At 46.4% G+C, this 70,333-nt stretch overlaps 4 protein-coding genes across 8 annotated transcripts in view; 1 reads left to right on the top strand and 3 right to left on the bottom strand.

Moving 5' to 3' along the window:
• The window catches only part of PKNOX1 (PBX/knotted 1 homeobox 1), a 47,339-nt gene extending 34,062 nt beyond the window's left edge, over positions 1–13,277 (top strand). For all 3 annotated transcript variants that reach the window (XM_014938093.1, XM_014938091.1, XM_014938092.1), the window contains 4 exons: positions 2,327–2,455; positions 3,473–3,549; positions 5,170–5,342; positions 6,318–13,277. In XM_014938093.1, the coding sequence (XP_014793579.1) occupies positions 2,327–2,455; positions 3,473–3,549; positions 5,170–5,342; positions 6,318–6,529 (591 nt within the window). In that variant the 3' untranslated portion in view covers positions 6,530–13,277. The remainder of the gene's footprint in view (positions 1–2,326; positions 2,456–3,472; positions 3,550–5,169; positions 5,343–6,317) is intronic.
• Positions 13,278–17,465: 4,188 nt separating this feature from the next.
• On the bottom strand, positions 17,466–20,899 carry LOC106885681 (fibulin-2-like). The gene is made up of 2 exons (XM_014938052.1): positions 20,773–20,899; positions 17,466–18,880 (listed from the first exon to the last, which is right to left on the bottom strand). The coding sequence occupies exon 2, from the start codon at positions 18,877–18,879 to the stop codon at positions 18,373–18,375; it is 507 nt and encodes a 168-aa protein (XP_014793538.1). The 5' UTR covers position 18,880; positions 20,773–20,899; the 3' UTR covers positions 17,466–18,372.
• Positions 20,900–26,396: 5,497 nt separating this feature from the next.
• Positions 26,397–50,937, bottom strand: LOC106885670 (cystathionine beta-synthase-like). Its single transcript, XM_014938038.1, has 16 exons — positions 50,828–50,937; positions 48,682–48,836; positions 44,911–45,017; positions 42,284–42,418; positions 40,839–40,918; positions 39,472–39,603; positions 38,158–38,227; positions 36,815–36,906; positions 35,303–35,428; positions 34,435–34,519; positions 32,706–32,811; positions 32,034–32,105; positions 30,633–30,767; positions 29,972–30,080; positions 29,123–29,207; positions 26,397–26,693 (listed from the first exon to the last, which is right to left on the bottom strand). The coding sequence occupies exons 1-16, from the start codon at positions 50,837–50,839 to the stop codon at positions 26,596–26,598; spliced, it is 1,599 nt and encodes a 532-aa protein (XP_014793524.1). The 5' UTR covers positions 50,840–50,937; the 3' UTR covers positions 26,397–26,595.
• A 10,431-nt stretch (positions 50,938–61,368) lies between these two features.
• The window catches only part of LOC106885756 (cystathionine beta-synthase-like), a 32,709-nt gene continuing 23,744 nt past the window's right edge, over positions 61,369–70,333 (bottom strand). For 2 of the 3 annotated variants that reach the window (XM_014938203.1, XM_014938204.1), the window contains exons 16-18: positions 70,084–70,113; positions 67,395–67,479; positions 61,369–65,735 (exon numbers count right to left, since the gene is read on the bottom strand). In XM_014938203.1, the coding sequence (XP_014793689.1) occupies positions 65,626–65,735; positions 67,395–67,479; positions 70,084–70,113 (225 nt within the window). In that variant the 3' untranslated portion in view covers positions 61,369–65,625. The remainder of the gene's footprint in view (positions 65,736–67,394; positions 67,480–70,083; positions 70,114–70,333) is intronic. The other variant, XM_014938205.1, reaches the window with a different exon arrangement.

Below are 70,333 nucleotides of genomic sequence, written 5' to 3'. Positions count from 1 at the left end.
AAATCTCAGTCATTTTAAGAATTTTTGTTTAAATTTGAGTCAGAATGAGCTCTGTGTACACACACGTAGTAACAAATGCAAAATTAATGCAAGTGCTGTTATAGGAATTACAAGTTGCATAGCATGGCATAAGGTCCTAGACAGATCTCCCCTGCCTTGCCAGGTCATCATAGTTCTGACCTGTTAAATGTCTTTTCTTAGTGATGACAGAAAAGAATAGGTACATGGATTTTTTTTAAAAAAGAACAAAACCAAAAAAAAAACCCACCCCAACACTATCCCTGCCCCAAAAAAGTCACCCCGAAACCCAACAAACAAATGAAAACAAACCCACCAAACCAAAACTGCCTCTGAATTAAATAGACACTTTTTTAATGATTAAAACTTTTCTAATTGTTGAACTCAGTTTATGGCTGGATAGATTTACTACATGGCACTATGGTGGCCACATTGCTGTGTCAGAAATTTGACTTTTTATCGTGATGGCAACCACTAGTACTGTGAAACTATGTATTTCAGAATTTGTATATGTTGAGAAACATTTTGCCATAAAACTTTTTAAAATACTTAGTTCAGACTATGGGAGACCCTCACATTGGGCTCATTATATCATACCCTAAAAGATAAGAACCAGCACTCTTTTTGGGAGGGGTTCTTAAGGAGTTGGATCTGGAGGGCTCAAAGAAACAACTAAGGAAAAGGAAACATGAAAACTAGACCGTCTTCAGTTATGGAAAACTTTACTAGCTTTTTCTTGAAGCAGAAAGTCGTTAAGTCAAATATTCCAGGAATAGGGAGTCAATTAAAATGTGAATGAGGAGCTACCATCTCCACAGCATAAAATCTGTTTGTAATCACTGACTCACTGTCTTGTCTTTTTTCTTCTTCTGACCTTCCAACCGAAAAAGTATGCTTAGAGTATTCTTCTTTTATTGGTAGTAGAATGTATGTGTTTGCCCACATTCTTCCCTAGAATGGATGCAGTTCTGTCCTCAGATAACTTTCTGAAAGAAATGTGTAAAATTATTCTCCTAGACTGAAATGGTTTTGAAGAAAAATGCTTTTTATACCTCTGATGAAAAAAATAAACAAAAAAAAAAGGACTTGACCTTCCCTGTATGTCTGTGGCTACTCTTGATGTTAGCAGGAATCTTCAAACCCACCTATGCATAGGTTTGGACCTGTATTCCTTGTCACCCATGGGAAATCCTTCTTCAGAGTCTTCTTTTTCAATGTTTAAGAATGCGGTAGAGATAGGGAAAAGATACTGGGGCAGAGCTATTGAAAGTTCATTATAAAGCCTCCATATACAAGCAGATTATTTAGAACGTAAAACATTATTTTTAGAAATAACAGTATGCTCCAAAATCATTTTTGTTGTAACTTGATAGCTTAAATCTCATTTAAAACTTGTTGCATACAGGGTGTAGACATAATGACTGGCTTGAAGAAATTGCTCTGGATTGTCTGAAAAACCTGATCTAGAATAATTTCAGTTATAATTGTCTGAAATATAATCTCATACGCAATTTATATGCTGTTTCTTCTCAGCTCTGCGTAAGCATCCAAGAACATATTCCCTAATGTTCAGATAACCAATGTGCAAATGATTTGATGTATCTATAGGAAGTAGAAAAGAAAAGAAAACAAAACTGAGAAGGAAATATGAACCTTTAGAAAGTGATTTAAGAGTTCTACCATACATATCTTCTTGCTCTTTGAGATTTAGATGCATTTATTTTAGCAGAACCTTTAGCGTCTTTGTTTGCAATTCTAACATAAAAATGAATTTGACTTTAAGGCCTTCATTTCAGTCTTCCAGCTTCCATAGTTCTTTATGTTTGCACAATGAGTATATTCAACATTGTGTTTTTCAATTGCTCTTCACATGTGCGAATGACTACATAGGATGACAAGGCAATAAGATCCTTAGGGTAGCAGAGATAAGGAGAGAGTATCATTAACCTGACGTGTGCAATATGGGTGGATTTTATTCTAAATTATAGTAAATCAGCGTTTGGCTATTGTCACAAGATCACATACACAGCCTGATTAACAGCTGTAATTCTTAGAACAGAAGTTACATGACACGTGAAAACTATAGAAATCTGATACAGTGTTTTCCCTGGATAAAGACGTTTTGGAATGCTATTGTAGGAGAGCTGCTTTTGTAAGTTTTCCCTAGGAAATAAAGTAGCTTTTTATAATCAGCATGCCTCAAGCCTAATTTCTTTTCATTCCTTCTATAAATGAGTTATTCATACATTGATACAGAATATTGCTATTACTGTGTTAACTGCCTTATTTCTTCTAAAATTATGTGCAGCTTCAGTTGCAATTAAACCAAGATCTAGGCATCTTGCATCAAGATGATGGCTCATCAAAAAATAAAAGAGGAGTTCTTCCCAAGCACGCTACAAATGTGATGAGATCTTGGCTTTTTCAGCACATTGGGGTAAGGACTGAACATGATCAGGAGTCACAGGTTTTTATGTAACTCTTTTATGTGGTCTCTTATGATTTTGCTTCATAAAGAAGGTGAATTTATTCTGTTGTTAATTGTGTAATCTCAGTGCAGTTTTCCCTGAAGTCATTTGGACTAGTTCCACAGTCTAATGTCGGTTGATTTTATTCTTATTTTAATAAGTATGTTACATTTGTACCTCATGATCTCAATAAACATTGTTAAAAGGGATCTTTCTTCATTTCATTGTGTTGAGAACTTAATGCTCTCTACACCCTGGTTCATGGCACAAGGCAAAATAGTTCCATCTGTGTTTTGGGGTGGTTTTTTGTAGAAGAGAATTTCAAATTTTCTGGTTTTATCTCCTTTCCAGCAATCCTTCTAATGTGTACCAAGCGTGTTACTATCTACTTGTGCTTTCAACAGAATGTCTTTCCTTTGCATACATGCTTATCCTGAAAGGATAAATGTGTCTCAGGTTCTATCACAATGTTTAGCTGGTTGATACCTTACAACTATTACAACTGTTTTACAACCAGCAAATGATACAGGGAAACTGCGTGTATGCTTCTTATGGTACGTACGCTCTCTTCAACCATTTAGTTCAGAGTAGCTTTATTTAACTAGAAAGTGCTTGTCAGTACTCTCATATGACATTGCCTTTAGACAGCATAACTAATCAGATCTTATCACATGCTGTGTTGCCCAGGGATCACGCTGTTAATAAAGACTGCCAACCATGAGAAGCTTTTTCTTCTGAATTACACATCAGCAGTTTAATGGTATCATATACACTTTCAAGGATAAAATCAGCTTTGTGTAGTAAAGCAGTCTTTGTTAAATGATTTTTATCTATAAAAGTTTGTGAGGTTTCTAAAGTTTGTTTTTTAATGAGTCAGATGGTCTTAATCTAGCAGCTTGAATTAGTTATAATAAAGGAGTCCTTATTTTTGATGAGGAGATGAAACAAGCTTATGCCTTTCCTATTTGCTTTTTTGTGCTGCCTAGCATCCATATCCAACAGAGGATGAGAAGAAACAGATTGCAGCACAAACAAATCTGACACTACTCCAGGTTAACAATTGGTAAGAGCAAAAACTCTTACTTAATGTCTGTTGTTGTCTTCACGTGCTTACAACAGAGAAATCATTAAGTGTATAACTTGGACTTATACTTATCTATACACTTATATATATATATAAGTTGAATTTACTGTTCTACCTATGTTACAAAACATGTATAAAAATACAGGAATTATGCACTAATACACAAGCATATTCTTTTTTACAGTAAGGTATAATCATACTTGTTTCATTTAAATTATTTAAGGACCACAGAAAACTTTGCAACATTAAGGAATTAAAATTTGGTCTGTTGCTGAAAGGTGGAAGTACTCTCATGTCTCTTCTGCAAGTAAAGAAATTGAAATTGAAAGCCTTTTAGTGACCTGAAGCTCTGAAAAGTGTTCTCTGGTAATCGTGGTTACAAATGTTTAAGTTACTGTCAACAGATACTCATTCTGCTCTTGTATCAAAGGATGCTGTCCTCTGAGCAGTGATGTCTGAATGGAGAGTGTCAGTACCTCAACTACTATAGTCTGTGGTTCAACATGTTTTAGCGTATTTTATCTTCACCAGAGGCTTAAGGTAATACACCTCCCCCTGCAGAAGAGAGGAGCGAGGGTGCCAACATGCATCCTATTCTGCTTGTGGAATTGGTTCCTAAGATTATTGCAGTCCAACAGGCACTTTCCTTATATGTCAAAGATGATGCTGATTGCATGGCTGCAGAGGGGTCCCGTGGGGAGATACTCCAGACAGCAGCAGCACACTGGTTCCAGAAGTGGAACGGTGTAACTGTACCTGTGTGACAGGGTAGTAATGGAGCTCTGCGGTACTGGGATCCAACTGCTGGCTCTGCAAAGCCTGCCAGTTGCACCCGCCTTCCTCCCGTTGCAGATAAAGATGGGTCCTGGATGTGTTTTGTCAGATTTAGCAAGAGATGCTCTTCTCAGTCACAACTCCTTGCCATAGCTAGCTACATTGAAATTGAGTCTGTTCAGTGCTGGTAGTTAAGTGAGATGTGGTGTAAGCATTTTCTTGTTCACTAGCAGAAAGGGGAAGGGCAGCAATTAGCATGCTAAAGTAAACAAGTGAAAATCAGGGAATAAAAAGGAATTGGAAAAGATCTGAAAAATGTGTTTGCTGTTGTCTCCTGGATCAGGAACCAGACCTTGGAAAGCCAGGGAGCCTATAAAATAAGTAATGCAGGAGCCTAAAGAAGTAATGAAACCAGACCAAGCAAACTAGGTTAGGCAGGGGCTAGATTTTAGGTGAACTGTAATGAGAGGAGGATCAGCTTTCTGAGCTACGCTGTCAGCAAGTTTTCTGGTGCTTAGTTTTTAATAAGATCTTGAAATGTACATCTGTCGTGCTGTCTGGAGAATTTCCCCATCTAAGGTGGGGGAAAAAATGCTGCTAGCAACAAAATGATAGAAGTACTTTTCTTAGCTAGTTTGCCAAAATCAAAGGATGACAGTGTTCTAGGAGCAGTTTTACGCGTTAAAAAGGATGTCAAGGGCAGGTGGTAGGGAGAAGATTTTATATTCCTGATCTTTTTTTTCCTCGCTGTATACTTTGTGAATCTGAGAGAGACAATTTACAGCCAACTGGTGATAAGTACTTCTTGCCTTTGATTGTGTTTAGGTTTATCAATGCTAGAAGGCGAATTCTTCAGCCGATGCTGGATTCCAGTTGTTCTGAAACTCCCAAAACAAAGAAGAAAACAGCTCAGAACCGACCAGTTCAGAGGTTCTGGCCTGACTCCATTGCCTCAGGAGTTGCTCAGCAGCAATCTAATGAGCTCACAATGTCAGATGGTAAGGAGAACTGGCTAAACCACAGATAATAAAGTTAATTCCTCTGTAACAGGGAAATGAAGGGTTTGATGCTTTTTGGGGGAGAGGAACTTCTTGATATTTCAATATAAATGTGTTTTTAATCTGGAAAAACATAACAGAAATGTGTCAGATTTTTCCCTCCTTAAAGATTTCTGTGTTTTGGGGAGGTATTCCATTGGAATTTATGTTGAGAGATGGTTGCTTGTGTTTCAAAAGTTATGAAACAACAGAACAAGGTTAGGTGTGCAACTAAGTTCTCTCAGTATGTGCATCTCAGTAGCATTCTGTTTGATTAGCAGTATTGGACTGCAGTTTCAGTTTCATGACTCCCCATCATGTTCACATTCCTTTGACTGTTGCTAGAGGGACCGAGCATCTGCAATTCTATATATGCCTCGTGTTTTCAAGTAGAACGTTGAGAGGCAGAGAAATGTTAAGAGGGCCTCCAGAGGCTTTGACTGAAATAACTTCCTTACCATTGGATCAAACAAATAAGAGCAATTTAAGAAATACAAATAACTGTTTTAATCTCAAGACCATCCTTTCTGTCCGGCTGCTTTATTCCTTTCCAGTTTGTAGCAACCTTTCCCTCAGCCTCCCCTGGATCTGAGAACAACTTTATCCATTTAAGTCACCTTGAATCTCTATAAACGCTCCTATCTTTCTGCAGTGAATTTGGTTGGAGTACTTTGCAGAAATGGTCTTGTGATGACTTGATGGGAAAATTGCTGTAATGGGTGTCCATAACAGCTAAATTTAAGATTCCTGGCCAACTTAATTCTGGCATTTCCTGATACTCAAGTGTTTGACAACCTGTATAGTTTTTCTTTTAATTTAGTTCCTTAGGTTTTCTTCCTGTTGATTAGAAACAAACTGTTATATGAATATGTCTTACTTTATTATTAAATTAGAAACCAAGAAAGATGCTGAAGTACTATGATTGTGCCTCTCCAGGTGCTGTTGTAACAATTACAGCTCCAGTCAACATGAATGTAGACAGTCTCCAATCTCTGTCATCTGATGGTGCTACTTTGGCTGTTCAGCAAGTTATGATGGCAGGGCAAAGTGAGGATGAATCTGTAGACAGCGGTGAAGATGATGGAGGAGATCTCTCAACAACAAATATCAGTGGGCTGGTCTTGGATAACAGCGATTCTCTGCAGTAGGAAGCAAGAGAGTGTGACAAAATGTTTAGGAAAAAGAATGGACTGACTGACTGACTGTTTTTATAGTTTGCACAGCAAACATTTTACACAAGTTTTATTTCTAATATGTTTTATATGTAGATATAGAAGGGTGCACTTTTTTGTATTTCATAGTAAGCTTAAAGAGTGTTTTTGCAGGTGCAGCAACTTCTTTCAAATGTGTTTTTTTTTCATTTCATTTCCTTTTCTTATTTCAGAAAATTATATCTAGTAATATAAAGAACCACATAAGCACCCCTTTGTTCTATGAATTGGAAGTGCTGCAATTTCTAAAGAATTACGCAGTTTCAATTAGTGCTGTTATTTAACACAGCTCTTGATGGGCAGGTGATGTAAATTTAAAGCATGTGACACTAGTGTGTGGAACTTGATCATTAAGTTTAGATGCATATATTTGAAAGATGCTTCTGCACCTTAAAAACTGCTAGTCTGAGGTGGACAGCAACACACATAAAAAGAAAATGTTGATGTGTGATTCAGTAGCGAATGTATGGCAATTGAAATAAGTTTAGTTTCTCTCATAGTCCGTGAGCCTGTTTATCATTTGCTATAAAAACTCCTATTTTTACCTTGCCGGGGTTATTGGATAAAAAATATTTTTATAAATTCACTAGGAATTGGGATGACGACTGTATTAAGCAGGAGGGGAAAAAGAAAAAAAGAAAAAAAAAAAAAAAAAAAAAAAAAAAAAAAAAAAAAGAATTTCCAGAGGGGAAAAATAAATGTTTAGTATTCCTATTTGGAAGGTCTGAAAACTGACCAAATTTAATAAACAAGCCTATGCTAGCATTCTATGATTCTCAGCTATCCCACAGTGATATCCTATATTTGATAATAGCATAAGAAAGGCCCACTGTTTGATGGGATTTTGATATTGTCAAACATTGATTTATATTATGTGTAAACTAATATTCAAATTACATTAGCTCTGTATCTAGACTTGTATCTGAAGATATTTGCTAAATGAGTATTCAGGTAAGTAAATTCAAATACCCACAACTTTTCCGGTTATTAGAGGAATTTAACAGTTTATAGTTTGTACAACTGAATCTGAAAAATGAAAAGTTGCTTACTATACAGTCATGAATTCTGCTATCACTCTGCTATTTTAATGCATTTGAAATATTTTCCCCTAATACAAAACAAAATATAACTTACGGATTTATATAAAATATCTTCAAATCTGAAGGTTACTACCAGAATATACAGCAGGCTTTATTAGAGTAGGAAATCCATGTGTGTCATTTAAAAATGAAGAGCTAACCATGAAAACTCTTTTTTTTTTTTTTTTTGTGGTAACAGTTCATTTCTTTTTTTCCCCAAAGTTTGGAGTCTATGTCTGTCTATCCATGAACACTTACTTTTGGAACTTTGTATTTCCCCTTGTTAAATACAAGTAACAGACTCTAAGAGTCTCACGGTGAGATCAATGTCCTCTTTTCCCCCTGTCCATTTGTCAGTGTTGGGTTAGATCAAAGCCAGAACATCCTGATTTAGAGCAAATCCAGTTGCATTTCTAATGTGACAGGGAAAAAGATGTTAGCTTTTAGAGTTTTTAGACATTGTATTTGAACAAAGCCCTTTGACAGATGCAAATATTTAATTGAATACTTCATTTCTGCTTTACAAAACACTCAGGCATGTGCTTAGGTCCCATTGATTTCAGTAGGATTAGCGAATGTACTTGTTGGCATGCTTAAATGATTGGAAGGTGATCTTTAAAGATTGTCTTCCAAGGCAAGTCAGTATAAGTTGGTTTGAAGAAAAACTTTGGAACAAAATGTCAGTAGCATTGGCATGTGTGGAGAATAATACTAGTTTACAATGACTAGTTGCTATTTTGAAAAATTGGTGTTGAGTTTTACTCAACACAAGTAGTATTTCTGCTATGGCTTTCGCTTATTCCTGGCTGAGGATCTTGCTTTTCAGTTCAAATGCTGTAATGATCTACTCCAGCTGGAGTGGTAATTTCTAAAGAATGTGTTTTCTAACTTCTCTGCTTTGCCACTAATGTGCCATGTTTGTTAAAGGGCATAGTAAATGAATGATGAAAGATTTAATTAGGAGGGCTTTGACAGAGCATAACTATCTCAAAAGCTACTGTCAAATCTAGTTTGGCCCCAAAACATTTTAAAAGACAGCTACCATATGCAAATCGTGCTCATTTGGAAACATTCAACCTACTGCTTCTGCAAAGGATACCTGAGATGACTAGAACTGAGAAACAGACTCTGTATTTTTCTTTTTAGTTGTTTTTTATTTAACTCCATAAGTGCTTCATCACCCCCACAGTTTCCATTATATAGTAGGTTATATTTGTTGGTTTGTTTGGGGTTTTTATTCAGCTACCCTTGTTCATATTTAAAATAGTGCGTTAATCCCTGTACTTTTAGAACGTAGGCAGATGAATAGTCTACTTCTCAGTCTGTACAGGCCTATGGACGAATATGTGCTTTTCCACATCAACCTGTGGTGGAGGAACAGGCCATTTCTCACTGTCTTCTTTCTCTCCCTGACCAGTTGCTGCTGCCTCAGAAGTACTAGCAGATCTTTCCCCAGCCTGCTTTGAGGTAGTCTAGGAAGCAGCTGAGACAGTAGATCTGTTGGGGCAATAAGTAGGCAGCAGTGAAGGGAAGGGTAAACCAAAATGGCCAAAAAAACTTTTGTGGTTTGGAGATAATGTGGCAATGGGCCTTTGCCCACACTTCAAAACTGTGAGAATTGGGATCTTAAAAAGACAGAGGGTATTAAAACAGTTGAATATCTATACAGCTGGCTGGAAGAGGGTTCAGGAATATGTAGTTCATGTAGTTAGAACTCAGTTGGAAACAAGCAGGCATCAGGGTTTGCATGCTTCTGAAAGCTTATTTTTTTGGAAAGAAACCACTGTCTGGTTAGCATTTTTTTTTTATTCCCCCCACCTTACATGCAGAAGTATTGTGAAAGGGAGAATATGGAATAGTTTTACTGTCAAATTAGAAACAGGGATGTTTCCTAAAACTGAAAAGGCTTTACCAGTCTACTCAAAGGTTATTGCTTAATACATGGAACCTCAAACCTTGTCTTTTAACTCAATGAGAATTCTGTAGTGGGTATGAACTGCACAGAAGTGCTTGCTCTTTTTACGATTTAAAAAAAAAAAAAGGGAAAAAACCCCACTGTCCTTCTTTTTTTGCTGTGTAAGAAAGATTGCTAGTTTAAGTAAAGCATCACTATTCAGGAAAGGTAGATGTTTACATTGGTTAAAAACTCTTTATAGGGGACCTATCTTTAAATCCATGTATAATTCCCCTCCCCGACCCCGATTAAAGTCATGGTCATATGCAATAGAACTAACATGGTTTTTAAATTAGTGTAATTCTTCTGCGATTATGATTTTTTAAATGTTTTCAATGTAATATAGATCGTTACCCAAAACAGGGTTCTCAGTCCAGTGTTTCCAAGATTTCTGTAACAGGCAAGGCAATTTCCTGTTGTTATTTAACTTTAGAAACATGGCAATTTTATAAATCAATTCCAAATTGATCAGCGTATATTTTTAAGTGACTGTTCCAAAGAAATAATCATGTTGGAGAACATTCAGAATTGACAGGCATGGCTCTGGCTCTGCAGAGAATTTCCTAGATCTGGATATTGGGTCAAAGTGGAGTCCTGCTGACCTCAGGGAAACTCCATGAGGCTGCATGTCGGGCTGCATTTACCTGCAGGAGAATCAGTTCCCTGTTCCGGTCCCTGGTCACTCTTAGGAACCTTTTGGAGAGCCCTCCAGCTGTATCTTGCTGCATACCTAGGTTTTCTTCCAGTGGAAACCAGGAAACCAGGGTATGGACAAAGGGCTTAGAATGGCAGGAATTCGTGTTGACCTGGTGTGCACCACATACCGTTTTGATGTTCAAAATATGGCCAGAAGGCAGACTTACACTGAGGAATTAGTTCCCTGTTCCTGTGCTTGGAAAGTAGCTTCAGGTTTATGAATATTCTAGTGGTGTAGGGCCACAAAGACAATGCATGAATAATATATCTATTCGTTTTCTCTAATCACATGGAAAAAGAATTAGAAGGCAGTTCAGCTTCCTGACTTCATGAAGTTGACAGCCCAGAGGATGAAACAAAGCCTTTCCTAGGGATGGTAGTTTCCTAAAACCATTACATTTATAGCACTTCAGCAAAAACCCAGAACACCCTGGTATCTTGATAAATTGGAAAACATGCATTTAATTGTAATTAAAGTTGATTGAAGATTTATTTTCTGAAGCTGAGTCGTCTTGGGAGGAAGAAAATGAATAAGTATTTGTCTATGCAAGACATAAATGTCAAAAATGTGTGAATTACCCATTTTCAGGTGCTGTATTGTTATTGTCTTTCTGACTTCTGTTACTTTGATTAGTCTTTTGAACCTTTCAGCCTTATATTCAGCTTAGTTTTTAGAGTTGAATAGGCAAAATGTAGTTTTGAAATCTGTTGGAAATGTAACTAACCTTCATTCCCTCATGAAATTCTCGCATGTTAAACAATTAAGTGAAATGTTTTGGTTTCCTAATAATAAATTCAAACTCTCACCACCTCCTAAAACCAGAGCATATCCATGAAAATGCAGGTTTAATTGTAGTGTGCAAATGATCAAGACATCAGCCTTGTGCTGAGTACACTTTGCTCTTTACTGCTCAGTGTAGCTGAATGGCAAAGCAGGTTGGTTTTGTCAAACTCAGTGTGGGTTCCTTCCCTCCCTGCTCCCGCCCTTGCCTTGCTCTAACCTCCTTTCAGATAGGTTTGGGGTTGTTTAATTGTTAAAGTCCTCAAGTAACTTGATCATCCAGTGTAAAGTCTAGTGAAATTGGCACTAATGTGCTTTTAAGTGATTGCCCAAATCATGTTATTTGTTAATTCTCATCACCTGGAAATATAAAATCTGTTCCTTTTCTATGACTTAGTTCTTTAGGACCTGCTGAGTGCTGGCAGCTGGTTTTGCTAGAGAAAAGCAAGGTGTGAGAAAGCAGTGAAAGGCCTCACTGACCTTGTAGGCTACTATAAAGATACTGACTTCACGTTAATAGAATCCAGTGTTTTCAGGTCGTGAGAGAAGTCACCTGTAAATCTTTCCAGGGGTTAGCAACATTTGGTCTATACGATCAACAATCTTTAAAATGTGAAACCCTGTAACTTTTTTTTTTTTTCTCCTTCATTGTTAAGGGATTTTGAAGCAACTGATCTATCAAGGGATAAAATGAAAAATCAGAATGTGGCTTGTGGGTGGTTTACACTACTGTGCTTTGTGAACTGAAAAAGCACATTTGTAAAGCAAAGCATTCACACTTCTTTAACAGTATTGTTTGGCCGAAAGACAAATATGTTTTCAAGAAATCTTGAGCAGAGTTTCAAACTAGTTAACCAGTTCTTGGCCAGGGACAATCCTCTTGGATTTGCTGGGTTTTCTGGTTTATGCAAATGAAGAAAAATGTTTACTAGTTCATACCAGTATGGGGATTTTTATTACGCTTTTGTAATGCAGGAGCAGCTTCCGTGAAGGAAAGAATTAGCAGGTAAATAGTCCATAATGTGTGTGAACTTTGGGGTTTTGGGTTGTTCTTTCAAAATCGTTAATTAAAATGGCATGGACATCAAACTTTCAGTAATGGTTCCGAGCATAGACGGTAGAGACTTACCCCTGTGTTAACATGTTGAGCCAGACGGGCTGTAACGCATTTGTACAATTGCCATGTTCTACAAGATCAGAAGTCTTCAGCCTTCTCGTTACAAGGCAGCGAGGAAACTCAAACTCGTTTCATCCGGTGTGTATGAGTCTTGCTCAGCAAAGACACGGTGCTCTGAAGACGAAACCTGCTTCGGGTTAGCGCTGAAGCGTTATTTATTCCTCCTCTTGCTTCCCCAGCATCTGGGGTGGTGACATCCAGCTGTGGTCCCCCAAGGCCGCAGCCCTGAGCCCCGTGCACCTGGCTGAAGGGGCCCTGCCTGGGACCCCTCTGGCTACAGCTGCTACAGCCTCACCATGTACAGCTTTTTACTTACTCCAGAACATGTCCCCAAGCATTTTTGACTCATACCTTGTTTTCAAAGGGTTAATCTGTGATTAACTGAATAGTTTGTGTTCTAGACACAGGAGTATTTGATCATTTCGTTGCTGACATGAAGAGTGCCTGAGAATAATTCCTGGAAATAGTTTTAACTCCACTGCTGCCAGAGAGCATTTTTTTCCTTACTCTGATGAGAATAAAAAAACCAACCGACCAAACAAAGACCCCCTGCAAAGCAGATTTTTTTTTTTTTTTCACCTACGTTATGTCCAGTGCAGCGTGTGCCTGGTCCCTTGGTTTCAAATTCCCCGATGAATCCCCTTCAAGAAGGCATTGCAGGAATTGGGAGCAGAGTCATAAGCAACCCATGAGCCTGTTTGCTTTTGTGGAGCGCCTGGTTACAAAGCGCTAATCCTTAGTATGCAATTTAGGGATGTTTCTAAATACCCCTTTTTGTGGAAAACCAGAGCAATATCCTCAATGCTAAAAAGCTGGGGGGGGGGAATGAACTCCAGACACTGTGTCAAATGAGGATTCTGCAAGAATAGATACAGCTGGGATGCCCACTAGCTACTGTATTATTTATTCAAAAATCTCTATGTGAATTCATGCAAGTTCAGCATGTGCAAGGTATGCAGGATTAAGCGTGTTAGGTATTTAAGGAAGAAAAAAAAAAAGAAATTACAAGCCACCATTTAGATACCCTACTGAAATCTGAAAGCCATCCGACCTTTGTAGGTTGGGTTTGGTCTTTCTTCCTGATTCAACTAAGATGTGATCTAGAGTTTATGAAGTAATTGGGGGCGAAAAACTATGGGTATTTATCATCTCTGTTGGTCTGTGGACAGTATTAGCACAAGTCAGAAGATGAGGCCCATGGACTTACTCCTGGCCAGTGTTCCCAGCACCCTCTTTGTTAAGTTGGTCACTGAATCCTAAATACAGACTGATGCCTATACTAAATGTGAACGTGGTAATAAAATTTCATTTAGAGACAATTTTTTGTTAAGATCCAAGCATTTTTAAACTTAGATTTTTAATTGTCGTGAAAAATACGTAGATCATCCTTAAAAAACGAGTGAGTGACTTGAATGTCACCTTTGGTGTGCCCCTGCCCTACAGCCTTTCACTGTGAGCTACAAACCAGAGAGAAAATACTTCTGTTACTGGTGTCTCCCTGTATTTTTATATTGGAACAAGAGGATGGGGGGGGGGGTTCGGTTTTTTTTTCCCTGGATACACAAAAGGACTATTTTGCACAGCTGATTGCGATTAATTTTCTTGACTCGGTACTGCAGCTGGATCGAGGCCTGAAACCTCTTGAAAAATTTGCATCAAATGAATCTCGGAGGTACTGGTGAACTGGGTTGGCATTTGTTAGCTCATACCTGCCCTGCCTTTTTAGGTGCTGGGGAAATGCTGCTCCTGACTCACTTGTAAACACAGTGACACTTGAAGCAGCTACAGAAATCATAATTTCCTTCTGAAATGCTCCATTCTGCTTTCAAACAACTGGTTTAGTATTCCTGTTCTTTGAAAGCTGGCAACAATTCATCCTTGGTGAGGTACCCTAGACGTTTGCCTGTGTCTCTTGAGCTTTTGAATGGTGAATAGCCTTGAATAATGACGCTGCAAATCATTCCCAAGATTCCAAGCCAGCTTTGCTGGGAAAAGCCCAGTAACTTTACAGAACTGAGTTGTGGATGCTGCTATAAATGCAGTATCGGAATTATAATTAAAAATAAGCTGCCCTTAACCATAGTTGAGCACCATTAAAGCTAAATCACTTTAGACCCAAAATAATTTGTACATTATTTTCCCAAGTGAATGTATGTCTTTTATGTCATGTACATGCTTTTTTGCTTTTTTTTTATGTTTGTGTTCATCCCAGTGAAAGGTCTCGGGCATAGAAATATGAATATTTTAATAGTCTGCATCACAAAATATGCACACCTTAGGGAAACATGCAAGAACCTTCCCTATTAGATCATGCAGATCCTTAATTTAAAGAAATTACACTTAATAAATGGTCAGAAAAAAATCCATTTCTGCTTCGAATTTCAGCAGCAAAATATATATGGCATTAAGTGTGCATATTTTGAGTTTACCCTGAAACTCCTGACCAGCGAGTCCCTCTTATGCAGCCCCTTGCTTGCTGTTCTGGAATTCTGAGTGAGATAACCCAAGTGTCAGCTCCATTGCTCTTCCCAGAGGACATCTGTTTTACATGGCAAATCTACACATTTGCTCCCCCCTGCCCACCCACACGGAAGAAGGAGAGGCCACTGCTTGTAACGCAGAGAACATCTGACACTCAGGATTTCTCCTATTAGCCAGCAATATCTGTTTGCAGTTTCTTCTGAAATACCTCTCTGGTTTTTCAGTGTGATACTGAATGTGGGAAGAAGTATTTCTGATAACTTCAGAGCATAATACCTAGACAGAATGACGGGCCGCCACCCCCCTTAAAGCAGGGCTTTACAGACACAGGCTGGGGGAGATGCTACAGCTGTTTGCTCACCCACCCAGAAGGAATTGACTTCTTCTGGCAAGGTGTCAGGAAAGGCAGAAGGGCTTGGGTAGACACTTTTCTTGGCACTGGGGATAGTTGTGCCAAAAGGACACGTGGGTGTTTTGCCCTGATATTTTACAGCCTCATGAGGCAGGAACTGAGAGGGCATGTTAAAAGAACTGATGCCCAAAACGTGGTTCTATTTAAATCAATTATTTAATCATTAATACAAGGCCCTGTCAGTTCCAAAGCAGCAGTGATGATCTTTTACAAAGTGATGGGATGCTGAAGAACACAAACAACCCCCCTGGACTTTTTGTGCTATATGTAAAATGAGTTCTTTTTAGGAGTTGCAAATTCCAGCTTTTGACTCAATTTTCAGGGCTAATTTAGGGATGCCCAAGGGTTCGTATGCTGCTCTGCACTTAAGAAACATGCACGGCTCCGTACCTGCAAACACGTGCCTACCTGTGAGGCAAAGTTTCAGTGCCCATGCCGATGGGCCACCACAACACTACACCGTCATCCGGACCATGGAGAAAATCTGACCTGGAAAAACATAACTGATAATCCAGCAATACTGAGTCCAAAATGTGTAGAAGCACACGGGTGATTAGTAACACTGGAGAATCTAGGACAACAGCCGTTCAAATAAAGCATGCTAGAAGCCAGGACCTTAAACTTTGATGAATAAATTCTGGCAACTGAAAGGTGCGTTGTCTTTGACCAGGTTTTTTTTTTCCGTTCTCCCTGTGCTGGCGCAGCTTCCAGGGGCAAAGCAACACCATGGGGCTGCTCATTGCTGTGTCGAGAAATGCAGGCAGAGATGCTGTCAGGCTTCCAGGCAGAGGCTAGCGGTGCAAGCTGTCCTCAAATCAGAGATGGTGGCAGCGAGAAGAAGATGTTCATGGGCAGCTTGCAGAGGAGCCAGCAGGAACATTTTTTTGCACAGATGTTTGAAGAATAACCCCACCTTGTTCCCGTGCTTACCCTGTATGTAGAGCAGCCACACAAACCCAGTACCATTCAGGGATTGCCGTCTGTCGGTCATCCTCCCTTCTTCAAAGGTTATCAGTCACGCAAGGTAGGGGGGGAAGTGGTGGGACAGATAAGATGTGTGACAAAGGATAAACAACCCCGGCAGACCACCCCCCTCCCCAGGAGACAAGGAGTCTGCCCAAATCACTTGTGGCTCCCTCCAAACAATCGCTACCAGCTTGCAGAACTCATCACCACGCTTGCAAACCCACCCTGATTTCCTTAAATGCTTGGCAAACATGGATGGGAGGGAGCCCCACAGACTAAAATACTCACAGCTTGCAGGCACGTACAGGCTGTGAATTCCTAGAATCACAGGATGGTTTGGGTTGGAAGGGACCTTAAAGATCATGGAGTTCCAACCCCCCTGCCATGGGCAGGAACACCTCCCACTAGAGCAGGTTGCTCAAAGCCCCATCCAGCCTGGCCCTGAGCACCTCCAGGGATGGGGCATCCATCCACAGCTTCTCTGGACAACCTGTTCCAATGTCTCACCACCCTCTGAGTGAAATATTTCTTCCTGATTCGTTCAGCTATTTGTAAATACTTGGACAGCATGTAATTAAAACTTGTAATGGGAGGAATTTCTTGTGGTGCTGGTTTCATCAGCAGCACAGGCTGTCTGCTGTCTGGTCTGTAAGGTGACAATGAGCTTTAACCTTATTAAAAACTAGGAGATATTTTTCAATCCAATGGAGAAGAGCGGAGGGGGAAGGGACGTTGGGTAAAACCCTTTTCCCAACGACAGAATCATGTCCCCTGGGAGCAGGGCAGCCACGTATGGGAGGCCAGGGGCTGCCTTCTCTATTAACACCTACCTCAGGAAACCAGGGAAAAGGAAGAGGTTGTGACAAGTGACACAAGGCCCAATGGTGGGGTGGCCGTGCGGAGGAGGCCAGTGCAGCCACTCAAATGCCTGTATTCCCTAGGCCCAGCTTTGAGGTGTGGCAGTTTTTTTGGACATCTGAGCTCTCACGTTTCTGGCCAAGGCTCACTAGAGCCCAGAGCAGGGTCAGCCTTCAACAGTTCCAGTTGACCAGGACCCTTGTTTTGTCTCGAGAAGCAAATTTGCCCAGTCCCTCCAGCTTTTATCTACCCCTTCACCTGAATTTCATGTGCTCACTGGTTTTTTTTTTGCAGTTGACCAACATCAGACAGAGCATTAGAGAGGAATATAAAAGAAGCCAGGGGACACGTTTAATATTTCCAGGTAGACCTGGAGCCAAGGTGGCTGGAGAAAGGTCTGCCTGGCCCCAGTAACACCAGCTAATGGATGAAGAAAGTATATGTGTGCTTGTCAGTAAAGCTTCAAAAGTTTATTGGTAAAATTGATTTTATTCAATGCCTTGAAAGAACACAATTAACACTTAGTAACTTCTCGGGCTGATGAAGCTATGCTTTTTAATAGTCTCCCTGTACATATACATGTGTGTGTGTGTGTATTTATATACGTCAAAGCATTCAGAAGATGCAGTTCTGCCATATGCTATGCCTCCAGCAGCAGCAAGGGGAGAGCAAGACAGAGGAGGGCACACTCACTGGCATGCAAATGGAGGTATTTCTGCTGAACCAGGACACAGCAGGGACTGTCAATGGGGTCAGCCCTGGGTAACTGCTTCATCAAGGCAGCTGTGAAGGACTGACCCTTGATTGCCAGCATCCTTTGGGCTTTGCTTCAGAGGATGGACACGTGAGAGGCATTTGCCTTCTCCTAAGAACGTAGACATATGCTAACCCGCTCCCAACTTTAAGAAAAGCCTGGAGAGGGGGACATCAGTCAATCTTCTTGATTTTGCTCCAACCATTTTGAATTTGATGGAATTACAGGAAGCAAAAACCTGGATCCAAGGGAGGAAGTTTGCCCAGCGAGTTGACTTAAGGCTGGGCTATCTACGCGCTACATAGACAGAAACACATACGAAAGCACATCTTACAAATAAATAAATAACTGTGTTTGTTCCGGTTACATGCTATATCAGCAATTTAAGCTCTCCTAGCCCACTGCCATGGAACAAACTTTACACCGAAGCAAGCTCCCCAGCTACGGACGCTTTGCCCTCACGTGGCTCCGTGCCGCGCTCGTCGCCCGTCTCCTCTAGGACAGTTTGAAGCATTGGACACTTTTTCAGCGAGGATGCTCCCAGGTGCAGAAAGCCCTTCTGCTGCCGGGGCGGGGGGGTCTCCCCCATCCTCCTGCCCTAAGGAGGGCTGAGAGGAGAGGTTCACTCCTTGCCCTGGCCCCCGCTGCACTGCAGCTGTCCCCCCTGGGGAGGGCAGGTGCAAATTCGGGTCCCCCGGCTGACGGTGGTGCCGGCGGGGACCGCCATCTCCTCCTCGTCGTAGCAGACGCAGCGTGGGCAACCGTCGGCCACGGGGCTGCCCACAGCCAGGCAGGTGTGGGGCAGTGGGGGGCAGAGCGGGGCGCAGGTGATGTCCCCACTGGGCTGGCAGGTGCACAGCTTGCGGGCAAAGTCGATGTAGAAGGAGCGGCCGGCGGGGACGTGGCCGCTGGAGAAGCCTTGCATCTCGCAGTCGCTCTCCAGGTAAGGGGGGCAAGGGCAGGGCGGAGGGCAGGGGGGGCAGCAGCCCCCCGCCGTGGGGGTGGTCGGCCCCTCCACCTCCCTCTCAGGGCACGGGGGGCAGGCGCTGGGGCTGCAGGTGGGTTTCGGGGTGGCACCACAGAGCAGGAGGCAGGCCAGCCAGAGGCGGAGGGGGCCGGTGGGAGCCATGCTGCTGGGGAGAGACAGGGGGGTCAGAGGAGACATCACGCTGGACATGGACACAGCAACCCCCCCCAGTATGGAACTCCCCCCCAGAGGTCTGAAGCAAGCAGGATACAGCCACCTCTCCCTGACATCCCCATTAGCCATAGTTTTGATCACCTGCAGCTTGCTGGGACCAGGGGGTTTGCTGAAAAGCGTAGAACCTTGTGCCTGGAAGCTCATCCTGGCTTGACCGAGGTGTCCTCCACCCACCAGGCCTTCCGAGGGCTGCAATGTGGGCAGTGGGTTAGCAAAGCCCACCTTAGCTCAGCGCACACTGAGCTTTGGCAGGGTTGCCCTGGCCAGCAAATGGCACTTGTTCACCCCTGTATTGATGCTAATAATTTATGTTTCAGTGACTAATTGTTCCTGGGAGGCATTCGGCCGCAGGCAGATGAATAGCTCAGAGAAGCACTGCCTGCTTTGGTAGGCTCATCCTACGGCCACTGCTGTGATGGAGACCCTGCTTCCCCACGGAGTAGGTCTGGGTGCCAGCTCCCAGCCCCTCAGGCGGTGCCCCTTCCCAGCTCCCAGCCCGCTGCCGGCCTTTGCAGCCACCTCACTCCCTCTCGGGAAGCCCCCAGGAGTCACCTCACCCTTGTTCTAATCTGTGAAGCCTTCACCTCCTAAGGAAGATTTTTTCAGCTACTGGGGACTCCTGTTTGAGGCTCCTTGCCTCCCTCGGGGTTTTTTAGTCCAGTCCCTTTCCAACCTGAGGGTCATTCACAGGCATGAAACCTTTTCCCTGTGTCTGCTCCCTCCTCCTCCTCCTCCACTCACGCCGCCCAGGAGGCACGGCACCGCCTGGCAGCTCATCCTGTCTCCCTCCTCTATTTTAAGGCTGAGGGTTCTTTTTTGGTACTGCCAGCTTTTCAAAACACTCCATTTCTTTAAGGACAGCCTTTCAGATCCCTTCCCCCTGCCCGAGTGACCTTAGGTCATGCCCTATGGAATGTGCCTGCTTCCCTCCCACGCCGAGTCCTTCCAGCCCGGGTCTCTTCTCCCGTTCTCCCAATGCCAACTTTGATTACAATTATATCATTACCATCACGCTGTGCATTTGATAAGCCCCAATGTCTTACTTTTGCAGGCAGGCAGCTACTTGAAATGACTTGTTAAACAAAACAAAAAAAAATTCCAAATTGCATAACTGTATGGAAAAAAGCTTGAAAGCATGAACACCATCGGACTTCAATTTGAAAAAAAAAGGGAGACGGGACCAAGTAATTAACTTTAAAGCTTTCCTGCTTTTGAAACAAACTCTTGGTTGATGAAGTAACTGTTAACTCTGCTCCATCCTTGCTGTAAGTCACTGTTCCCCCCTTCGTTTCTTTCACACATTTTAATCTGCCGGTTATTTTCTCATTGCTCCCAGCAGAGTGGTGGCTGTGCCCGGCAGCAGGGCCCCCAGACCCACTCCCGGTGACACGGGGGCCACTCGGTGAAGGTCTCCCTTCCACAGCCCCGTGCTGAGACCTCCCTCCAGCCTCAGCCACCTGGTTCCTCCAAGCTCCACACACAGACAGAGCAGGGCACTACCATCAGCAAGTCAAAGGCTTTGCACACCCAAACCTCTATCCAACCCCGGCAGCCCCGTTCACCCCCAAACCCCCTGACCCCACCTGGCAAAGAGACCAGGTTTCTTCAACAGAGCCCCGTTTCCAGCCAAACCACAATATGGAGTTTGTCATTCAGCGGGAACAGCCCCCTGCTCGCCCTGGGACAGAATTTCTTGGGGTTGATGTCTCACCTCCCCCTTAGTTTTTGGCAAAGTAGGCTGTGGGGCTGGCTGAAGCTCTCCCCTCCTGCCCCACACCAGGTCCCCGTGGGTCCCAGCCACCGCCATGGGGCTTTGGTTACCTGCAGGGTAGATGGTGGGATGGAGGGATGGTGCTGGGGTGCGGTGATGGACCCTGAGCGGCGTCTCCGTTCTTCGCCCCGCAGCTCGCCCGGGCCCCTCTATTTATGTGCCGCTGCTGGTGGTGGCTCCATGATGAAACAGTGGTGGGGGGAGATGGAGGAGGCGGGGAAGGCTCCGTAACACAAAAGGTGGCTGGGCAGGGCCAGCAAGATGCTTATCTTGCTGGTGGTGTTGGTTTAGTCTGTCTGACCACAGGCTAATCCGGCATCTCCCAGCCATCTGCAGGTCTCTCATCTATCTCTCCCCACACCCCTCTTTGCAGACTTCAGCCAGGACTTCTGGAAAGTCAGCATCTCCTTGTGCTTCACAGGCTGCCAGCGGCACAGACGCCGATGTCCAGAGGGAAAACAAAATTATTTAAAAGCTTTCACGAGGCAGCAGAGGCAGAGGGTAGCCAGCTCCGGAGCTGTGACATTCCCCTTCAAGGAGCTGGAAGTGGGCATGGACCTTCATGGAGTGATGCTTTATCCCTATGTCCTGCAGCTTCCCCTCATGCTGCACACTTGACACACACAGTTTAAAGCACATTAGGTCCTGTGTGGCTGTTTTCCTCTGAATTAAGCTGCAGGGAGCCAAGGCCATGTGTCCCGGTGGAGGAGGCTCGCATGGGTTTCACGTGTGGGCATAATAAGTGTGCCTTCACCAGCGTGGGCAGCCAAAGCTGCCATGGGGCCCTTCGCTCCCTGGTGTGAAAACATCTTAGCCCAACATACTAATGAGCTCATTGGAAATGTGTCCCCAACCTTGCAGAGCGATGGGATGAGGAACAGAGACACCCTGCAGCAGATGGGACTGTGGAGAGCAGCAAAGGTTCCAGGAGTGCAGACCCCACCATGGGCACACACACGAGAACCCACCGGAGCAGGAGGTGTTGGGAGAAGACCCCTGGGCTGGTGCTGCAGGACCAGGGTCAGTCTCTTGCACCTGTGCTGGGCGCTATGCTCCGTGCAGTGGGGCAGGATGTTGCCCAGCCCTCCCAACCTCCTCCCACCACCCTCTCACCACTCCTTAAGCCTGAAAATCCCCATTCCCGTGGGACCCTGGTGCCCTGTAGGGTTGGAGAGCACGGAGCTGCTGTGCTGAGCATGGTGAGCACCCTTAGGCAGCCGCCTCTCACCGGATACGAGGATGCTGATAAGGCTCTGGTGGCCAAGGAAGGGAAATAACTCGAAAGACCAGTTATCTGGAAGGGGTTGTCACTGCTGGAGGGCAACCCTGGGGGTGCGGGGAGAAGGGACGGTGGGTGCAGTGCTGGGCTCTTGGCCCCATTGCTGATGCTGTTTCCAGATCCTGCATGGATTTCTGCAGACAAGGCAAATGAAACTTCTTCCCCTGCTTGCCAAGGCCTTTTCCACGCTGGAGAGCTGGCAGGCAGGACAGCAGCATCTCTCATCACCCCGTGCACCCAGCCCAGCACACCCCGGGGTGCCAGCAGGGCAGCACTCTGCCCTGGGTGCATGCTGCAGGGCCTGTTTGCATCCTCAGGGTCACCATCTGCAGCAAATGACATCAGATGTAACAGCAACACCCATGGCCAAGGAAATCCTCCCCCTCTACCCTGCCCTGGTGAGGCCCCATCTGGAGTACTGTATCCAGTTATGGGCTCCCCACTTCAAGAAGGACAGGGAACTGCTGGAGAGGGTACAGCAAAGGGCTACAAAGATGATTAACAGCCTGGAGCATCTCTCTTACGAGGAGAGGCTGAGGGACTTGGGTCTTTGTCTAAAGAAAAGAAGGCTGAGGGAGGATCTGATCAATGCCTATAAATACTCAAAGGGTGAGTGTCAAGACAATGGGGCCGGTCTTTTTTCAGTGGTGCCAGAAGAGGAAATGGGCATAAACTTGAATATAATAAGTTCCACCTAAACATGAGGAGGAACTTCTTTACCTTGAGGGTGGCAGACCCCTGGAACAGGCTGCCCAGGGAGCTAGTGGAGTCTCCTTCTCTGAAGACACTCAAAACCTGCCTGGACATGTTCCTGTGCAACCTGCTCTAGGTGGGCCTGCTTTGGCAGGGAGGGTTGGACTAGATGATCCCCAGAGGTCCCTTCCAACCCCATATCATTCTGTGATTCTGTAATGTCACCGTCGGATGTGCCTGCTGGGGGCAGGTGGAGAAATCCTGAAACGTCCCAAGGTTGCTCACAACTTTACTAGTTCCCGCACTGATAGTTAACACACAGAAGCCACCGTAACTAATTTGTGGTTACTGTGCAGCAGTTACTTCACCTCCACTGAAGTGCAGCTGCCTGCCTGCAGCCGGGTACCACTGCCCCACCACGCTGCTGCTGCTGGGAGCACTGGGGTTCGGGCTGAGGTGCAGGGGCTGTGTGGGCAGCAGAGGTTCAGGGTGGCAGAAGCTGTTATCCCACCATCTGGTGTTTCAGGTGGTTGTTTTTTGAGAGCTGCCCAGGGAAAATGGCCTCAAGTTGCGCCAGGGAGGTTTAGATTGGATATTAGGAAAAATTTCTTCATGGAAAGTGTTATCCAGCATTGGAATAGGCTGCCCAGGGAAGTGGTTGAGGCACCATTCCTGGAAGTGTTCAAAAGACGGGTTGACATGGTCCTCAAGAATATGGTTTAGTGATTTTTTTTTATTTTTTGGCAGGGTTAGGTTGATGGTTGGACTAGATGATCTTTAAGGTCCCTTCCAACCTAGACCATTTTATGATTCTATGATTCTACTGCTGGACCAGAAGGAGAGCTATCTTAAGCTCCTGCTCACACACGCACGCACAGGTGACTGCAGCCTAGAGCTCTCACTCCTGATGTAAAGCTGTTGGGGTGACCCAGGCACCCTAAGGCTTCCCTAACCCCCGGGGAGAAACCTGCCCAGCATGCAGGGAATTATTTCCATGTGCACTTAAAGAGACTGTCTCTGGGGTGGCAGTGGTCTCCAGGCCCTGGCAGGACACCCCCTTGAAGGTGCCCATGTCTGTGGAGCAGCCCAAGGAGTTGTCTCACACTTGACCTTCAAACTCATGAGCTGCTTTTGGGACAAGAGCCGTCCCATTGGAGCACTCACATAGGAGGTGGGGGACCTGGGGGCCAGAGGGGAGGGTCCCCATCTCCCGACGAAGGGGAGCTCCCTGCAGAGAGAGGTGGCCCTGGTTGTCTAATGGAAGCAAATCTCCACTCCTTCTCTTGAGGCCAGGTCTGATGCCCAGGAGGACATTCTGCAGGGGCATCAGGAAGGGTATGGCATCAGGAAGGGTATGGCATGTCCCAGGCTTCAAAGTGGTCCAGATTCAGACTCTGTTCTGGGCTTCATGGAGTTATGGGGCACTTTAAGACTCATACATCTGAGTTTGGAATACAAGCATGGACTAAGACCTTTTAGTTTGCAACAGAATTGCTGAAATAAATACGATACAATGAGGTTGAGCTAATCAGTTTTTACTTTTTCTGGACAAATATAGTTATTATTCAAGAAAAACCTTGCAGAAGATCAGATAAAGCTTGTGTCACTCAGGAAACAAAAGACAGTGGAGACACTCTTCCTAAATATAAATACTTCAGCGTTCTATAATTTAATAAAAGTCTTGTACAAACTAGATTAGATTGAAGGTATGGACTAGCCACTTAGCAGCAAGCCAAAATCAAAACTGATTGTTAACCCCTATGAGTAGCTCCTAGGATGTGTGGAAAGATTGCAAAGCTCTTGGCGGTTTTTGAGCGCAAGTCCCCCAAACTGGGTTTCAACGGCGCTTGGGTTTGGTCCCACAGCCCTCCTTTCACATCTGCTTTCATTTATGTTTTTTGCAGCCATGGCAAATGGCCCTTCTGACCTTCATTATCAGTTCCTCGAATATAATGCTCTGACAGCAAAATTAAGATCAACCTCTCCCCCCACCCTCGCCCCTCGTTAACGAGTTCTCAGGATGCATATTCATGAGATGACTGTTAGAGGACACAGGGATGAGCCACATTGGAGCACTCACATAGGAGGTGGGGGACCTGGGGGCCAGAGGGGAGGGTCCCCATCTCCCGACGAAGGGGAGCTCCCTGCAGAGAGAGGTGGCCCTGGTTGTCTAATGGAAGCAAATCTCCACTCCTTCTCTTGAGGCCAGGTCTGATGCCCAGGAGGACATTCTGCAGTTAGGGGCATCAGGAAGGGTATGGCATGTCCCAGGCTTCAAAGTGGTCCAGATTCAGACTCTGTTCTGGGCTTCATGGAGTTATGGGGCACTTTAAGACTCATACATCTGAGTTTGGAATACAAGCATGGACTAAGACCTTTTAGTTTGCAACAGAATTGCTGAAATAAATACGATACAATGAGGTTGAGCTAATCAGTTTTTACTTTTTCTGGACAAATATAGTTATTATTCAAGAAAAACCTTGCAGAAGATCAGATAAAGCTTGTGTCACTCAGGAAACAAAAGACAGTGGAGACACTCTTCCTAAATATAAATACTTCAGCGTTCTATAATTTAATAAAAGTCTTGTACAAACTAGATTAGATTGAAGGTATGGACTAGCCACTTAGCAGCAAGCCAAAATCAAAACTGATTGTTAACCCCTATGAGTAGCTCCTAGGATGTGTGGAAAGATTGCAAAGCTCTTGGCGGTTTTTGAGCGCAAGTCCCCCAAACTGGGTTTCAACGGCGCTTGGGTTTGGTCCCACAGCCCTCCTTTCACATCTGCTTTCATTTATGTTTTTTGCAGCCATGGCAAATGGCCCTTCTGACCTTCATTATCAGTTCCTCGAATATAATGCTCTGACAGCAAAATTAAGATCAACCTCTCCCCCCACCCTCGCCCCTCGTTAACGAGTTCTCAGGATGCATATTCATGAGATGACTGTTAGAGGACACAGGGATGAGCCATATCCACTCTCCCAGTTACTGTATCATGAGAATGAGTCTTTACTTCTTGAACAGGTTCCGTTCACTGCCCACTCCAGCAGGACTGTGTGTGAGACACCAGGTGCCACCAGCCCCCCCAGAAGTGAGGAAGATGCTTTCCAAAGGCCATTTGCCACTACAAGAGTGATTGTATCCCACCTGCCCAGCACCTCATTCCTCCTGCCCGTCACAGCCCTCAGCTGTCCCATCCCATCCCTCCTGCCCATGCCTCCCCACCTTCCACATACCAGGGTGCCAAGTCCCACCCTCCTCATCGCTCCTCCAGGGCTCTGCATCTCCCACTCTGCCCCGGGGGAAGTGGAAGAAGAAGCTGCCTCCTTGGCCCCCAAAATGGAGCTGGGGGGTGAGAAGGAAGGTCTCTGGGAGATGCCTGCAGCCCTCCCTGTGAGGGGTGGAGAGGAGCAGGAGGGTGCAGTGTGATGTGGCTTGCCCCCAGCCCTCAGGAGGGCTGGAGCTTCTCATGGTGGAGACAGTCTCCAGCCCTGGTGGGACCAGGACAGCTTGCGGAAGCTGCAACATCGGCAGTAGGTACTAGTAGGCAGTAGGTAGATGCTGCTGGGAAACACACGAAACCCCACACCTGCTAACATCTGGGAGATAGCAACCATCCCCTTCCCTTCTCTCCCTCTCTATTACCTCTCCAGCCCCGGGCAGCTCCATGGAACCAAACATGGCTATTAAACACAATTGCTTTAGTTATCTTCTCTTTAGTGGGATTCTGGGTGGCATTTAGCGGACAAATGGTTATTACATTACAATTTTCACCTAGTCATTTTTGAGAAACTATTATCAGCTGGATTAGGCCAGACAGCCCCCTTGGCCAGGTGGTTCAGGCTGGTGGGGAGCAGCTGGCCCTGCCAGAGGAGAGGAGGTGGGTGCAGCCAAGCTGCCGAGCTACTTCTTGTCGTTCCTGCTGACGAAGGTAAGGAGGTCCATCGCTGTGACCACACCAAACACCATCTGCTTCATGAAGGAGCTGCCATTCCCGTTGACTGTAAGCAGAGAAAATGCCAGTTTAATGAGGAAAAAAAAGAAGAGCCCCCCCAGCTACGCAGAGCCTGCCGTTCATTTATTAAAAGAAAACTTTAACAGGGACAGCAGCTGTCTCAGCCCTGCTTCAACAGAAGTGATTGATGCAGCCTTGGTTGGGTTACTAGGATCACGTCAGAGAGGCTTCAGCTGCAAATAATGCACCCTTTACCAGAGCAGGAAATTTAATTTCCCAGTTGTTTTTAGCCAACCTCCGTTCCAGTCCTGCTTCTATCACCATGAACTTTTCAGGCCAAACTAATGAGACTCTTTAAGAGCAGCGGTGAGACCTGCTTTCTGCTCCGTTCTCATAATGTCCCACACCACCATTGGTAAAACAGCATTGCAACAATTGCTTTAACTATCTGATAAATGTTTTCTTAAATAAAAATAAAACTAGCCACCAGAGCCCAAACACAAGATAAAATGCAAGCTCTGAAGGTGTGGGAAGAAAGTAATAAATAAGGGGGTAACTGTGACGGCATTAAAGCAGCAGCTCTGGAAAAGAAAACGGGTGTTGTTTGAAAACCAGAGCAAGAGGCACTGTGAGCAGCTGGCTGATATTTTGTGGTGGGTATCATTTAATTTGCAGATACCATTTAATTTATATCGAAACATGACACAGAATAGATCTTCGTTATTTTATGACAACATACCTGGGAAATTCTGCCCAGCGTTAATTCTGGTGAGAGAACCAGAAACGTGCATCAAAGGTAGTTCCGAATGACTTTTGTTTGCAACGTTTTGTGGGAACATGGCTGGACTTGCAACCCAGCTTTAGAGCTGGTGGGGCTCCAGGGCAGCAGGCCATGGGGGTACAAACAGAGGGGTTGAGATGTTTGTGCACGGTGGGTTTCAGAAGCCCCGAGTTCAGCAGTCAGCCCTTTGCTGGCAGTCGCTACAGCGCAATATTGCCTGCTGCTCACCAGAGGAATGCTCTGCATGTTCGGTGTGTAATCCCATAAAATCAGTATAATTACACTCTTCGGCTCTAATTTAGAAGACTTAAACATGGGTCTTCTGACTGCTTTTTCACGTTGCTAACGTTTTAAAACAAAGCAACGCCCTTGAGATAAGGCCAAATTTGTACTTCTAGAAGTTTTACAGTATAATTGCACTGGAAAGGTGTGTTAGGTGAGATGTTCAGAACAGCACCTATTTTTTGTCAGAGGAGGAACAAGGTGTGATCCCTGCTGCCATCGGTGTGTCAGCAACCCTCGTGTGAATGTGGTCCTACCTCACGTGACTCCTCTGAGCCAGTTTGCTTCTCTGGGAAGGGGATGGCTGTACATACACTGGTTTGAGAGTAAATCAAAGCTGCCCATACAGCTGCTTTATTGGACTAATCTAATGGTGCTTCTGAATTGGCAGAACATCCCTGGTCCAGGTAAGGCTCATACACAGATGCCCCAGGCTGCACGCATCAGTGTGCATTGTGCCTCCTGACTCCCATCTCACGTGCCCCTGCCATAGGGCTTGCTCACAGTTTCGGTTTTCTTGACTTACCCTGGACCTCCAGGGTAGGCAGGTGTTTGACAGCACCCACCTGTAGCATATCAATATACCCAGATCCCCTGGGGCACACAGGCATAAGGACATCTCTTGGCTGCATCTCCAGAGGTGGCAAGTGGGAACAGAGGTGCTCAGAGAAGATGTCACAGCCTCTGGGCGTGCAAGCAGAAGGTCTTTAAGCATTGGGATGCAGAGAGTGTAGTTTATTCCGAATGCCCAAATTCCACCTAAGCTTTATCTAATGTGCCCAAATGATTCTTTCCATTTTGCCCTTGAGATATTAAGTCTACGGAGATCCCTAACTTCCCCCTTGTTTCCTCTGTTGCCCACAACCAGTAAGGCAGTGATTTGAATTCAAGGTCAAGAAACTAAATGAGTAATAGAGGCCTGAGCCTGCAGCTGTGCAGCAAAGGCACTGTACCTCAAGCTGCTACCTACAGTCCACCTTGGCCATCAGAGGGGACCAAATGAAATCCCATCATGAATACCTTCCCATCCCCAAAAGTTCGTTTCCATGGGAAACCATGAGATGAGGGGAGGGGATGGAGCTGCTGGGTGCTTCAGCATCACCCCTGCACGGGGAAACAACACAGCTTCCATGGCCAGGATCTGGGAAGCGCTCCTGCAGGACACACATAGTAGAGTGCTGATCCCAGGCTCCTGTGGTTAAGGCTTCCCCCCTCTCCCCTCATTCTTGTGATGTCAGGAAAAGAAATGGGTGAATAGTTGGAGTTCCAGGGCAGAAATGCTTCCTGCAAAGACTCAGGGGCTGCACCTGTGGAGCAGCTGAGCTGATACCCAACAAGCTGAGTTTGAGAATTTCCCTTGCCTGTCTCAAACATTTGTGCAAAGCCCGTATAGTGCTTCTCCAGATACCTACACTGCATTTGCTCGTGTACAACGATAGCAAAATGGTCATTCTCCAGGATGCAGGAGAGCTTCCCCAGGCTGTCCTCCAGGCCAATCTAAACAGCACACACAAAAAAAACATTTTACATTTCACTTTGCATTTTAAGGACAGTGATGCAGAGCTTGAATCCTGCCTCTGCCTATAGCTGTGAGTGGGCAGGGTGGCACCCAGCTGGACCAGGATCAGGTATGCCTCACTCGTTAGCACTGTTTTGGGGAGATGGGAGGGGATGCAGGCAACCTGCAAGCCTGGCTTTGCTGTAGCTGAAATACAGCACTGTCTCTCCCCAGCCCCCATGGGCCAGCATGAGGTGATAGCTCCACCTCCCCTAAATTACCATCCATTTACCTCACTCCATCTCAGGACCATGGATGGCCATCCAACCATCCCTCCCTTGCACGCCAACAGGACCTGCACACCGAGAGGACCTGTCCTGTCAGAGGCTGTGCCTGCTGCCCCAGCCCTGCTGAGCCCTGGCAATGGCTGGGCTCTGATTTCAGAGGGTGCTGATTCCCCATCCAGATCAAATCCTCTGAGAATAGATAATAAGATTGGGAGTGGACATTCACACACTTTGCCCCTGGCGTGAAAGCTCCATGCCTGAACCCCACAGGCTCAGCAGCATTTTTGCAGGTGACTGTCCTTATTATCATTTCCATGATGTCACCATTGCCCTTGCCACCTCTCTCTACCTTCACCTCCCTGTCTTTTCATTGAGGTCTTCTCCCAGCTCCCCTCACACCTCAGGGTGGTGGTGCTCTTCTCCCCCTCTCCCCATCCCTGGACAGCAGTTGACACCAGCCACAACCTTAACAGTACCTTTGAGAACTGGTCGTAGATGACCTTCGTAACAGGGTCTGAGAACTGTGCATTTCCAGCCAGCACTGAGGTAAGGGTGTTGCTGAGGGTCACCATTCCCAAAATAAGTCTGTAAGGGAACAGGGAGTTTTCCAAAGGGTCAGACCTGAGGTAGGGCACACGTTTCATGTAGGGGCTGAGCTACTCCCCTTGAGATCAGTGACTAAATTGCTCCTGTCATCAGCTTTCTCCTCATCTGAGCAGGACAAGAAAATGCTTGTCCTCACCAAGCTGTTAGCTTAACAGTAGCTAAAACTTGTTATTGCAGTCTAGCACTTAGCAGCTAGGAGAAGGAAAACTTCTGGGCTCTCCAGTTGCTTATTTTTGTGGGTTTCCGACCCAGTCCTCACTTCTTCTCTGGCCTTCCCTTGCCTGTGCACTGATCCAACCTCTGTTGGGTCTGGTGGGCACTGGATTTGGCTTTGACTTTAACTAGCTCATTTACAGGGAGTTTTTTTGATGAATCCTCACAAGGAGACAGATGATATTTTAAAAATACGCATCATAGAATCCAATGCAAGAGACCCTTCACTGGATCGGTAAATGGGACTTTCTCTTTAGCTTCATCATGGCTGCTTTTCCTAACTGAATGGCCATCTCTCTAATGAGTAAAAATAGTCACCCTGATTCAGCAACAACAGGAGCTTGGTCGTATCCCTTCTCCTGGAGGATCTCAATTGCCTTTTGACAGCTGACTTCTGGGAGGAGAATGAGAGGGGCTGAGAGATTCAGTTTCTGCACCTTGATGTTCCACCACCTGTTGAAAGACAAATGGCAGCACCAAGCTGTTATTCTCTGCTGCGCAGCTGTGGGCCTTGCTCAGGGAGGTAAGGCCAGTAGACATGAGATCAACCATGCAGAGATATTCCACCTGCCTGCAGAGCTCATCCCACTCCTATCCCATCCCCAAAGCAGTAACGCTATCAGTCCACCATGCCCAGGTCTTGTTGAAGCCAAACTTTCCCTACACCCGGTGTTCAAACAACTCCAGAGGCAAGGCTGAGGCCAGCAGTTAGCAAGGTGCTGAGCTGCCCTGAATCCGAGGAAGCTACTCAGGGCTTCACTTCAAGTTTATGAGTGGGGAGGCCTACCAGTTTCAGTTCTTTGGTTTGTATCCTTGGTCCTCAAAATGCAGCACTTGCAGCTCCTCCGGGAGAGAACCTGGCAGAGATGCTCGTGCAACTTATGAAGGACAAGCTATGCTTGTTTGTGGGGACCACAGGCAACACCAAAATCTTCTCAGCCCTTTGTCCTTGCAGAAAAGGCAGGGCAATGCTAGAGGCTGGAAGGGCCAAGAGCGATTCTAACCAGGCATGAAAGGCCTTGGAAGTGTATTACATTTTTAGGAAATATTTTGCAATAACTTTTGGTTGTAGTAACCCAAAGGAGTAGATGACACCAGTAATACCTGCTGTCTTTAAAGCAAGGCTAGGCACTTTGTAAACAACCAGCATTTGCCCAGCCACATGTCAGCTGGCATCAGCAGTTTGCTTGTGATTCCCTGCCTTGAGGGGACTCTTTCCCCATGGTGTCCAGGAGACAGCTGAGTTGGTCATCTTTTCTGGCCCACAGCTCTGGAAAGTGAAAATTTACTGTTCTGTTCCCTGCCTGAAAAGATCTCCAGAGCTGTAGGTGCTTGCAACAGGAGGGACCCACCTCCCTGCCGGCCTGATGCTCCTTTGAACATCAGCTGTGGAGTAGAGAGAGGAGGTTTTGACTGCAGCTAGATGTCCACCTCAGCCATTCTGCTCAGCAGGGTTTAAGTAGCCTGGACAATGACTGCCATGTGGGAGCGGATGGGCAACTTCAGGACAGAAATCACTCCTTTATAGACTTGAGTGGAGAACTGTGATATCTAACCACTCAAAAGAGAGGAGCTGACATTACAGCCTTCCCAGAAGGAACTAGACAACTGCATTTTTTCTAAATACTAAAAGATAATACTTTCCTTTGAAGATAATAATTTCCAGCCTCAGAAAGCTGATTCCCCCAGCACACTTTATACGGGCGGATGTTGTCTTACCAAGGCTTGTGCTCCTGGACGTCATTTAGGAAACCGTTTTTTATCATCCACTTATCATTCAAAAATTTTGACCTAGAAATCATGAACAAAGAGTGAGTCTGTGACCCTTCCAGAAGAAGTCGTGCTTTGTTTCATGCACTAGACCACAGCACTGCCCCGGGGCTCCCATGATTTTTGCAGCTGGCTGCTCTTAGCCCCTTTTAAGGTCAACGGGAGCTGCGGGTGCTCAGTAACTCTTAGAAGCATGCCAGCTATTTGCCTTCCTAACTTCAGGCATGCAAGTTCAAAAACTGTAGCTTGGCTGACTCCTGCTCCGTGCAGTAAGTCAGTAACAAGAAGAAATAAAACCCAAATGTCCCAACACCCATCCCCTGGTGCTCGCTTTGGTAGTATGTTATTTCCTGCTGTTTATTTATATATATATTTATTTTTTTTTCTGAGCTGCTTGAGGGGGACTTGCAGCTCTGGTCTCACTCCAAGTGCAAAGCTATCAATCAGACTTATTGGGGTGGCTTTCCAGCAACCCACACCACCCGGGCTCAGCAGTGCTAGGCTCATGTCACCAAAGGGCCCCGTGCCCCCAGCCCAGGCCATATGCAGAGAGGGTGGGGAGAAGAGTATGGGAGCTCCCACCCCACTGCCGGAAAGCAGGCGAAGAAGCAAGAAACTCACATGTAGTTCCTGACGGAGTCGGGCAGGATGACAACACAGCGCTGACCTTCCTTCAGGTCCTTGGCAGCCCGCACAGCAACGGACATGGCACTGCCTGAGCTGCCACCTGGGTGGGCACCAAGAAGAGAGACAAGAATTGGGGCTGCCCAGGGTGTAGGACCACAATACCAGTGTGTGGGGCACAGCACTGCCCCAGCTAATGGCTCAGAGACACCTGGGCAAAGCAGTAGCAGAGGTGGCACCACATACTCCAGGGCAGCTCAAAATGAAGGGAGTGGGAGGACAATCAGCAACGGCCCCATAGCCTTGAAGGCTTGATGGTCAGGAAGAGGTAGGGACATGTTCACATGGTGAGGGCAATCGGCTTTTGAGACATCGTAAGAGTCACCTCACAAACTTCACGAACCACTTCTTGTGGTGACTGTGGGCAGACCAAGGGCTGAAAGTTTCAATACAGGGATGTTCACACCACTGCTGCCCACACTGCACCCCTTTATTTGGGTGAGGAGAAGACCATGCCAAATCTAGAGCTTCTGGCTGACACATTTATCAATCAAAGATTGGCTTTAAATGCGTTGTGAAGACTGAAAAAACCCATAAAAATTACAGTCATGCTTGGAATACCAGGCCAACGTGATGGGAAGACTTAAATGCTCCCTGTGTCCGTGTGCACGCATGTGGTTTGCTGCACGTAGGGAAAGCAGGTCCCTCCTTTACAGAGGCAATTCTTCCACCGGTAGTTCGAGTACTGGAAGTTAAACACATTCCACTATCTGTGTGCCAATTACACACTGCATTCAAGAGAGCACGTATTTTACTGCAGGTTAATTAGCACTGGGTCACATTTTTCAAGCAAATGAGGAAAGGCCCTGAAAAATGCAGTTCAGGGAACATGAAGCTATTCACAAATTATAGTTGAGTTCGGCAAGTGGTTTCTGTTGAGACACAGTGACTCTGTGCCTACTAGTTTAAATCAACATTTAAGAGTTTCATTAGAAATGGCCTGATCTTTTTCAGAACTCCCTGGATATGAGTGCTCAGGAGTTTTATCGGCCATAACTACAAGCCTACGTATTGTCTGGTCCTGGGAGCAAACCTATAGCGCTCTGCTTGGCGGCAGGGAAGGCTGAAAGACGCTAATGCTGCGCAGAGGCTCTTAGGGGTGCAGGCAGGGTTTGTCCGAGGGCACCTGTTCGTTTTGGAAAGCCATCGGGATCACTTACAGCTTGTTGGTACAAGGAGAAACACTCAGTAAGAACATCTTACACTTTCTTTACTTTCAAACTTTCCTGGTCCAAACCTGGCACCTCCAGTGTGGCAACCATTCAAAAACAGAGAGCACAGCCTGGCAGAGTTGTTAGCAGAGAGACAGTTTTAGCCCATCTGTCCTGTCCTGAGTCCCATTAATCCTCTCTTCAGCCCCTGTAACACTACACCCCACAGAATCAGGCCTGAAGATCCAGTTCCATGCGTAGAAGTGCTCCAGTAAGAGGATAGCTATTGCTTCTATAATTATTGTGGCCGACGAGGCCAGTCCCAGACCACTGACTCACTGCCACACCTTTGAAGTCTACAGCGACCTACACACCAGCTCGGGGTTTGGCCATCCAGCCCTCTTAACCTAGCAGACAGAAAATGCAGAGAGCACCGACCCCGAAGCATTTTAGTCCCAAACGGATGAGGTTCAGAAAGTTTATAAAGAAAAGCAACTGTTGTCATTGGTGCTTACCACACAATAATCCCTCCTCTCTAATCAGCCTGCGAGACATGAGGAACGAGTCTCTGTCGTTGCATTTATACCACTGATCAACCACCTGAAGAGAAAGCAAGAAGGTTGGTTCCTGGTGATGTTACTTCAGGCTGTCCCAACCCTCTGAGGCATGTTGTGGTGCTGATGCTTAGAACACCTTGCAGCCTTGAGCTGCTTTCCACACTTGTTGAAAGCAAACACAGGGCGTCCTTGGTCCAGAGGGTGTTTCCTTGCTTGCAGGCACCCACTCCAGCCTTTCCAGCCAGCACTCTTTCCCTGGAGAGTTAGGGATGTCTGACGGGTCCAAGGGCAGGATGTGGAAGGGGGAATGGTTTTCATGATGTCCTGGGTTAGGCTGCACTAATGGTCAAGATTTTGCCAGGCAAAATCAGATCCAACTACAAAAAGAGTTTTGGGCTATTGCAAGTCACAGCTCTAAAGCCATGTGCCAACAGCAGAGGCATAGTTAACACAACATCTGAAAGCAGAAAGAATCTGGGGTCTGAGGCTGTGGGGGACCTTTCTAAGAACAAGGCTGGGGGAACACAGGCAGCATGAATTAGGGCTTTAAAGCTCTGTGCCTGGTGGCAACTGATACACCGAAAAGAAGCTTGACAAGAAGTGGTAGGAGGTTAATGATCTCATCTTATATGGCTTGGATCTTGCCTTCCAGCCCATAAATGGTGCAAGGTTTCCACTGTGCGCGTGTGGTGCCTGCGACAGCGAAGGCTTGCGAAAAGCTAGCATGATAAAGTGCAGCCTCAGCCCTGACCTCTTCTGTGTGATCATAGTGTCCAGATGCAAAGCCAAAGACCAGACAGAGACCTCTCATCACACGGCTACTTACTGATCTGTCAAGGACAGTAGGAATAAAGTCATGCCCAATGCCCTCTACTTCGATGGTTGTGGTGTTTGTCCTGTTCATCTCACTGGGAAGAGCGACGATGGAGCCCTCAGGATCTACACCAATGATCTTTGAGGGAAGGAAGTTTTGTTAAACCACAAAGGGAGTTCAGAAATAGTCAAAATCACAACTCAATGGAAAAATCACCCACACCCTTATCAGCAATGTTTTCCTTCCCATGATATTCATTAATATTCCTATCCACTGGCAGCACAGAGAGCTTCCAGGATAAAAGGGTAATGTTTCCTACTGGCCTTTTAAATAGATCCTAGGTAGTGTTCAGCTGCTGCAGAAATGACTGGTGGCTTAAAAAGTTATCTCTCTCAAGGTGTTTGTCATCACCCCTTTGACAGAGCCTGCTATTTCCAAATCTCAACCCTTGGGATAGTGAGACTTCTCCTTCATCAGCTCCAGAGCAAAGCCAGCCAGCTAGCTCAAGCCCATGAAAAACCATGACTACAGTCACGCTTTCTGGATCTAGCTGTGCTGGCTGACAGTGGCACCTCCTTGACTGCTTATAGCTTTACATCTGGGCCGAGGTTACCTCCCCCAGCAGATAGCTTAAGCAGGGACGGTGACACTGCTCCACACACAGCCTTAAGCAGTCAGCAAGATAATCTCATGCCTGGGTTCTCCAGTGGCTGGGTCCACACCATCGCCATTTGTCCCTGGTGCATCAGGGATGGCTAACATAGTATCAAGCCTCCAGTCTGCCTTGCAGCACAGGCTCTGCAGAATGAGCATCTATGACTGCTGTGAACCATAAAGTACTGTATCCAGCTTTGGAGTCCTCAACACAGGAAGGACATGGACCTGTTGGATTGCGTCCAGTGGAGGGCCACGAAGATGATCAGAGGATGCTGGAGCACCTCTCCTATGAAGATAGGCTGAGAGAGCTGAGGTTGTTCAGCCTGGAGAAGAAAAAGCTCTGGGGAGACCTCATAGCAGCCTACCAATGTCTGAAGGGAGCCTACAGGAGAGATGGGGAGGGACTCTTTGTCAGGAAGTGTAGTGACAGGACAAGAGGTAACATTTTAAATTGGAAGAGGGGAGATTAAGATTAGATACCAGAAAGAAATTCTTTACTGTGAGGGTGGTGAGGCACTGGAACAGGTTGCCCAGGGAAGTTGTGGATGCCCCATCCCTGGAAGTGTTTAAGGCCAGGCTGGATGGGGCTTTAAGCAACCTGCTCTAGTGGGAGGTGTCCCTGCCCATGACAGGGGGGCTGGAAGTAGATGATCTTTAAAGTCCCTTCCAACTCTAACTTTTCTATGATTCTATAAAGCATGGAGCCTTTGACTGCTAAGGCACTTGGATGTATCTAGGTCAAAACAAATAGGTGGAGACAACGACTGTTAGCTCAGGTGAGCTGTGGGGTTAGGCTTGATCAAAAGCACAGGTAGGAAAACCCAGGAGGGCCACAGCTCCCAGTGGGAAGCCCTGCCTCCATCTTACCTTGCACTCTGGACATTTCTCCTTCAGCTTCCTGGCAATGCCAGTGACGGTGCCCCCTGTGCCAGACCCGATCACCACCATGTGGACCTTGCCTGCAGAACAGGGAAAAGAGAGGCTTGCAGGGAGTCAGCATGGCTCCCAGCATGGTCTTCCCTTTATTCAGGGCCCTGTGCAGATGCAGAGCCTGTGTCCCTTATGCTAGAACCCCATGTGTGGAAAGGATAGGCAGGGGTGATGCTAGTGGCCAAAGCATGGTCCTGTGGAGAAGCTCCGATGAACTTGCAGGATCTGAGCACAGCTGATCCTGCCTCATTGCAGGGGGCTGAAGGTGACCTCCAGATGTCCCACTGGTTTCCATGAGTCCTGCATCTTTGGCATCTACTGGCTTAAGGGGCAAGGAGAGTATCTCAGCATTTCCAGCCCTTTCAAACCGCATCAGGTCGAAGCAAAACATGCAGGTGAATAAAAACACATATCAATAAAGGGCACAACTTTTCAGCTAGTGTTAGCATGCACAGTGGAGAGTGAGATGTTGGTCAGATCTAGCTGCGCTGGCATCAGTGAAGTTATACTGATTTAGGACTGGTAGGAGCAGAATCAGAGTTGGACCTTAAGGGCCTTATGCTGCAGCTGCATGGGGAGAGGGGGACCTGTAATACACTGCTGGCAGCCAGCAGGAGCACATCTCAACATTATAGTGGAGGGAAGGCTGGGGCTCTTTTGTGCCTGTTGCTACCCGACTGCTTTACTGTTATGATAACTGCTCTCCAGTTAAAACCCTTGAGTCCTGTTTACATTTTGCAGTGCTTCTTGTACTGGCAATAAATTTCACTTCTATCTGCACAGACATGGACTGGGATAGTCCTTTATCCTCCCCTGGCCATTGCATCAAATGTCATTAGCCTGTGAGGCTTCAGTCTATTTTGATTTGCAAATGAGTGTGCTGGACCAGATGCAGTCTACCATGCACTGATGGACTTATACTCCCCAGTGGGGCATCTTGGGCCATCTTGTGCTCTCAGCTGAGAGGTCACAGAGATGTTGTAGCTCCTGTACCCTCCTTGGGTACAGCCTGAATTTGTTAAGGCTCTGGTCCCTTCCATCAGGCTTTTGAAATGGGATGCTGTAGCAGGGAAGTGTGGCAGGCTCAGGTGGATCTGGAGTAGATTACATGAAGTTGCTACACCTGTGTGTCAGTATTACCAAGGGTACCTTCATCTACAGAGGCCTTGTTGGCCATTTCTGGACATTTAGATCAATAAACGGCATAAAACAAGCCTCTCGGAGAGGGCTGTAGCCCTCCACACGTCCTCAGCACGTAGAAACAGGAACGCAGACAGTACCTTCGCACTGCTCCAGGATCTCCTCAGCTGTGGTGTCGTAATGAGCCAGGGGGTTGCTTGGATTTCGGTACTGTTTATTTCAACAGAGAACAGCGCGAGTTACGGTGTGAAGTGTAGGTCAAATACCAAACTAGCAATAGCTCCTGACGAGCTTTACCCAAAGCATGCAATTGCCCTCTCCTCTCCTTGCCAAGGGGTGGACCGCAACCCGGCCAGGCCAGGTCACAGGTATTCCTCCTGCTTGTCACTTTGGGACAGATTTCCAAGGACACTTGGGATTTGTCCACACTGGGAGATTAGATGTGCCCACAGTCACTCTTTGGCACTTGGTGTGGCTGTCCTATATGCCTCATAGCCAGGTTTGGTGGGATCTGGTGGTTTTGTTAAAGCCCTAGCTGCTGGAGGCAAGAGACCTTCTCAATCTTTTGGCTATCTCTTAGACAGAAGTATTTTAGCCTTTTCTGTTGCCTTGAAAACATGGCCCCACAATGCTCCTAGAAAGCTCAGAAAACAAAACAAAAAAAAATTCCCTCCTCCAAAGATGTATTAGAAAAACTTTTTTTCAAATATCATATATATATATATGTATCTAATTTTGAGAGCTGCTTTGTCATTTAGGGGCATTTGTGTTTGGCAGTGCAGCAAGTTAGGTGGCTGAGAACCATGGGCTAGAGTAGAGGGTTTTGCCACAGGGGGTACACAGGCACAGCACTGAAATGTGTGCAGCCCCACGCTCACACCCCTAGGCCAGGCTGCTTCTGAAAAGTGTACTCAGACATTGAGCTCCATTCTTCTTAAAAGGAAGGAGTATCCCTAACTTTTCTGCACTGTAGGGGCTCCCTACTCGCTCTAGGGCTGCCTTCCTGTGGTGGGGTGAGACCAGAGGGAGAAGTGCCCTCCTGTACAAGAACCAGTGCTGCAGGAACCACTGGCGTGATTTGTGGGTGTTTGCCCTTTACAGCATGAGGCGTATTTTTGAGGCAGAACAAAGGCTGCTAGCTAGGCATATAAAGTGATTTTTTTTTTTTTCAGGTCAAAGTTAAATCTGAAGCAATTTGAGGTGTCTTTGAAGTGCACAAGACAACCCAACCTCGCCCACATCCAGGCTTTGGCAGAAGTATTACAGGTTTGGAAGTGTCCCTTATTTTGTTTCTGCCACCACAGAGGAGCGATTAAGTTTCAAACACCATAAAACACTGACGAAATCTGCCTCCGTTGCCAGTTTGAACGAAGCCCCCAAACACAGGCACACTTGGAGGAGACATGTTATAAACCGTCTTTGGAAAGAGAGTCGGTGGAGGAACGGCATTTTACCTGGTCCAGGATGTGAGAGTTTGGGATTTCACTTTTCAGCTTCCAGGCAACACGAATGTTAGACTCCGGGGCATCAAAGCGGGTGCAGGGGGTCCTCACAATTTCAACACCCAGCGCCTTCAGAATATCGACCTTTGGGAGGGAAGAGAGTTGATGTAAGGCAACTGATCCCCCGGAGCGATGGTAATCCGAACCTGCGGGCTCATGGCAGCGTCAGATGCCAGAGGAGCTTTGCGGGCAGGAGACACTTAGCATTTCGGAGATACAATGTCCAGTTCTCAGTTATACTATCTCTGACATCCTCCTGGCACCCAGGGCCTCCTGCACGAAGCTGGCACATGGATTTCAGCCTGGCCTCGTGCCCTGTCCTACTGGGAGGGCAGGCTGGGGATATGGCAGAGGTAGGTAACACTGTGCTGCAAAGGGACAGAGGGAACCGGGGTAGGGAGCAGGGTCTCCTATGTGCTGTGTTCTGAGCCCCTGCGTAGCAGGAGGAGGTCTTAAAGCTGCCTTTGCCCCAAGTCCCTTCTCTCCCCTCACCAATCAGGGCGAAGGAGCAACTACAAATAAGACCAAGGGTATAAATCCACTGGGAGATATGGCTGTTGAAAGGACAGGGGGTCAAAAGAGAAGGGTGGGTGAGTGTTGGGGTGCCTGGAGATGAAGCCCATGGCAGCTGGAGGTGGCATCTGATCCAGACTGAGATTAAGTGAGATTTAGGTTGAAATGAGGGTGGTGCTTTGGAGGAGGGCTCAGTTGTGCCAAGTCAGGGTCCAGGTCTGGCTTCACTGGCATGAGTTCAGCTGAGCAGTTTGTGAGACTTTTGGCTCCCCAAGGCAGGGATTTCTGCCTTCCTGGAGATGACAGTTTTACCTGACCATCAGCTCTCATGCAAGTGACTAGACTTCCACCATCCCAAGAAAACAGCTCAGACAACCATAAGTGTCTCTAGGTTAAAGAAAACCTTAGAGACATGGAGAGACCAAATGGGACAAAAGATGTCAGAGGGGGAGTTAGCAGGACCAGCAGCCAAGTCCCGGCACTATCCAGGGTCCCATCCAGCCCTTGCCCTCACAGACAGCAGACATTGCTCCACTTCCCTGCAGTCATGCACTGTCTCTGGCTGACGTGTGACCCCAGCTGCACTGCTGACACTAGATAACCAGCCAGGCCATCACAGGGTGCTTTTTTTTTTTCTTCTACCAAGAGGAAACCTTCTGAATAACTACAAAGCTATGTCGGTGCGTGCGGCGAGGCTCGTTACCCTTTAAAGGAGAGGGCACTCTGTCTCCAGAAAGGGAGAGGCAGGGACAGACAGGGAGGCAGACACTCCCTGGCCGTGGGGTGATACCGTACAGAGCTCTGACCTTCTCCATGCTCATCTTCTCCGGCAAGACGATGATGCAGCGGTAACCTTTCACCGCAGCCACCAGTGCCAGCCCGATGCCTAGGCGGTGGGGAGGAAAGGGAACTGGTTGACAAGAGCGTTTGGCAAGGCTGACCGATGTGCATGGCTTCCTACGTTCCTCTCTCCTGCTGGTGAACATAACCTAGGATGCCACAGGTGAACTCGCATCCTCCACGAGCCTCTCAGGATGTGCTGGGAGCACCAGGGGACACGGGAGGATGTGAGCCCAGCTGCCACATCCCTCTTGCTCACTATTAACATGGCACAGAGCAAACAGCAAGGCTGGGGAGCACTTTCCTCCCCCCACTGAGGCTCAGACCTCTTCCTTTGCTTTCCGAAACACGGGAGAGAGGGGGTGACTTTGCTTCGGGAGCACCTTCCCCTCCCCCTCCAATGCTCTTGGTCGGGCAGGGGGGGTGACACAGGCGAAGCTGCACATGTCACCCTGCGGCGAGCGGGCGAAGGGAATCTCCGCTCCAGTTTCACCGGGGGTGATGGATGGAGCCAGCTGCTCCCCGGCTGGGGGAGGAAGGTGAGGCTGAGGCAGCGTGTCCCCTGCGAGAGGCTGTGGGGAACACGGAGACACCCTAACTGCCCCGGGTGGGCAGTGAGCCAGCAGGGAAACAGCCCAGGGGGCACACAGCTCCCCTCACCCCACATCTGGGGGGGGCAGGGAGGGTGCCAAGGAAAGGGGGGGCTGGCTCTGGGCTGCTGGCAGCAAACAGGCTGGGAAGGAGAAAATTTGTGGGACGAACCCCATTCTGCACGGCTAGTGAGGGGGAGGTAGGGACCGCAGTGAGGGACACAGCTCTGTTCAGAGCACCTGGACAGCCTCTGCTGTGCCTTTCCTCGGAAACACACACTCACTGGGGCAGGGAGCAGCAAAGGGCCATGGAAACTTGCACGGATGGTCCCATGCAGGCTGCAAAATACAGGGGAGGCTCCTCTGTCATCATCCCTCATCTCATACCCCACCATAATCTAATGCCTGAACAGGATGACAGTGACAATTTAAAAAAAAAAAAACAAAAAACAGATCCTCCAGCCTGTTAGGGAAACCCCCTCTGGGAACCTCTGAATATTCAAGGACTTCCCAGCCTGAAAAAAAACAGCTCCTCCAGCTTTTGAGGCTACTTGCCTTGCTGCAAGGTAACCTGCTGGGCACATCTGTGCAGGCATGGGACCCGTGCAGGCCCTTGGCAATTTCAGTCACCTCAGCACCCCAGAATGCCCATGGCCCCCGGAGATGAGCCAAGGGGAGGATGGAGCCAGAGCAATGGGGCCCCAAGCTGACCTTGTAACTGCAAGGGCAAGAGCTCCTCAAATCCCTGCCCCTCCTGCGTCCCGTCAGAGGTGCCACCCTGCCTGGTACCCCGGCACAGGCAGCATCCCTGCCTTTCCCACCTGTGTTTCCTGAAGTGGGTTCAATCAGCGTGTCTCCTGGTTTTATAATCCCAGCTCTCTCTGCATCTTCCACCATCCTCAGGCTGATGCGGTCCTTCACACTGCCCCCCGCGTTGAAGTACTCACATTTTGCCACTGGAAATGAAAGGTGAGGCTCTGTCAGGGACAAGCTGTGGTGGGGGGCACAAGGCTTCCCCACAGCCCCCAGCTCCCTGTTCCCTCAGCTCTTGCTGCAGTCATTTGAGAACACCCATTCCTCCTCTACAGGATGGTCTTTGGCTCTGGGGATCACATCCACCATCTGCTTCTAGGGTGCTGCAGATTGTCATGGGATCACCCATGAGCATACCTGCCCATAGTCCATCTTTCCCCAAGTTTCATCTACCTGCAGTACCCTGAAGGCAGTGGGAAGGACTGGTAAGCCCAAGGTAGTTCTAAAATCAACTGGACATACAGTGATTGCTAGCTGGAAGGTCCCACACTGGCACAACACATCTTGCTGCCCTGCCTTGAGGACTTTCCTCTGAGCAAGGCACTGTCAGGGTTAACAGCAAGGTGTCACAGGCTTTCCTGGGGTATGGCAGTTATTAATAGGTATCTGAAAAGGTGCCATTCTGTAGTGGTGATTCTGAACGGGGTGCCATAAAGAAAATCAAACAATAGAAACAGCACTTTCAAGTGTCAACAAAAATTATAATTTCTTCACTGAGCTGCCAAAAAACCCAAATAACAAAAGCTTTACAAGGTGTGTACAAACTGCAAGGCGCACCTCGGTTCCTAATCAGGCCCTTTGCACCGCTAACGCTTGGGGCAGGACCCTTCTCACCAAGGTTCATGAGCGGCTACATCTGAACTGATGGCACTGAGCTGTGTTTTACAGGCAGCAGGGAGAAAAGGATACTTTCAGGGTGTCATTCACTTCATCCAAGAAGAGCAAGCTACTTCAGGCTGATGACAAAACCCAATACCTCAGCAGCCAGAATGGGGGCCAAAAAAATCTTGTGCTCATCATTACATTTTATAGTGAAAACTGCCAAAACTTCAGCTACACGGAGGTCCTGGAGGCACAGAGATTACGTCATCATGTCCAACTGTAACTGCTTCCTTGACATGGCAGTGCTGCAAGTTTTCCTCTAGTTGGTTGGTACGAGGCTCGGTGCTGATCTGCAGCTCAGAGAGGACCATGCAGCTGCTCTGCCTGTCCGGCTCTCCTTCCCCTCCTGCGCCAGGGGAGGGAGACACCATCCCAGCAAACAGGGTCTCCTCAGCTTCCTCGCTGCTGTTTGCACCAAATCCTCCCACTCCTCTTCTCCTCTTTCCCCAGCAAGACGTCCTCCGAGGGACAGACTGCTTCAGAGAGTGACCAGACATTGCAGAGCTGTCCTCCCGCCTCTGCCACCTCTGTTCTACCATCCTCTAGAGTCCCCTGAAGTCTCATTCGGGGAAGCGAGAGGTGGTGCAACGTGGAGGTTGCAGGGTTAGGGGTCCGAGGATCCCAGATCCGGAGGAGGGATCTGTTTGAAGAGCACAGCAGGATCCATGTGGCTGTGTGCCTGGTGGGGTCTGGCTACCATGCGGATTCCCTGCTGCCACATAGGACCACAAGGGCCCCTTGTGCCCTCTTACTGAGTGTGAGCGCTCATCAAGTCTCTCTCCTTCCTACTCAGCTATGGTCATGAATCTTACTGCCTCTGAGACATCTGTCCTTCTGCCAAGTTTGGCTGAAATTAATTAGTAGGGTTAAAAGTTATAGGAAAGGAGACTGAGAAGTCCATATACACAGAGATAGCCTAATCGTATCATCCTTATGTCTGTAGGGGACTAAGCTAAACCCCAACCTTATGTGAGATACCACCACGCTCCGCTAACGTCCCCTTAGGGAGAAGATTTGGGTCCTGCTGGAAAACCTGGCCCCACAGCCAGCACCTGGGCCCAGCTTTTAGCACCAGAGCCTGGGATGTCTGCTGCTGATAAATCCACCTGTCTGCAGCCCCTGCTGCTCTGCTTGGAGCTGCTTTTTGGGAAGGTCCCCAGGGGGGCTGTTCCTGTCCCTGGGACAGTTGACACCGCATATGGCTGCACCTGGCCAGGCAGAGATGATGCCACCACAGAGCAGAGTCACCCCTGCATGGGAGCTCTGCCTGGTGGCCAGGAGCTATGCTGGCCTGTGTCTCCTGCAGCCCAAGCTGCTTCCTCTGCCTGGGCAGGCTGCAGGAGGAGTCCTGCCATGTCCTTCACCCCATCCCAGACACCACTTTTTGGGAAGGTTTGGCCTGTCTCTCCTGTGGACGTCGCATGCTACTTTGGGTGCTGCAGCACCCCTGCCCATTACCAGGATGTCATCCACCCATCTTCATATTCATCCCAGCTCTGCTCTGAGCTTGTGTTGCAGTTATTTGGGAGGACAGATACCTCCACTACCATTACCACCCTCTTCTTTGCAGCTTGAAACCATCCTGTTTGGTCTGACAAATGGCCTAATAAGCAGGAGTACCCAACACATGCCACATCTGGCCCGCCCCATCTCCGCTTGCTCACCACAGAGCTTCTTCTGAAGCCCCCCTCCACCACCGCCCCTCACCCTCACCTCGTGGCATGGAAAAACCTGGTGGAAAGAGGACACTCACAGAGCTCACACTTGAGCCCATAGGACTTCCCAATCTTGTTGACTCGGACCATTGGGGTGCAGCCAATTTTCTTCAGGATGTTGGGCAAGATCTTTGTTTCTTCAGGCCTGAAATAATGCAGGGGGAAAAAAAAAAAGAAATATGTCAAATCAAAGCAACTGTTACACAATGTGAATGAAGATAAATCTGAGTGAGATTTCAGCAACTTTAGTACTTTAGTAAGGCCACCAGAAGACACCCCAACTCCAAGAGAAAAGGTCCATCAATTTACGGCAACAGGAGCTAGTTAACAGCTTTCTATCACTCTTACAATGACTTATTCATTCTTTTGCACAAAAAATAAAGTAATTCATATTCAGGGATGTTCTGAAATACCTTGTTCTGGAAGGGCCTAGGCCAGACCTATAAGCTAAGTGAAGTGACAAGAGCTGACAAGCCTTGGGATTTTACATAGCGGGTGAGAAACCCAGAAGGACATGTATAACACAAGGCTCCTCCTCTTCCCTCCATCCTACCAAGAACCACCTCTGCTTTTTGCATTTTCAGGTGTCTCTGAACCAACTGTTGCTTGCCTGGCCAGGATTCCCAGACCTGCAAGGATGGCTCTAAGCCATTAGAAAGGCCTAAGCCACAAGAGGACTCTGGAGCTATTTTTTTTTGCAAATGATTACACTGAGGTCTTGGATCAGTGCAGTCCAGGCACCCAGTTTTGCTGGTCTCTGTTAGATTCTGGCAGAAGCCAAGAACCACGTCAGAGTGATTGCAACCAGAGTGAAAGAGACTCATTTGCCCAACATGCAACTGAACGCATTTTGCCACGTGGCCAGGGAATTTGTGTCCTTGAACGTTTTAAAGCATGGAGGGAAAAGATTGACATGGAGGGCAGTGTTTATTGGGGCCACAAATGTATTGCCCCTGGTTGACAGCCAGCACGTCTCTCCCAGAGTGGGGTGACAAAGCCCCACTCCCTCACTGCTTGGCTCCTCTTTGCACAGCTCTTGCCTACTATCATCCACTGAACCTTGAACCCAAGTTATCCTTGTCTGCTATCACAGCCAGGCAGATGGCTGTCTGCTGACAGAAAATCCATATGGTGCAGCCACGAGGTGCTGATCTACTTAAAGGCACACACACCTCCCTCCAGGTTTTGCAAGCACGATATAAACACTTTTTTTTTGCTTTGCAAGAGTGCGGGGGTAAGGGTTTAGTGCAAGTCTTTACTATCTAAAGGAGCCAGCCCCCTTACATCTCAAGCACAGAAATGATGGAGCATCACACGCGTACTGTTACATCTACCTCCACGGAAAGTGTTACCGTGCTTTCAAAACCTCTATAGGGTGCTGATAAATGTGAGGCTCAAAAAATGAGCTTCCACCACAGCTGCAGCCATTTTCCACCTGCTCTAAAAGCCACCATAATGCTTAGGGATTTCAGTGGGGCTGAGCCATGGCATGAGCAGACTCCAGTTCCTTCAGGTGATGTTTAACTGGAGCCTGGCTTTCAAGAGAGTGACCTGTGTATTTTGTTACTGCAGGAAATCATCTGGAGAGATAAAACCAAGACCCTTTATTTATGTTCTGCTGGTAACTGTGGCAGACAAGATGCCCTTTCAGCCCCAGCAAGGTGACACAGCAAGGTGCTGTGTGGCTCTGGGGTCTGGAGTGGTGGAGCCTGCCAAGGGGATGGGGAAGGAGAAGGCAACCTGTGCTGCCTTGCATGCTGGGATGAGTCTTCCCAGGAGGGTGAAGGTGGGAACCAGAAACAGGACTGCCCTTTTGTCTTGCTGCTGGCCATAGTGGCTGTTCCTCCAAAAGAATAGCCTTTCTCTCACTCTAGGGCAAAGTTGCTGCAGTTCCTATCAAAATCCTTTCCTCATCTCTACCTTATTTTACTACAAAAGTAATAGGAGCATGGTCAGCTTCCTTCCCCAGCTGCGTGAGCTCTGTGCATGGGCCTGAAAGCAGCAGGTCTATGAGGATACAAGGATCTGTGGCAAATACCACTGGATGTGGTGGGACACTCCAGTCCTGCAACTGCTGGTATAAGTTCAGGATCGCAGTGGAAAAGGATGGTTTTTCTCCAAGATTTCTGCCTTTACTCATGGCATGTTATTCCATAAGATGTCCAGGGGAAAAACAATCCTGGCAAATGAAGTGATTCTTGTTGAGGTTGTAGCAGGTCAGAATTATCTCAAGGACTGTCAGAACTAGTCTACCTCCGTGTCTTTGGGAAAACTTAAATAATTAATATTCCCAATTAAAATAACTTCTTGTCTTCTCCCTCCCCCCTCACCCTCTGCTTCTACCTCAAAACTCAATTGGCTTCACATGGGGATCTCAGAAAGTCCAGAGACTTTTGCCACATCAGCTGCCATCTGTGGTTTACTCAGGGCAGAGAAAACAAATAACGCCCCTCCACAGACTGCTGCAAAGTAACAGAAACACAGTGACGTGTCCCAGTGTATTTTCTTCACCGCTATACAGTGGGTTATATTTCAATCCCACTCCTCCTTCGTGGGCCAGACCTGGAGGTTGTTTTGGGCTTCACACACACAGGTGGCTGTGCTCTGGCCGTGTCCTGCCTGGCGGGCTGTACAAAGCTCCCCCAGCGGCTCCCGGCTGGCAGACGTCCACGCAGAGCGGTGCCGCACCTCCCACGGGCTCCAGTTCCTCACACGCTGGAGCTGAATTCATGTTTTACATCTTTGGCACAGCAGGGTTGTGTCCGCAGTTCTCCTGACATTTATAGGACAGCCTTATCTTTAATAGCTTGTCTGGGTCTGGTTAGCCGGGCCATTAAAGCACCTCTTGTCAAGTCTAGTCTGGGCACTTTGGCAGGCTTACCTCATCCTGGGAGGCAACCTGCTGCTGTGAGGACAAGAACTGCTCATAGCAATCCCTTTGCCTTTCACTGCATTCTTTGGTCACTTTCACAGAGTGGGCAACCTCTGTGTGGGCTGTTTTCTACTTATTTAAATGCCCAGGCCATGGTAATCAACCTGGTCACAACCTTGAGCAACCTGGTGTGGTGGGAGGTGTCCCTGCCCATGGCAGAGGGCTTGGAACTAGATGATCCTTAAGGTATCTTCCAACCTGAACCATTCTATGATTCTATGATACGATTCTATGAATCTGTTTTCGTGAAGGTCTCTTGGCCACCAGTGAAGACATTGCTAGTACTTAGAAATCTTACTTACAGACAGCCTCAGACTGTTTGAGTGACACGGGTAGCTGAGCTGCAGCCCTTCAACTGCTGACTGCATGGCTGTTACTGACTGTGCTGGGTGCAACAGCTTTGGGGTGTATGAGTGCACTACACTAGAGCCAGGAGAGCCATTTCTGCATGTTCCCGAGTGCCTGGCAGTTGGGAGTGTGCCTTCACTTACGCTGTGCAACATCAGATCTCATGGAGTCCACTCTGTAAAATTGTGCCTGGTTGAAACCTACCTCTAAAATATGTTAATCTTAATTCTTCTAAAATGAGATGCCCCAAACCAGTGGATGCTTTCAAATGTATTCTGGAAAACACAGAGCTGAGTCTCGAGCCAGCCATGTCTTTCTGCAAGGTTAAAAGGAGTGAGAAAGTTCTTCCTGGAGAGGAGATACTAGGTGGGTTTTGCCTTCCAGAAAATAAACCATCATTAACATAATGTGTTGTCAAACTACTGGCTCCTGACCATGACTATCCTGGTGTAACAATAGTATTTCATCTTCAGAAAAAGATACTGAGCTGTCCGCACACTGAAATAACCGGCGTAAGAGAATTACTTACAAGGGAATACAGGAGTGTGGAGACTTGGTGGCAGGCGTTGCAGGTGTCCATGTGCACTTACTGGGCAAGTTGGGAAGAACCCAGGTGCTGTCAGCTTGGCTTTCCTGACTTCCCACGCAATTGCCGTTCATGAGCAGGCACGTCTTGGTCAGCTCCTGGGTTGTAGAAATAGAGACCCACCATCAGCCAGGAGGAAAAACAGGTTGGCAGGGACCTGAGCAATAATTGTCAAAGGCAAGAAATGACGTATGGGTGTGCAGGCAGGGTGGCCAACCTGCACAGGACATCCCTACTGGTATATCAAAACCCCAGTTCTAACAGATGCATAGAATTGCTCTTTCGGAGTGCTATACATGCACTCGGACCACATACATGGTAAACCATCATCTGGCCACCATCTCCAGTAAATCTTCCCCTGCTCTAATGTACATTGAAGCGTGCCCTCCACTAGAAAATTTGGTGCTCTGTATTTAATTATTTGGTCAGGAGCAGTATTTTTCACCCTAGCAGTGAAGAAGCTGCGGATAAGTCTACCCAGCAATAATTTGAGAATACTTGTACGGTGGTTATGGGCCTCAAAGGGCCAGGTGACACCTGTATTCTGGCATCTGAGTGTAGTAAAAGTGAAAAAAGAGGACTGATAGAAATAAAACATCAGGGAAGGGCAGCAAAGGTGCTCAGGGGTACTGAGTAAGTTCCACAGTAAAACAGCTTAAATAGGGGAGGATTCATCAGATTGGAGAAGATACTGGCGTCTGGTGGTGAGAGGGGGCTGTAAATCCAGGGGGAACTGGAGAAGGTGCCTGATAAACACTTTTTTATTTCTCAGAATCAAATAATAAGGCAAAATGAAATTATCAGGAACAACTATAAGGACAGAACAGGTAAAAGTGGAAGCAGAAAAGGGGTAAAAAAGTTTGCAAAAGTCAAGTTCATTAGTGGCTTTTAAACACACTGGCCCTAATACCAGTACCTAGTACCAGTGCTCCACAAGCATGGGAAATAAAAGTCAAGTTCATTAGTGGCTTTTAAACATACTGGCCCTAATAGTACCTGTGCTCCGCAAGCATGGCAAACTGCTGTGCTGATTTCCCTGTATGGCTGGTGCATGTACAGAGAAAAGGAGGAGTCTGGTTTTATAGTTTACTCTCACCGTCTGCTACTGACCAATAGTGGAAACAAGGGTTACATGGAGCTTTGGTGTGACCCTCCGTCTGCTACTGACCAATAGTGGAAACAAGGTTTACATGGAGCTTTGGTGTGACCCTCTCTGCAGTTCATCAGACACCCTTTTGAGCTAAGGAAACCAGCTGCATGGAGAAAAGACACGTGATTTTGGTAACTGGGAGTTTCTTTTCTGGCTTGTGCACAGAAAGAATTTACCTTGGTTCAGCCTTTGTTGAATAAAGGGATCTTGTATTTCAGTAGGGTCATGGCTGGAGACGTTAGTCTTATTTTGATGATGTCCCTGCCCGTGGAATAGGGGGTGGAACTAGGTGATCTTTAAGGTTCCTTCCAACTCTAAGCATTCTATGATCCTATGATGAAAGTTGACATTAACCTACTTGCTGTAGCGTAGCCTGCCCTATCTTTCTACAGTACTATGGTGGTGCATTTTGCATTTAGAGCAAGAGTAGTGCTCTCGATAACTTTACTGTGGTAGAAATTCTGAAGGCCCTGATGTGGGACCTTCCTTCTACATTTGACTTCAGATTGAGAACAAAGAGGTAATTTTGAAATTTAATAGAACCAAACCAGTGACGCAAAGAAGAACTATCTCATTTCTAAACGCAGAGGACTGCCTGCAGAAGGACCAGGCCCGCTGCCACGTGTAAGGGGGGAGATGTGGGAAATCCACCCTAGCTCCTACCCTGGGGAGGGAATTCAGGCAGCTGAGAGGAGGATGCTGGAGCCAACATCTGCAGCATCAATAGCGGAGGCCAACAGTTCCAAAGAGCATCATCTTTGTCCCAGGCTATAAAGCCATCACTCTGCCCCTCCTGGACACCTGGGCTGCACGCAAAGCACGTGAATCTCAGCTGACTCACAAGGGCCAGGCAAACAGCCAACATGCTGTTATGGCTGGGTCCTGATTATCTAATTCATTTGTGGCTCGACACATGAGCCCAAGCCAAGCCTTAATTACCATTTCTGCCATCCTCCTTCTGTTCGCTTGCTTGCTTCACCCCCTTGGCAGGAAGTTCTTTGAAGCAGGTTGGCAGGGCTACCTGAGGTCAGCTTTCCAGGTGTTTTCCACACTGGTTGGGAGGATGGGGCTGCGGTTCACTCCTTGCGTGTTGGGCTGTCCCTGAAACACAGAAATACACCACACCATTATTCTAGCCATAGCAGAGGGCTGAAATGGCCTGTGGCGTGTGGCCAAGCTTTCTTCTCAGCCAGGGGACCCAGGACATCTTGAAGATGGAGGTCAACAACTTCATGTCGATGCACAGCCCTGTGACCGAAGCTTGAAGCAGGATGGCAGGCAAGGGACCCTGGGCCACCTCCACATCAGGTCTTGAGCCACATTTTTCTCCTCTGGAGACACCAACCCCGGCCCCACAAAGCAGCAAGAGACCACAAGGGTGCAGGGCAGTCACGCCAAAATGTCTTGGACCACCCACAGCTGGTCCGAAAACAACTCTCCCGGCAAACTTTGCCTCCCAGTGCTCTTCCCCACCACTGCCAAACCTGTTGCACCTTGGGAGGGACTAAAGGAAAAAAAAAAAAAAAAAAAAAAAAAAGGTTCCTTTCCTTGCAAGCCAGGATTTGTGTTGGCCTTGAGTGTATCTCCCGAAGCAAATCCTTGTTTACCTAATGAATTAACTGGGAAGGAGCAAAAGTCACTGGTGGGTAAAGAAGAGATAAGCTGCAGTGTGTCAGAGGCAGTTAGCATACTTTCACAACAGAGGTCACCAGTTACTAACCAAAATGTTGGCAAACTAGATTTTACAAGGTTTCTTTTTTTCCTTGGTGATCCCCATCTCCACCATTTTGTGGTGGGGTGGAAAGAGAGGAGAGGCAGGGGGCTGAAATTATTAGGGCTGCTTTTACCCATCTTTTCCCACTTTGCTGGTCCATGGTTCCCTGCCTTGGTGTGTGCAGGCCCCAGGGGAGGCTGGCAGTGGTGGTGGGGCCCCATACAAACCCCGTCTTCCCTCCAGCCCTGGTTGCGTGGGCATGCTGCCTCTGCCCCATCTTTCCTTGTGGGGAAGGTGTGAGAGAGACATTAAGCTGCGGGGATCACCAGAAAGGGCTCATTGCCACTGGTGTCCCCCTCCTTTAGTTTGCACCCCCACTTTAGGACAGCCACCCCAGAGCCACTTTGTGTCTCAGCTGAGCAGGTGGGGAGCTGACTCCATGGGTCCAGCTATGAGGACAGCCACCTGCCAAGCCCTGGGTGGAGGTGGGTGACCTCCCCAGGGGCTCAGGAGCATCTAATGCCCCTCGGGCACCCAGCTGGGAACGGCAGCATCCCAGCACCTCCCTGGCCACCACCAAGAAGTGCCACAGGCTCCAGCATCACCCCTGCCAGGAGCAGCCAACCTGGCCTGAAAGCCAGCGCTGGAGGCAGTGTGCCATGATGAGGTGGCTGGTGCAAGAAGACTTCACGGAAGGAAGAGCATTACTGGCTTCCCACCTTTTTAAAATAGGGATGAATTCTGCTTATTGTGTTCAGCTCCCTTAAGATCTGATATAAAAAACATGGCAAGAATGGGGTTTTCACTTGTTCGCTCACCCAGAGTGGATAGGGGTGTACTTTCTAGAGACCCAGAGAACAAAGAAACGAGACCTGGCCCTTGACTAGGTCAACATCTACATTTCTCGCTGCTGGAGGGTCTTGTGTATCTCCTCAGGGGTTGGTTAATTCCTGGCATGGTACCGCAGGACGGCACAGACGTCCTTCCAGTTACAAATCACTCTAAAATCGCGGCATTGTTGTGCCCACCATTTGGATTAATATTTAAGTTATGTCTAAAACCACTGTGGTTCTGAAGGTAACCTTAAAAACTGCCCCACGTGTACAACCCTAACACCCTCTATGTGAGACACCAGACGACCTTAAGGGGAACAAAGGATAGGAAGAATCAGACCTTCCCATATCTTTTGGAGGACAGGACACCAGTGAGCTGCTCTCCTACCGAGAGTCTCAGCAGCCACATCCCACGAACATGCAGGCTGGGTGGCAAGTGTGGGCAGAAAAGGGCATGGGGCCACTGTGGACAGTCTGACTGCAGCCAAGGATGGCTGAGAGGAGCAATGCCCAGCATCTCCCCATGCTGCCTCCAGTACAATTTCAAGTCACCTTATAGCACAAAGCAAAGATATGTCCTCTCTTCATTACCAAAACTCTTATCTATGTCCCAATACCCCTCCTAACCCCTGCCTGAAGCTTCAGCTATCATCTGATCAGCCATCAAACACATCTGACCTATTAGAGGTGCCCTGCAGTGGCCCAGCTACTCTCTTCTAAACAGAGAAGCTTGAGACGGCACAAGGCTGGACAAAGGATAAATGGAAATATCCACTGGATCTGGGAGGCAAGCCAAGAGACTGAGCATGCCAACACGCAATCCTGCAACTGCTGTCACTTGCTGAGAATGTATGACAAAGAGCATAGGCTAATGCTGATAGAGTACTTTGCAGATAGGAGATTGCAATTATTAGGTTATCAGACTGCACTGATAACTTCAAAAGGAAGAAAATCAAGACGCTCATTAAGTAGACTGAGGGAAAAAAAAAACCAAAACAACTCAGCAGGGCAGAGAGAATTACCTGCAAACTTGCCCCGTTCAAAGCAAAATGCTATTTTCTTGCTTTATTTTAAAGAAATTGTATTGCTGTCTCTGAACAAGACAAATGCAACATCATTTTCACAGAATGACGGAGTGACTCAGGGTGGAAGGGGCCTCAGGAGGTCCCGAGTCCAGCCTCCTGCTCAAAGCTGGGTCGGCACTAAGTTGAGGCCAGGTTGCTCAGGGTTTTGTCCTCTTGGGTTTTGAAAACCTCCAAGGATGGAGACTGCACAAGCTCTCCAGACAACCCACTCCACCACCCGACTGACCTTGTAGCATAAAGCCAGAACCTCCCCAGTTTTCAGATTTGCTCAGATCTCGCTGAAAAAAAGCCCAGACTCTCTCTGCATCAGAGTCTATCTTTGAGCAGGCTGAGAAGCAGAGGCTACCAGATTACTCCTCTTTCCAAGCTTCTCCATGATAACAAAATTACCTGGTTAGTAGGCACGGCTCCCATGCAGTCTGCCTTCAGAAAAGCAGCATGTTGGGTAATAGATAAGCCCTACTTACCGCCTTCGGTGTATCAGCTGAGCACCTTTGCTGTGCTCCGGCTCTAAGCTTATATGTGCCGGGTGGCAGGGGACACCAATGAGCAGCAGTAAGCGCTCTGCTGAGGGAAGAACGCTGATTGGGTCCTTTCCCACACCTAATTATGCCCAGCACCTGATTGCTCTCTGAGCATAAATGATTGGGGTATAAAAAAAAAGATAAGCAATTTATTGTTCATTTTATTTCATACTTATCTTCAGAAGTGCTCTCAACCCACCCCCAGCAATTCTGTGTTGGCTTCAGAATCTCGTTTCTGATCTGATTTCGTGTCTCATGTTTAACCTCCTGCTTAAACCTGGCTTGTCTGCGTCAGCATGTGCCTTGCTGAATTAGGCATAAGCAATGATGTTGGTGTTGTCTGATACAGACTTTTTGTGTCCTCTGGGCACCTAGGGTTAGTCTCCGCATCGCCTCCAGACTTAAATATCCTTCTCATGCTAGCTCCTGCTCCTCACACAACTGCTTTACTATTAAATCAGCAGAGAGAAGTGAACAGCTTCTGCTCCATGGTGATTCCCAAATGCCGGCTGGGCGATTTGGAAATTACTTGAGTGCAGATTTACTGGAAGAGGAAAAGGCCATGGGAATTTCGGACACTCCTTTCCCCACTCCTTCCCACAGTCAAGGCAGTGCCCAGAGCTGCCTGGCCCAGGCTGGGGCCGTGCTCCCCCAAAACACTGTCACGAAGGAAACCTCATGGCTATTCAGATGATCAGGGAAGAATAAAGCTTATTGGAATGCTTATTTTGGAATTAAATCTTTGAAAGCCACAACTGTTGTAGGCGTTAGCACAGGAATGACATTACCTGTGGTGTTTTTGCAATAGATGAACTCTCTGGAAAACATTGCCAGAGGTAATCCGTCAAAGAAAAATCTTGCAGGCTATCTGATGTGACGCAGAGCATGCAGGTCTCTCGTAAAGAAGCTGCAAATAACCCTAACCCCAGCAAGAATTGTGTTTTCTGGGTATTGCAGTTACAGAATAACCCAGCCGCCCCTTCCTGGCTACCTCCTGAAGCAGCACCGGCTCCAAGTGTCGTCATATTAGAAAAACAAGATTCTGACCTTCTGTGACCAAACTGTAAGAAATGGTAGTCTTTTCAACCTAAAATGAAACAGAGATTTAGATGGGAATCTGGAAGGACAGAAAATAATTTTGAAATAAAACATTTGGTTTAGAGAATTTTTTTCTAATGAAACATTTTCTTAAAAAAAGGTCTAAATGGCAAGTTTAGGCACTTTGAAAAAATATCCCCCTGCACCCCCTTTCTTGGGCAAGCTAAAAGCTGCATCTGATCAGAATGCTCAAGTAATTGGGCCCCCACCACTGCTATCCCTGAGCTGTTACACGGTGTGACTCTGCTCAGCATCACCAGCTGTACGGGCACCCATTCAGCCAGATTTGCCCCTGGCAGGCGTTTTGACATGGGTTTTCCTGCTTTGCGGGTGGCTGGGTGTTATGGTTCGAGAAAGCCCATAACAATCTATTGTCGTTTAGACAATTATTCTATCACCCGATGACGCAGAAAAGGGAATCGGGGCACACAAAGAAACACAAGGGTTGAAATATAAATAGATTTAATAGACTAAGACTAAATAATTAACGATAATACTAAAGAACCAGTATTAATCCCAATACCGATATAAGATATACAAGAATTATACTCAGACAATTCCATCAGCAGGAAGCTGTGCACTCCCAGCAGGGACAGCAAATGGCGGACGCTGCAAGCGCAATGGCTTCAGGAGGAAAGGAAGGCCTCAGGGGTCCGGCACCGGGGCAACGAGTTGTCTGGACCATCGCCATCAAGGGAGAGAGAGCTACGCAGCAAACTTTTCTAATTTATATTGAATGTGACGTTCATGGTATGAAATAATCCTGTTGGCCAGCCTGGGTCAAATGCCCAGGCCTTGCTCCTCCTTGTCCCTGCACCTGGCAAGGGTCAGAAACACTAACCTTGGATCCCACAGAGCCTGGCTGGCTATAAAGTAAATATTTTCACAAATTCAGACACTAGAGTCTTCTAAAAGTGCCATTTTCCCCAGCATTAGAAGAAAAGTTAGCCCCGTGTCTCTCAACCCAGGACACTGGGTTAGGAGCAGAGGAGGAGCTGGTCAGTGGGGGCTGGCTGGGGTCTGCATTGGCGCCCCTGGGGTGCTCCCACTCCAGAGACACACTAAGTACCTCACAGCCCCCACACGTAACAAAAATGTGGCCTGTAGGAACAGCACAGGAAGGACATGGACCTGTTGGAGAAAGTCCAGAGGAGGGCCGTGAAGATGATCGGAGGGCTGGAGCACCTCTCCTATGAAGACAGGCTGAGGGAGCTGGGGTTGTTCAGCCTGGAGAAAAGAAGGCTCTGGGGAGACCTCATAGCAGCCTTCCAGTATCTGAAGGGAGCCTACAGGAGAGATGGGGAGGAACTCTTTATCAGAGAGTGTAGTGATAGGATAAGAGGTAACGGTTTTAAACTGAAAGAAGGTAGATTTAGATTAGGTATTAGGAAGAAGTTCTTTATGGTGAGGCACTGGGACAGGTTGCCCAGAGAAGCTGTGGATGCCCCATCCCTGGAGGTGTTCAAGACCAGGCTGGATGGGGCTTTGAGCAGCCTGCTCTAGTGGGAGGTATCCCTGCCCATGGCGGGGGGGTGAAACTAGATGATCTTTAAGGTCCCTTCCAACTCTAACCATTCTATGATTCTAATTTTACCTTGCTATTCTGCAGTGCTTATGTTTAAGCGTCATTAAACTGTAAAAAACCCACATAGCTGTTTATTCCCCAGCAGGCTTGCACTACCCTGTCCTTTATCTGAATGGTTACCTTGCAGCTTTTACCCTGCAGGATCCTGCGGACGAACCGGCAGTGTCCTCAGGCCAGGAAGCAACAACCGGAGAGAACTGGCCAGCCAGCCATAAAAAAGAGAAGGAGGCACAGGAGAGCGAGGGAGGAGGCTGAGAGCACCCCAGGTGGCTCCTGGCTCTCACAAGAAGGTGGGACAGGAGAGTTCATGCCCGTGCACAGGGACAGAGCCTCTGCTTCTAAAGCGTCCTGGAAAAGACTCTTTGCAGAGGTAGATCCCTAGTACTCATCTTGGCGGGGTCAGAAGGGACATGGCACTCAGGTTTTACTTCTGAGCACTTGGGAGAAGAGATCTTTCATGTCAACAGAGCCATCCCTCTGGTGAATTTTTCTCCCAGAGGAGATAATCCAGTCTTAAAATGTTCCTGATCCTGCCATGCCAAGTGGGAAGAAATCCACATTTTTCCCTTCCATGTAATTTAATAATCAAAATGGCTTCACCAAAGCAGTTGAGCTCCATAGTAGGGCTTGATAGGAGGTCGAGAGAGGAAGGGTTAGCAATGTTGTGGGAAGGTCCAATAGATAATTCAGGACAGAACAGGCTTTCCTTAGCTCTTGGCTTGTCTTTGGCCACCAGAGAAAGACGTTTTGCTGTGAGGACATAGGGTCCTTGAGCACTACTGGGCAAGTCAAGTGGGGCTGTGAGTTGGAATACTGGTGATGATACCCACTACCTAAATTACATGGGTAAAACGAGAAAAAAAAAGGAGGATGTTACTTGCTATTAAACATATTTGTCACCTTTTCAACACACTTGATGTAAAAGCCTTACTTTAGTGCGAAACTATTCCAGTTGGAACATGACATGTGCCATGTGTCCAAAACACAGGTTTTATGAAGCCCTCCTCTGCATAATTTAAGTCTTACCAAAAACAAGTTAATAATTTAATTGCCTGTGGCTACACCTCACTGACACTTCTGAGCAGCACCGGGTTTTGTGACTACCTCCCCTCGGCAGGCATCCGTGTTACAGAGTGAGGCACCCAGTATAAGGTGCACCAGCCCAAGCCTGTCACAATCCAAGGCAGAAATGGGTTAGAAAACTTACTTTTTTATTACTGTGTTGAAGCAGCCACTCATACCCACCTGTCTGAGGAGAGGTCAGCATTTCCTTGTGCAACCCATGGATGCTTTCAATGGATCTGATGTGCCTTTACTGGTCCTTCTGCTGCTCCTGGCTGTAGGGACAGCTATGTTCCAGAGACAGGTAGGAGGAAAGAAGACCTGCTGGCTTTTCTTAGGAGGACACTGGAAGGAGCCCAAGGCATAAGCAGCTCCAAACACATTGGGTTTGCCACCCTTTGCAGGTCAGACCCGCTGTGCTTACCCCATGGGGCTGATCAGCGCATCCCTGCATCCCGGTGTGTCCCGAAGGCAGCAGTCTCACTGTGAATCAGCACACTGCCTTCACCCCGGTTTCCCCAAGGACATGAAGTACCTGGTACATACCACACTATGACAGGAATATAGGGACAATCAGTGCCTGCAGTGCATCCACTCGCCCCGTTTGTTTGGGCATACAAATCCAGCCGGTTACCACTGGAAGAGCCAGCGACTTTTCAATGCCTGAGAGTTGGCAGGTGTGAAAGAAGAAGGTGGGTTTGTTTGAAGAAGCTATGGCATACATATTTATGGCAACCAAAAGAGTAGTGCAGCCTGCAGGGCAAACAGCACCTGGCTTTTCCCCCAAGTAAGGGCAGACTTTTTCTTAAGCCTAAAGCAGGAGTGGTGGCAGGTGAGTGGGCTGTTCTTCCTGCCACGCCACGGGTTGGGTCCTGCAGGCTCTCTCCTCACTCACTGTCCCCCAGTGCTACAGCTGCTGGGTGACTCCCAGTGTTTGGCAGGGAGCAAAGCAGTGGTTGGACATGGCCACGACACATGGCTCTCATCTTGAGGAAGTCGCAGTGCTGGTCCTGCTTCGCAGGAGCCACTGGTTGATGCAGCTGCCAACCCTTGCCTGACCACAAGGGTCCTCCTGCCCACCCTCCTCCTTCTTCACCCTCCATCCCTGTCATGCATTGCCCTCTTCATTACGGATGTCTAGAAAAACAAAGCAGGAAACAGATTTAACTAACAAGGTCATACAGTGTGGGGGAAAAGCGGCGTTTTGGCTGGATGTGGTCTGCAACACAGTTCACTGTGCAGAGCTAGGGCAGCTTGGCCAGGCTGAATGGGGCTTTGAGGAGCCTGCTCTAGTGGGAGGTGTCCCTGCCCATGGCAGAGGGGTTGGAACTTGGTGATCTTTAAGGTCCCTTCCAACTCTAACCATTCTATGAGTCTATGAAGACAGGGCCCTGGCAGGTGAGATTGCCAGGCTGGGCCCAGGGATGGCTGCAGCACAGCTTAGAGAGGGACTGAGGGAAGGGCCCCGGGCTCCATGGGACCCACACGCACACAGAACATCCCCACTGTATGTGTTTAACCCCCTGGCAAGTGGGTCCAGATCCCTGGTGCAGGCTGTCACTCCTTGTGCCCTGGCAGGGGCTGTGCCTCCCCACAGCCACTTCCCGCTCCAAAGCTCCCCTTCCCATAAGTCCATATAGATAAAGAAGGCCTTCAGGAATATTTCATGAGCAAAGCTCAAACACGTCTGCTTTTACCTTTCAATGGCAAAAGGTAGCAGCACTTCCATCAGCAACACTTTTTTTTTTTTCTCCCCCCCCAAAGGGAATTTATTGCTTTCCTAAGGTAGCTTTCTGGACTGAAGTCCTCCGTTTATCTCCAGCGCCAGTACAGCAGATTGCACCCAGTACTTTTCCTTGGATCGGTGACCCGTGAGGAGGGGCACCTCCGCAGCTGGAGCCAGTTCAGTCCCAGCGGTGCCGTTAGGCAGGGCCTCAGCTGTCAGGAAAGGTCTTGCCTCCCTCTGCAAACACAGGGTCTGCACCCTAAGACACATGGAGGAGCCCCAGCTCTTTCCCTCACTAGCTGCACTGGCCAAAACTGCCCCTGGATTTACCTCCCTAGGGTATTTATTTATTTTTTTTAACCAGTTGAGCTCCCTGCTGGGAGCCGCAGCCCAGCAGAGAGTGGGGGCCAGGCATGCCTGTAGCCTGCTGGCAGGTGGAACTTGATCTGCGAGGCTGCCAGCAAGGACAACACTATCACCTGAAGATGATGGGGGAGGTAAAGAAAGTTTAGTGTAGCATGTGCCTGCTGCGTCAGTCACCTTGTGCTGCTGGGGAGCACACTGGATCAGGAGAATGAAGATAAAGCTGAGATAGAGCACTCTGTGCCTGTGAGGTGGCAGAGGAACCGTGCCCCTGTAACAAAAGCTGGCATGCAGGCGAATGAGACAGCAAGGAGTTCATGCCACGTGCCCACGGGACTGGCCCCGGCACCCAAGGCAAGGAAGAGAAAGCCCCACTGCAGCTCTCACCCACCGGCCTCTCTCATCAAACAGAACAACATCCCAATGAGATTGGCCAACAGTGTCCTAAGCTATCTGGACAGGACTGAGAAAGGCCTGGAAATGGCGACCAAAAACCAAGGGATGAGGGGTTTATTTGCTTGCCTAGCGGATATAAACCACCTTCATTGCGATTTAACTTGAGCAATCAGCCAAGACACCAAGCAGCAGCACAAATACACAGGTCTGAAATAAAACAGCCAGCCCCCTCAGTTTCTCCCAGCTGCTCCTTATCCATAGACCAACATAGAATCACAGAATGGTTTGGGTTGGAAGGGACCTCAAAGATCATTGAGTTCCACCCCCCCTGCCATGGGCAGGGACACCTCCCACCAGACCAGGGTGCTCAAAGCCCCATCCAGCCTGGCCTTGAACACTTCCAGGGATGGGGCATCCACAACTTCCCTGGGCAACCTGTTCCAGTGCCTCACCACCCTCACAGTAAAGAATTTTTTTCTGGTATCTAATCTAAATCTCCCCTCTTTCAGTTTAAAACTGTTACCCCTTGTCCTGTCACTACACTTCCTGACAAAGAGTCCCTCCCCATCTATCCGGTAGGGCTCCTTCAGATACTGGAAGGCTGCTATAAGGTCTCCCCGGAGCCTTTTCTTCTCCAGGCTGAACAACCCCAGCTCTCTCAGACTGTCTTCATAGGAGAGGTGCTCCATCCCATGCACCTCCCTTGAATTCATGCACCTCTTGACGTTATAGCTTCCCTGTAATTCCCAAAAGGCATTGCCTTCTCACAGAAACACAGGGTGGCCCATACCCTTTGCATTTAATTCAGAAATATCAATCCAATTGACCGCACAGGCACCTGTTGCTGTAGGAACTTCACCAGTGGCATCTGAACCCTGTCGTTCTACATCCTTTCCCTTCCCACCCTGTATCAGGATTGTACCAAAGCCAGCCACGAGACGCAGATGATGGGGCCGGCTCTCTAGAGAGAAGACAAGAACAGCAGAGGATTGCAGTCCACACATTGAGCAATTTCTATTGGCAGCAGAAGACCTCTTGCTCTCAATCTAATACACTTTCAACTTGAACTGCCATTAAAAAGCCCACAGTCTTTCTGCAATCAAACAGCTTTTATTGAACTCTTTATATTGTACATTTGTGAACATTTGTGCAATAAATAGAGCACATAGTATTTTTTCCCAGCTCCTTAAAGCATAAGATGTCTTCCCTTTGTCATGGTAGTGTGTTGACACTACACAATAAGAAAGGCTATTGGATGGCAGTGGCAACGCCAGGCAACCCCTGACAGTGAGCATGTTGTGTAAAATTCGTAACAGCAAATAGCCTTTTTTCAGAAACCATTACCAACTAGCTTTCCAGACCAGATGAGACTGGTCTGGTTTCTCAGAGGAACCTCAGCTAGACAGAGCTCTGGAGTCAGCCACAGCTCGTGGAAGAAGAGGGAAGTAATACTGGATGCAATGACTTCGGAATGACCCTTGAGTCATCGCCCTGATAACTGCTTGCAAAATATTATACAGATTTTACTGGATAATTGTCTTCAGGTGAGAAAATAAAAGTATTTTTGCAGAGCCAACATTAGACCAAAAGGACTGATATTCTCTTACAGTGACAAGCAAGTACAGCATAAATTGTTGATAAAAATACCCACGTGCAAAACGGTTTTCAGGCTTAGTCAGCACTTAATAAGCAGCACAGGTGAACAGAAGATGCAAGGCACCCACTTCAGAATAAAATACAGTTCTGTTCAAGCTCTGGACTTGAATTTCAGGTTAAAGACCAAACAAACAAATTGCAGCGTCTTTCTTGGTCCTCGGAGTATTTGAAACAAAGAGATGAGTCCAGCGTTAATCCAGCCCTAGCGCTACTAACCAGGACCAGGCTAATTAACAACATTCTCACACATACAAAAAAGCATCATGCTCATAAGCTTCTGCATCAGAGAAACTTCAGCTTTGCAGGATTCCCTGTCCCCCTCTCTTTGCTGCCTTCATCCCTACTACAGGAAAGAGCTCTGGAAAGTTTTTCAGTCATTCAGCAACTCCATCTATTTCCCCAGTTTCTCTGGTAAAACAGGGCTGCTGCTGTGAGTAAGAGTAGTTGGTGACCACCATTTTCTCCTTGTGCCAGGGCAGAAAAGGGGACAGCTCTGGTTCTTAACAAGTCGCACAAGCAGAGTGGCACACATGGATTTCTTTGATACTTTGACTTATCTGGATTGCTTTAGACCCACATTCCCTCTTCCCTACCAGCCCTAACCACCCCTTCTTTCTTTGTCAGCAATACTACCTGATTTCCTGACACTACAAAGACTAATTTATGAACAGTAAACTAAAAAAACAAATTTAAATCTTGACACTTTTCTCCGTATCACAGGTAAAGCTACCCATTAATCTTCTGCTGACCCAACTCTAATTTCTCTCCTGTACTGCTGTTCTGAAAAGCAACTTTGGGAATCTCCTTGTACCCTACCTGTATTTCTTGCCAAATTTGGCTAGGCTGGGACACAGAGCCTTTACAGGCACAAAAAGAAAAAGAAAAAGCCCCATATATTTAAGCATCCCCTCCCCACCACCATCAGATGAAAAATAGGGGGCAGGGGGGAGATCAGATAAAAGCAAGTAGGGTAGATTTTCAAAAGCAACAGCAACACCAAAATTTATCAGCAGTGATGGCTACGATTGCAGCAAACACTCCAGTTAGTAGCACCTAGTGAAGCATACAGGTTCTTTTACAAGTGTGGGAATCAAAGGATACAGTGAAAATACAAGTAATCAAAGAAATAACTCCCTCTCAGTCTCCTCTATACATTAAGACTAGATATGAAAATATATCTATTTGAAATAATTGGGAAATGAGTTTAGAAGGTTGGCTGAAATAATGTCTTAAGGGGTACAACCGACCATTCACAGACTCTCTCTATGCTGAGAAACATAAAGGATGTTAAAAGTGCTAAGATCAAAGACCATGCCCTTAACTGCACTAAGTTATTTATGACCCCTTGGGAAGCAGCTAAAACAATACAGTTTGAAAGATAAGTTATTAGGCTCTGCCAAGCAGCAACAGAGGTAAGAGAGAGCTTTTCAGCCTAAAGCTAATCCAGATTTGAGAAGAGTGTCTTTAACACGCAGGTACACATATCCCATACTCACACTAGTTCAGCTTCAGCTTTTCAGTAGTCTAAGCACCCAAGCTGGGGTTGCTACTACAGTGAGGGGAAACAGAGAGAAAGGAATCACTGCATAGCAGAAGGGTAAAAAAAAAAAAATTAAAAATCAATCATACCTTAAAACCAATTATTATTGAAGTTGTATATTTTTAGACTTTATAGTAGTTTACTCCAGAGCCTTGAGAAAAGTTGTCTTAAATCTTAAAGTATATAAATGTAATAATTAAACCATAGTTTAAAGGTAAGTATGATTCATATTACTTCAGAAATAGCCCTAATCCAAAGGGGCAGCCAACATCTAAGGAAATAAACCGAATAAACGTATCATTCACCAGCATGGCATTACAGAGTTATCAGAAATCAGTCTGAGGCTTTAATTATTATAGCAAAGTTCTTAACATTCACAAACTTAAGGTGAGAGAGAAGCTGCTATTAAACAAACCTGTCGCACTGCTGGCAGGCAGACACCATCACTGATGTCACTTCTTTGGCTTTGAGCTCTTGCCTCCCTTCTCCAGGCCAGCACCACCCAAGGCACAGATGCAAAGGCTCTGCTTGATGTCCTTTGCTCAGCACTGACGTAGGACAGGGTGGCTTCCACCACCTCCCTCCTCCGGGCCCACACTTCCAAAATATACAGCAAATTCCACTGCCACAGGGAGGCCAGCAAGGTAGAAAGAAATCTATATATAGGAGGTAGTAATTGTGATTTTTAAATAGTTCCTTTGTTTTCTCTTAGCAGAGTCACAACTCCCTTCAGCTTTTTTTTTTTTAATTAAAGAAAGAAAAACACACAACAGAACAACCCAACTTTGCTATCCTAGCAGCAATAGCCCCAGCCTAAGTAGCATTCTTCTACTTCAGTGGAGAGACAAGCTAAGTAGTATTACTCTTACTGATCAAAAACTTTATTCTTGGAAAAAGGCCAGTCAGAAGATTATTAGAGCAGTCCTTATGAAGATGAGGAACGGCTACTTTTCTTCTGTTACCCGAGGCTGATTCCACTCATCATTGCCACCAAGAGCAGCCGGTAGTCTGAGCGTAGCAGTGTATGGATGGGGCTGCCAGTGCCAACCCCTGCCATGGCTACACAAGTCAAACATTACTGAAAAATCCAGAGTTAAAGAAGTGGTGAAAAGCCGTAGCTGCATACACCTAGTGCATGGTATTCTTGTGTACTTTTGAGTACCAGCCTACACCATGTTTGCCAGTTACTTCCAAGCTTGGCTACAGTGCATTCACTTAATAGTAGGGGTTTTCTCCTGGAATAAGGCACTACAGTGTAGGAGCACTTGAACAGGACTTTAAAGAGTTTACAGTTCTTGACAGATTACCTTTGGCTTTTCTAAAACAGGCATAAAAAGAAGCACTATAAGATAAATAAGAGGGTGCAAAGGTAAGGGGAAGGTACTAGATGAAACTGTGTGATTTTCAAAAACCTCTAGGCGAGAAGCTTGATCTTTTAAATCTTTTCACTTGTGCTAACAATTGGGTTAAAAAAAGAAAGGTCTGTCTTTGCAGTAAAAGCAGGTGCACTGTGCAAAACAAAAGTCATTAGTTTGTTTGTCACTTCACCGTCAGGCTTCTACTCAAGTCAGTTTTTCCTCAGAGCAGTTGGTTGAAACAAGCCCCAACTCCAGCCCTCTGGGCTTCCTCCTGTTTTACACCAATCTCATCAAAGAGAAACTCCCCTTTCCTCTCTCCGTGTCCCAGTTCTATTTTTGTCTCCACACCAGTATTACCTAACTTAACACTCCTGCATGAAAAAAAAAAAAAATCCAAAACTTTCCAGAGCTCTCTTGGGCCCCTCCTCCAGTAACTCTTTATTTCAACACATTACATGAATGTGAAACATTTTGGAAAGCCAGACTTTAGACATAACAAGTTAGGAACTTACCGGTTAATTTAGGCAATATTTTAACATATATATATATAGGTAAAAAAATAAATTGTCTTGATAAGAAATATGTGTAACCCGATTAAGAAACAAGTCCCCAGAAGCTGTGCAATACAGCATAATGCACTGACTGTATAGCTGACACCAGGATAGCTAACTGCTTATTTTCAGAATTTAAAAAACAAAAACACCCTAAGGACAGACCATTCTACCTAAGAAATAAACCTGATTCTTTGTTGGAGATTGCAAAGTGTTGTTGAAGAGGCTCCACATTGCTTCTTGACATTAGTTGGACTTTCTTCCCCGTTCTCGTGCTGTCACAAAGTTAAGCAGGTCGATGGCTGTGACGATGCCAAACACCATTTGCCGCTTACTGGAGGAACCATCAGTGTGATCTACACAGAAACAAAGAGGAGATTCCGGCTTTAGGAGGCACAAAAAAAAAAATATCACACAATCCTACTTGGTTTTAATGGCATCGTTTGTAAAGACAGGTGCCAAGCCAACCCAGCTCCACGTGCCAGGGCCTGTCAGTGGAGCTGGTTATCACTGATGACCCTTGTACTTTGAGGGGGAACCTAAACGTCATCTTGACTGGCAGCCACACAGTAAGTGGCAAGGATTTTAATTTCAGAAAGGCTCCTCAACAAAAGAGATTTAGAAACTGAAACATTACGGAAGGAAAAAATAAGAGTCCATCAGATTTATTCTTCTTGACATGAAAATTTAAACCAAATCCTCTATTATAAAATGTATTTTCCTCGTACATAAGTTTCCATGGCTCTACCTGAAATAGATGCAAATTAATATTATCCCATTAGAACCAGGGATCACCAGAGGACATGCAACACTACCATCTTCCTACACTGCTGTCAAATACAGAATTAGTACCAAAACAACCCCAAAAACATTCACAATGCATTTTCCCATTTATATAAAAAAAACTTATTAACTATTTAATCATTGCTGCATTGAAAGCATAGGTTCAAGAGATTTTTCATTGAGAGCATAAGCCTTTGACCTGGGAACCAAGCGGCCAAGTGACCTCTGGCCCTTTATCCTAAAGCCTGGCTGTATTAAAATGTTTAGCATCTTATGTAAGCAGTTTGCTCAGCCAGCTGGGTTGTCCTGGCCTTTCCATTTACTCAATCTTTGTTTCATTGCAAGCTTCCAGTGAGATTCTAGGTTGATAAACAGGACAGAGGAGCACATCCTTACGGAGATTATCAGGAACAACCCCAAATTTCATTACCATTCTTCATTTACAGTTATAATTGAGGTAACCGTCAGATAAGTTTATCTGGTGAGTCTTAATATTGTCTTTAGACTAGCTCCTCAGTGTGTGTAATTTTGCAAGTTATCTGCTGTAGGGAAGACAAACCAGGAAAAAATATTATTCACATATAACAGTGATATATCCTAGCTTTAAAGATTTATTTAGTCCTTTCCAGTTCATACAGAAGGCAGTGTAAAGAGTTTTAAGAAGGATGAAAAAAAGAGTTTGCAGGAAAAACGTCAAGTGGAGTAAGTTAAAATAAAAAAGAAAAATAAATATTAAGCTGTCTTGAGACAGTGATGTCAGTGTTGACATCTAGCTCTTATTAAGATCTTATTGTACTTTATTAAGTTATAATAAAGGTTTTGCTTTAGAAAGGCAAAAAAAAAAATTAAGTGTAGTTAGCCTAGGATGCTCCTTGTGATAGAACTGCATGGAGTAGGAAGTAGCAAAAATCAGTAGTCGTGCAGGAGCTTATTCTTTGGCTTACTGCTACTGACAAAGCCACTGTCCAGCAGACAAGACTCAGGCATTCAGTTCCGAGCAGTAACTTGCTCCAAAGGCAGATACATTACAGTATGTTGGGTTATTAATGGAGTTAACATTTACTCCACAAGAATTACAGTGTTAATCTCTTACTAAGTGTTAACAGCACATAGGTACATAAACAGAGAGAGGCTTTGGCTTCTTCAGAACTTGTTTACACACTCACACTTGTACTTGCTTCTTGCTACCACTCAAAGATTATCTCTCATAAGGTGCAGTACATCATACTCACATTGAATTTGTTCATGAACCACTAGAGCAAAGTGGTCTATTTCCAGGATATGAGAGAGTTTCCCCAAGTTGTCTGTCAGGTTTATCTGAGGAGAGAGATACAAAAATTAAATAAAACAGTCTTTTAGAAGTTTAGTGGTGAATAATCTCCATATACTTTGTGCAGTATTAAAAAAATACATCAACGTTTATATACTGCTCTCCATGTGAAGTGTTGTAAAACACTAACAAATCAAGGCTAACCTAAAAGATCTTTTGTTTGTTTCTAATTTAAAAAAATAAAAAAACCCCAAAGCACTAAATGAAGCTATTAATTCTGATTCTGTAAATGATTCGGCATAATGAGTATGCCGAATATCTGAAAACCTCAATGATAGAAGAAGATCAAGTGTTCCATGTGTCTAACCAAAGAATTTACCATAGAACTCATTACACTTGGTGATTTTACTCTAGGGAGTAAAGACTGGGGAAAAGTGAATGAATCAGGCTGCAAATCATCGTGGAAGTGAATGTGATCTGCAGAGGCAGCAGGTGAAAAGCCCAAACAAGCCAAAAACAAAACCAAGGGTGAAGATTGCTAGCTAACACTGTATTCAGGTGGGAATCAAGGAACTGAGAATTCAGAATTCATCTTTACTGAAGTTCAACTTTGCTAAAGACTAAACAAGAAAGCAGCCAGTGTTGACCTCAGAAACAATACAAATCCTTCTGAAACACTTGGCTGATGACCTGCTGGACCCATCTGAAAGAATGCATAAAACCGTTCCTCCTACATGCTGTAACATATTAAGCAGCAGCAACCGGCCTATTACCCACGTGACTCTCTCCAGGTAACAGCAGCAACCACTCTCTGACGTACTTTCATTTAAAGGGGATTAAAGCAACTTATGGCAAAGAAAAAGTCTTGCACTACAGATTAAACAAGCCTTTATCCTACAGTGAGCTCAGCTTGTGACTGAGGAATAAATGCATGAGCAGTTGGGCTGCACCGGGACACACAGCTCTCGTCTCCACACTAACTGAGTTAGAAGAGATCAAAAGGATTCCCAGCAGCCCGTGTTTAAGGGACCAGCAGGCTATAGCGCATACTGAAGCATTGATCCTTAAACTTGTGGGCCAGGCAAGAGGTAGAAGGAAATCTGGACCTACTGCCATGTCAAGTCAGCTATCAGCCACCACCACTGACAAGCAATTTTATGCAAAGGTATGTGCAAAGCCTAACTTTTTAAAGTTCAAAGCTCATTGAAGGCATAGAGCCCCTTGACATCTGATTGTGTATACTCAATGGATCTGTTTTCAGGGACTGAGTAGGCTAAAGAAGTAGCAGCCCATAAGCAGCACTGGCACAGCTATGAGAACATAGATTTCTGTTAAGCATTCCAAAACATATTTACAGAACTCCCACAGACTCTTCACCTGTCTCACTACTGTTCATTCAAGCTCCCTAAAAGTTTTGCCCACACGTTTTCCCACATGTAGTCTTTTTCTTTTTTTAAGCCTACTGTCTTTAAGACAATTAGCCCACGCAGATGTTACCACATTACAGATGACTGGGACTGCTTGTCTGGCTCCAAAGGCAAGTGACATTGCACTGCTCACGGTCCTACAACTAAATTCCCTCCCTCCCCAGAAGGAGGTGTGTGGGGACACCATGCCTTGCGTTGTTTAGCAGAATGGTAAATGCTTCAATGACACTAACCAAAATCACACCAGGGAACAGGCTAACAAACAGCTAAACATAGTAATAAGAAAGTGTCAGAGACCAGGCCCCAGCCCTATTTTCTGGCAAAGGCAGACAAGAAATCTACTAAGGCTATGCCTGCACCAAACCTAGTAGCTATTAGTAGTTGATGCAAGGATCCTTTAGGGAAGAAGGGATAGAGAAAATCCAAACCACTGGAACTAACATCTGACTCCACAAGAATGGATCTCCACTCCACTAACACATAGCACTTGTTTGGATTAGCAAATTATCCTGCGACTGGTGTTTCAAAGCTCTCGAGTACTATCCTACTGGAGACTTTAAAAAAAAGCTGTAACTATTACGTTTTCATTCCAAGAGATCACCACAAAATAATTGTAGTGATCATACCAAAGAAAGCTTCCTTCCTTGCCAAAAGATAGCTTTGCCTTGGTAGTCACAAGCTAAGCTGACCTCTTATTGATGGATGTTGTGGTACAGATCCTATCTGTAGGATACTCCAAGTCATTTCAGTGACACAGATGATCCGTTCTCCCAATCTCACCAGTAAACAAGCAAAATAAGCTTGACTAAAATGGCAAGAAAAGCAAAATCTACAATACCTCTGAGGTTATGTGCATTTAACCATGTTTCTCCTTTAAATCATCAATTCAAATGAAAATAAACAACAAATGATGCTTTTAGTTAGCATCACATTTTAGTTAGCATGTTAGCAATACCACCACTTTTGTGGAACTCTCCTTCCATCCTCCACCAAGAAAATAAGTCAGAACCAAAGAGAAAAGAAACAGTTAAGCTCTTCTCTACTGAAGATGCATGAGAAACTTCAAGCTGCCCATGGAAAAAAGCCACAACCTCAGAAGCGCAGAGAATTGGCTACTACAACTAACACCAGTGTAGCTACAGAAATGATTGCACACCACCAGCCCAGAAACTCTTCAGTTGTCCAAGTGAGGGAGAACATGAACTAAGCAGTTTTGTTACGCACCACATTTCCACCTGATGCTTGATTATCTGTCTGGGAAGGAAAAAATATATTTACATTTTTCCATAAAGAACTAGCATCCTTTCTCAACCTCAGGGACTTGGTAGTTTGTAGGCTAAATGGAAGCATTATACATACTTCCAGAATACAGACTCAGCTACTAGGAGACATTTTTGAAACCAAAAAGCCTGGTAAAAAATAGGTCAAGTATTCCATGTTATAAACAAAACCCATTTCCTGCAAGAGAAGAAAA

The sequence above is a fragment of the Calidris pugnax genome, unplaced genomic scaffold (genome assembly GCF_001431845.1).
Source record: "Calidris pugnax isolate Ruff unplaced genomic scaffold, ASM143184v1 scaffold25, whole genome shotgun sequence".
NCBI lineage: Eukaryota > Metazoa > Chordata > Aves > Charadriiformes > Scolopacidae > Calidris > Calidris pugnax.
The sequence above is the reverse complement of the archived record's forward strand: the minus strand, read 5'-3'. Positions and strand labels throughout refer to the sequence as shown.

Bases quoted from the DNA above. Each gene is read 5' to 3' on its own strand.
- LOC106885681 (XM_014938052.1), bottom strand. From the start codon at position 18,879: ATGGCTCCCACCGGCCCCCTCCGCCTCTGGCTGGCCTGCCTCCTGCTC.
- LOC106885670 (XM_014938038.1), bottom strand. The intron at 38,228-39,471 runs GTAAAATGCCGT...TGAAATAAACAG, and splicing joins ACTCTCACATCCTGGACCAG to TACCGAAATCCAAGCAACCC. The intron at 32,106-32,705 runs GTGAGTTTCTTG...CATGATTTCTAG, and splicing joins GACTCCGTCAGGAACTACAT to GTCAAAATTTTTGAATGATA.